The sequence below is a fragment of the Apium graveolens genome, chromosome 8, assembly GCF_009905375.1.
Source record: "Apium graveolens cultivar Ventura chromosome 8, ASM990537v1, whole genome shotgun sequence".
Taxonomy (NCBI): Eukaryota; Viridiplantae; Streptophyta; class Magnoliopsida; order Apiales; family Apiaceae; genus Apium; species Apium graveolens.
In genome coordinates, this window is record NC_133654.1 from 52,303,530 (window position 1) to 52,375,618 (window position 72,089).

The window sequence follows — 72,089 nt, forward strand, 5'->3', positions numbered from 1 at the left end:
GCACGACTGTTGTGGAGGATTCTGCAGGGTGATTATATGGACCTTGGGATGGTGATTTACCAGGGTATCCTGAGATTTTTGCTAGGGAGTACTACGGGTTTTATACCCTATGCGTCCGTGATGACGAAGCTGCGTGTGGCAGTTGGTGTCCATTGGCCAGCACACGAACAGCTCCAGATTCCGAGTGCTCCGATTGACATCACCAAGAGTGGGATGGAGGCAAGCCTGATTTGGACGGACTTAGTTATTATTTTGACCATCTGTCTGGTGGGAGGCCAGCTTCTGGGGCAGCTCAGTCGAGCAAGACTGCTTGGAGATCTCAGTTAGGTGAGAAGGCTGGTCCATCGCAGCAGGAGCATGAGGATGCATAAGAAGATGTTGGAGTTGGTATGAGCACGACGCAATACAGGTGTTTAGCGAGGATGATGGATGTGATGCATGACATCCATAGTCGGTTTGCACGTGATCTCACCCAGGCACTAGGGACTGCATTCAGAGCCACAGGTGTTGACATCCAGTGGCCAGTATTTGGTGAGGACTCCGTGTATCCACTTCCAGACACACCTGAAACTCTACCCGTTGGGGGTGAGGATCCTGATTCTGAGTATGTATGCCTGATTCCTTACTATTACCTTCACTGAGGACAGTGAAAATTTTAAGTTTGGGGGTAGTAGTTGAAGGAATATGTTTTGTGTGAGTAGCATATAGTTTGCATATTCATGATAGTTTAGTGCATATAGTTGCATATTTTACCAAATAGTAGTTTTTATTTATTTATTTTATTTTTGTATTTTTTATGATAGTTTGTTCATATAGTTCATGCATTTGCATAATAACATAATCCCTATTGATGCTAGTGTAGTGATGTTGTATTTAGTGATGTTAAGTCTTGTCGAATTGATTTGCATGCTAGAGACAATTGTATTTCACTAAGTCTTATTGGTTGCTTGAGTGCTAGATCATGATCATGGTTTGTTTGTTTGTCGAGGTTTAATCGCTTGTTTACATTTAGAATTTAGGATATTCTCAATGATAAAATAACATGGATTTTTAAATATTATAGAAATTGGATTTCATTGCTAGTTGTTGTAGCTAGGTGTCAAATGGCTAGTAGCCGGATCATATTTATATGAGTAGTCTAGGCTTGAGCGAGATGGAGCGAAATGCACTCGTTCAGAAATTTGTGGAGAAAAAAAAGAAGAAAAAGAAAGAGAAAAAGAAAAAATAATAAGTGTTATGTATAATTGATCACGAGTGGGCTCTTTAGTATTTGAGTTATTAAGTTCTTAGGAGACTTTGTGCCTAGTGACCTAAGGCTTTTATGGTTTGGGATCCGCTAACCTAACGCTCGCTACATGGGTACTGTTGTATAAGTCTTTTGTGGACCTCACTCATTGCACGGACAAATATGCATACTTGTGTTATTTTGTTGTGAATAAAAGCATGAATATATATAAAACTCCTAATGCTCGCTACATGGGTACTGTTGTATAAGTCTTTTGTGGACCTCACTCATTGCACGGTCAAATATGCATACTTGTGTTATTTTGTTGTGAATAAAAGCATGAATATATATAAAACTCCATTATAAGAATTGAAGTGTTATAAGTTATTTTGAGTCTAGCTTTTATTTTATCTATAACCTTGCGATTTCTTTGATGAGTAGTGAATCATGATTATGGATCTAGTTGCGATAGTATATCTGTAAGCAGTTGCACACACGCACGTCTCTAGTTTGTAGGTTGATTTTTGGGGTTAAATTGATCTTTATGCAAATAACTGCATTTTTAAAGATGTTGCTTGTTGATTGGTTTAGTTATTCTATTGGGGACCGTTGCATTCATGTAGTTGCATTCATGCATTTTTTATTTCTTGTTCTTTGAGTCTGTTTATGCTTGAGGACAAGCATCAATTCAAGTTTTGGGGTATGTTGTGTGGAATTTATGACACTTTATAACGCTCCATTAAGCTTTGAATTGGTGTATTTGTACTCAAGTTGTTGGTGTTTTAATGTCTTTTCTAGTATTTTTGTATTTCAGGCATTAATCCGGGATTCAGGTGAATTAGCATTAATTTGATGCTAATATGGTGTTAGGATGGTGTCCAAGGAATAAAGCTCACGAAGACCAACTCGTTATAGCAATAAAAGAAGGCAAATCCAATTTTTCCAGAAGACCGGCGCGCCGGCGCTGTGCTGGCGCGCGGTCACGCCGGAGGAACAGAATGTCAGCGCGCCCGCGATGGTGAAGCGCGCGGCCGCGCCAGGTCGGGAATTCAGTTTCCTGTTTTAATTAGAAGACTATTTTTTTGGGCTTTTAGATTAATTGGGGAGCTATTTAAAGACAATAAAAAAGACATTATTTATAACGGAGCTTAAGAAGAAGACAACAAGAAGACCTATAGCACAATTCAACGAAGGCGAAGAAGATCTAGTTTATTCTTGTGAATCTTTGTTCTAAGTTGTAATCTTGGATGATCGTTTCTTGTTTGTTGAACCTAATACTCTGGATTACGTACTTTTTTATTATTTGTTATAAAGACTACATTTGTTATACCATGCTTTCATCGGAACCCACAATGATGATGAGTCCAATTATGGGTTAATCGTTATTGTGGGGTTCTAGCGGATTTATTTATGGATTTCTTTAGTTGATTTGTTTTGATGCCTTAGTGTTTGGTGATTGTATGATATCCTAGTATTGGTTGTGCATATTCGTCTTATGAGCATCGCGAACTTATAAGCTGTTAATTCCTAATGAAGCGACAGTGAATTTAAGGGTTTAGAACTTGCCATGCTAGCATAGGTTCATGTGTTATTGTTATACATGATTCGTAGGTAATTTTAACCATCTTACTTGCCCTATATAATCATAATAGATAACTTGTGCATTAAACCGTTATGTTGTCAAATTCTATAGACATATAGGGTCTCAATATAATTGGTGTCTATTCAGCTTCTATCTCTTTTGTGGATGTCTGGTAGTATGTTATTCGCGCAACGAAAGTTGGCGTTTATCAGTTTCGTGTTATCTGATTAGTGTCATCACCATTACATGTTAAGGTTAAGAACGAAAAGGCTATTGAATAAAGTACTTAATGAAGTTAGAATCCCATGTTTATGTTATATATTATTCAATTATCTTTAATCTCTTAGTTAATGTTCTCTAGTATAATTCTCAATAGTTAATCGTAGTATAATCAAAACGCAAATTGTTATTAGTATTAGCATTGAATAATAGCGATATCATTGTTGCATAAGTGCATAAATCACAAAGTTAACCTAAACCGGTCTCTGTGGGAACGAACCTGATTTATATCTTATATTACTTGTGATCGCGTATACTTGCGTGAAATATTAGCGTGTGCTTAGCGACTAACACTAACCAACAACTTGTACATGTAAATTAGCCCTGTTTAGGGCCGATTAGCACCAATTAGAGCCTGTTAGCGGCTTTCACACTATAATTAACCTTGACGAAAGTTAAAGGGTGACAAATGCTCACTTTTTTGTCCCGATTAGGACTGTTTAGTGTCAAACACTATTCAATTAGCTTGTGCAAGTGCCTAAAGTGTGTATACTCACACTAAAAGTATAATTCATTGTAAACGTGTAGGTTACTCCACACTTTACGATAAAATAATGATACCAATGAAGGGGCGACACCTGTGAAGGGCCAATACCTATGAAGGGCCGAAAGTATCCTGAGTCGCGAATAGGCCATTATAACTTCCACGAAAACTCAAGTAGTATTCCCAAAAGTTGGGGGCCAAATGATATGGATAAAAAATGCATTCTAAAGACACATTAAATATCGCATTAATTACGCTTGGAAATCTTGTCAAAAGCCTAACATAAACCAGGTTGATCAAGGCCTGTTTATAAACTAATGACAGCCCAAATCGTCAAGGTCCATGAGCCAAAGTCGACAAGGTCCACGAACACAAGCTGTTCACGAACTAGGCCCAATACGGCTGAAAGAAACTGAGATATGACGTCCAATATGGACACTAAACCCTACAAGGAAGGATCTAGAATTCCTTGCCTTACAGGAGTCCTAATGACCATATAAGTTGGAGATGTATCCACCAAGTCACCCAATACAAGTCTAACCCTAGATTCATCTATATATAAAGGGCTCTATCTCTCAACCTAGAACTACGTTTTGGCTTGATTCTCTACAACACAGAGATATGTAGGCATCTTGCAAGGACAGCTAGTCACCACCGCGAGAACAGCCATTAAAACTCGATGCCTACAAACCCAGGCATTAAATACTAATGAACCCTAGTTTTTATTCCACAACACAAATGTATTTATATTTATAATAATATAATTCATTTACAATAAAATAAATTAATATAATTAATTTATAACATCTTATTTTTTTAAAAAAATTAACATATAAATTATATATCAAAATAATTTTAAATTTATAGAAACTAAATAAAAAATTACTTTAAATAATTTACATATTAATTTATTTATTGGGTTGTAAAATTTAAATTAAAATGAAAATAAAAAGAAAAAGTTGGAAGGAAAAGATGGGGTGGAGAATGGGCATGGAGGGATTTGGGGTGAACCTAAAACTAAAAAGAGAAAGGGAATGACAATTTTTCCTAAACAAATATTAACAAAAAGAATGAGTCTATTTTATTTTCTTTCCCTTAATAATTACCCCTAACCAAATGCCTTCTAATTACTTTGTCAATTTTAAAAAACTTGTCTGGTTATATCGATTAAATTTTGATTAAATTTTAAATTTTTAATAGTTTTATAAAACTAAATAACATATTTTAATAAAGATTCTGCAAATATTCATTGAATTAACTAACACTACTGAAAAACAGGTTGAGACATGGGTTTTTAACTGTTGTTTGAGACCTCTCAATACCATTGAGTAATGAGGCGCCGTCTGATATGCGTATCGGACAACAATACCTATCTATTGTCAGTTTGTATTCAAGACAAGAACAAGGTCGTATAAAGCTGTTGTTTGAAGGTGGGATGAAACAACGGTTTAACTTAACAGACTGTTGCTGGACTTGTAATCATTCAAGTGTTTCTACATAAAAATCTATTGTCTGAATATTTAAAACAGAATGGTTTAGTTTTACAGAACCGTTGGGTATGACATATTGTTATAAGTTTTTCCTGCTATAATAGTATTGTATAAAACATCTTGGTACAACGATCAAATAAATCCCAATCTGTGTATATTATGATTAGACAACGCTTTATTCATTTGTAACATTTGTGGCAATAGCTACATATAACGTTTATTTTATTATTTTATTAAATTTAATTGAAATTAGACAATGGTCTGGTAAGCTAAAAATGTTTTTTCAATTTTTCACACAATAGTTTGACAATTTTTATAAATTTGTCAAGTGCCTCTTAGATAATAATTAATTAAAATTTTGTACATGAAATCTCATGTCAACACAATTACATGTGAGGAGTCTGAGATATAAAATTTAATAATCTAGTTGTGGAAGACAACTGGAACTGGCATAGAAGACTTTCTCACTTAAATATCAAAATTATCAATGAACTTGTGAAGAAAGATCTTATAAGAGGATTTCCCAATGCAGTCTTTACTCCTGATGGCCTATGTGAATCATGCCAGAAAGCCAAGCTAAGGAAATTATTATTCAATAGTAAGACTGAATCCTGAACTCTCGAACCATTTCACTTATTACACATTAATATTTTTGGACCAGTTAATATAATATTAATAGCCAAGAAGAGATATGCACTGGTTATTGTGGATGAGTGCACCAGATACATATGGGTATGTTTTCTGCATACTAAGAAGGAAACTCCATCTATTCTTATTGATCATGTAGGAAAAACTATGATATATATGAATAGTTTTTAAAAACTATGAATCAAATAAGGTTTATTCGATAACCTTATTTTATTAATGAATATTATTTTGAATATTCATTCGAGGGCTTATGACCCCGTTTATTTTATTATTGAATATTATTTTGAATATTCATTCGAGGGCTTATGACCCCATTTATTTTATTATTGAATATTATTTTAAATATTCATTCGAGGACTTATGACTCCGCTTAATTTATTAATGAATATTATTATTTGAATATTCATTCGAGGACTTATGACTCCGATTATTTACTAATTATTATTCTTAATTTTATTAAAGAATAATGTGTCGATAATCAAACTTACTTTTGATTATTCAAATAAAGATAGTACTTTTGTATAAGTATATCTTTGGTTATTTAATATTCATTGCAAGTATAAGTTTTAAAACTTCTACTTCAATTATTGTTATAAAGATTATTCTTTATGAGAATATTATTTAAATAATAATATTCGGATATTTTCTAATAAATTGGGACTGATTTATTTCATTAAATCAGCACTACTCCAAACATTCTTAAAAATGTTTGCGAGCCTTCAAAATGATTTTAAAAGTTAGAGCGGACCCCAAAACTCATTTTTTTATAAATTTAAGATCTTCCTTTCAAAGGGGATTTAAATATTCGCTCAAAACCTGAGGGATTTGGCTCTGTGGTGTGTTTTATATTCGCAACCAGGTTGCTATTTTGATAAAAGAGTTTTGATTACTTACCCAATACTCGGGAAGTAAAATTCTTGGAACAAGTTAATCCATTAACAGGCATCGCCTGGGAAATATCGGTGAGTTTTCCTTTCCAACTAGATACGACTTCTTGGTGGAGCCGTATCAACAAGTTTCTACTTGGGGAAAGTGGGGACGAGCTTTACGTTTCAGAGTCATGGATTTCATCTGAACTAGGAGTGGCGTAAGTGGTCGAGTGGCGCCGGCCCAGCCTTATTATATTGGCCCAAATGGCCTGGAAGTTCCGCAAGCCGGTACATTCCTTAGGAGTCCAGTGTTCGGTTGACAAGTAAATCCGACAGGTTCTCCTCTACATGTAGAAAATGGTGGGGTTACACTACTACGACTGATCATCGTAAGTGGTCTTCCTGGCGCGACAAAACTCCCGTAATGAGTTCATCATCCAGTTGGACAATTCTGCAACACTACCCGTAGCATTTCGATCGAAAGGCTACGAATGGGTGGTTGCCGAAGCATTGACAGGGTCAAACAGTTATAATGGTGTTTCCATTGAATGAAGTATCTCGTAACTTCATTTCCTTTAAAAATAATGGTGTTTCTATTAAATGAAGTATCTCGTAACTTCATTTCCTTTAAAAATATTTCAAAGATTTAATCTATTCAAGCCTTAACTTGTGGTCTCATCTATGGGATGACCTTTTGAAACTTATTATACTTTGAACAGTAGTAGTTCAAGTAGATTTCTAAAAAGGGTATAAGTATAGGTAGTAATTGGTAACTTCATCTTCCTTTAAACTTATATCCAGTAAGTAATTACCTTACACTTGATAAAGGATTCGAGTAAGTTATCCATTTAGATATTTGCATTATTGTTTACACTATATATTATCTTGCGAGCTATAATGCTCACTCTTGCTTCATTTCTTCATCACACAACAACAGTTAGGAAAGATGGCCAGACTCAAGCAGACCCAGCGCAAGTGCGTGGGAAGCGTCCCGCGTCTTCCCGTTGATGTTGTAGCTGTTATAGCTGCAGAGGTAGATCTATTGGTAGATCAGGCATTCTACTTTTGGGAACCAAATATTGTATAATTATAACTTGTTGGAGATAATGGCAATTAACTGTAAATTTATCAAGTAATCATTTTGGGTTGTAATAACTTTTAAATTGTGGATTCAAGGACTTGTACTTATTTCAATTTCATATTTGAGACTATAACGGGTTATGGTGTGTGTTAGTGTGGGGTCACAACATGAGGTTATTTATTATTAATTAAGTGAAGTGATATTGTGGAAAGAAAGACCGTGACGACCCGGATCCCTGACCCCGGATCTGGGGGTGTTACAGAAATGGTATCAGAGCTAAGCGTTATAAACCTCAGAGATGATGCGACGATATAATAATAAACTCACAAAGATAATAAGAACTCTTGCCAAGTTCATGGTCGGACTACTTAAAGTAGCGCTGACAGTTAAAACCCTTACGGGAACCCTTATAAGTATCATGATAGTAACTTAGCTCGTTTAATGTGTAGGCACATGAGATAGAGGACCCTGAGATGTTCGAGCATGAGCATGATGAGGCGCTGCTAGATGTCGAGGATCAGGAGGAGCCTAAGATGGAGGAGGATGAGGAGGACCCCTCAGAGGAGCCAGAGATAGAGGTCATTGCTATTTCAGATGAGGAGGACCCGGATGAGGTCCCAGTAGCTGAGGAGCGTGTCGGAGCTATGCTAGTGTACACTGGTACCCCTTTACCCACACTCCCGGTGGTCAGAGCTCCTACCCCTCCACCACTATCCTGGAGCCCATATGATGATAGCTCAGAGACCCATACTCCCGAGCCTAGGCAGACCGAGGAGGCACCCCCAGCGGCTCCGGATTCACCACCTCTCGACCCTGCCCATAGGCAGTCTTTGTTAGCCCACGGCTATGTTCAGGATGTACTGAGGACCCGAGTGGCTGTTGCTGAGGCCCGGCTGGATGAGGCCAGGAGGGAGTTGGATGCGGAGATGGCGGGTAGGCGTACCCGAGCTTATGAGACTAGGGCTACTATTCCTCGATCCTTGAGGAGGGAGCTGACGGGGATAGAGCTCACATCCCGAGCGAGACTCAGATCGCTCCAGGGGGACAGGCATGGTAGGATCTCCAGGCGGCAGGCCGACTATATCTTCCGTCATGCGATGGAAAGGGTATGGGAGCTGACCCGCTCCGGTGTGTGATTCAGGACTGACGATGGGATAGTCTAGTTATCTAGTTAGTCGAGGCCTTAGTAAGAGCCAATTTTCCGGGATAGTTGACTTGTATATAGCATCCCTTTTTCTGACTAGACAGATAGACTCTTGTGTATCCGTTTTGAGGCAGATGGCTGTAGCACTGTTGTACTTTTGACCAGATCAAACTATGTATTTCTCGCATTATGTATATATTTGTTTCCTTTCAGTTAAGTTCCTTAGTGACGAGATCACTGTTTTTATCATTATTATTACTGCACTTCTTATTAGAACTGTCATAAAATAATAGAATTGCGAGATACATTCTCCCCATTATAGAACTGTGCAAGGCACAATGTTGTGTATGATTGTGACTTAACGTTGAATTTCCCAATAAATTTTTTTATTATCAGTATCATGCCGCCAAGAAAGATTGGAACTAGGGCGAACCCGGGGTCTGAGGACCAGGGAAGCCATAACCAGGACTATAGGAACCAGGAACACAGTGAAGAGGAAGATGAGGAATATGTTGAATAGGATGACTCCCTGTATGAAGAGGAGGAGGAAACATATGATGTTGAGGGATTTAAGACAGAGGCTGAAGAAGGAGAAACTGAGGTTGAACAACTAGTACCAAACCCAAGCATGGATCCCCTGGGCCAGTTCATGCAACTACTAAGGCAGAACTTGGAACGACAACCCAACCCACCCCCTCAAGGAAATAACAATGTTGTGGCAAACTCTTTTAGGGCTTTTAAGTCCCTTAAGCCCACTGAGTTCCACGGATCAGCCGACCCAGTTGACGCAAGGGCATGGTTAAAGGAAATGGAGAAATCCTTTGAGATTCTGAGTATCGATGAGGCACAGAAGACTGTATTTGCTACCTACCTTCTGAAAGGAGAGGCTAACTACTGGTGGGAGGCCAAGAAAAACATGGAGACAGATGCTATTATAACCTAGGAGAGATTCAGTCAGTTGTTTCTGGGAAAATATTTCTCGAGGTTTATGGAAAACCAGATGGAGCTCAAGTTCTTGGAGCTAAAGCAGAATAACTTATCGGTAGCAGAGTACGAAGCGAAATTTACTGAGTTATCAAAGTTTGTGCCGGAGTTTGTGAGCACCGAGGAAAAGAAAGCTAAGAGGTTTCAGTAGGGACTGAAACCGTGGATTCAGAATAGGGTGGCAATCCTTGAGCTTACTGATTATGCCACTCTGGTGCAAAAGGCCACAATTGTAGAAGCCGGAAGTGAACAGATGCAAAAGGAAAGAGAGAAGAAGGGAATAAAGAGGAAAAGTATGAGCATGGGTGGAGGTTCCGCAGGAAGGAGCTTCCCAACTAGATTTAATCGAGGAGCAGTGTCCCTACCGGGAAAGAACACTGGGTTTAAGCGGCCAATGAGTGTGAATGTGAGCCAGAGCGGCCAGAAGTCAAGAATGTCCTATTCCAACCAGTCTCGACCCCCATTGACAACCTGTAACACTCGTGGAAGGATGCATTCTGGGGAATGTAAGGGAAAGCCAGTACCCTGCTTTAAGTGTGGGCAAGTGGGCCACTATTCCCACAAATGCCCTTCGTCAGCCCCTGCCGTCATTCCAACCAACACTTGTTATCAGTGTGGACGCCCGGGTCATTGGAAGAAAGAATGCCCAATGAACAAACCAGCAGCTTCAGGAGCCAGCAGGGCTGCCTCCAATAAGCCACCTACTGCGAGGACTTTCAACATGACACTCCAGGATGCTATGAAAGACTCAGATGTGATCGCAGGTACCCTTTCTCTAAATTCAGTCAGTGCAAACGTTTTATTTGATTCGGGAGTAACTAAATCTTTTATATCAAAGGACCTTGCGCGTAAATTAAGACTTAAGGCTGAACCCTTGATAGAACCCTTACAAGTAGAAATAGCCAATCATGAAATTATTCCTGTTTACCAGATTCACCCCGCCTGTGAGTTAGGCATAGGGGAGCAATCTTTTAGTGTTGATCTGATTCCTTTTAAATTAGGGGAGTTTGATGTAATTTTGGAAATGGACTGGCTATCTAGCAATGATGCTCAGATAGACTGTAAGGGGAAGAAAGTTAAGTTAAATATCCCAGGAAAGAAAGAATTCATATTTAGAGGAAAGAGGCAGACGCAGAAATTTTTGACTATGGCCCAGGCCATAAGGATGCTACGAAAAGGAAATGAGGCTTACCTAGCCTATGTGGTGGACACACAGACGGAGGTGCCCAACTTACAAGATATTCCGGTAGTCAATGAATTTGAAGACGTATTCCCACAAGACCTTCCGGGATTACCACCCGATAGAGTGATTGAATTTGCTATTGAGTTGGCCCCAGGGATGGCGCCAGTTTCAAAAGCACCTTACCGGTTAGACCCATTAGAAATGAAGGAATTAGCTACCCAATTGCAGGAACTTTTGGATAAGGGTATGATAAGACCCAGTGTGTCTCCGTGGGGAGCACCAGTGTTATTTGTTAAGAAGAAGGATGGGAGCATGAGGCTGTGCATCGACTATCGAGAGTTGAACAAGCTAACCATAAAGAACAGGCACCCGTTACCTAGAATAGATGATCTGTTCGACCAGCTAAAGGATGTTGTTTATTTTTCCAAGATTGACCCGAGAACTGGATATCACCAACTAAAGATTAAACCCGAAGATATTCCCAAGACAGCGTTCCGTACCAGGTATGGGCACTATGAGTTCTTGGTAATGTCCTTTGGATTAACCAACGCCCCAGCGGCTTTCATGGATTTAATGAACAGAGTATTTAAGAAGTACTTGGACAAGTGTGTGATAGTTTTTATCGATGATAGTTTAATCTACTCAAGGACTGAGGCAGAACATGCAGAGCATTTGAGGATAGCTCTAGGAATACTCAGAGAGGAACAGTTATATGCCAAATTCTCAAAGTGTGAATTCTGGCGGAATGAAGTACAATTTTTAGGACATGTGATCAATAAAGATGGAGTATTGGTCGACCCCTCCAAGATAGAGGCGGTCTCAAATTGGGAAAGGCCAACAACACCCACAGAGGTAAGGAGTTTCATAGGATTGGCCGGCTACTATCGTAGATTTGTACAGGACTTTGTGAAGATCGCAGCCCCTTTGACACGACTTACTCGTAAGACAGAGAAGTTTGAGTGGACGGAGAAATACGAGAACAGTTTTCAGGAATTAAAGAAAAGGTTGGTAACGGCCCCGGTGTTGGCATTGCCAGACGGAAAAGGAGATTTTGTGATATATAGTGACACGTCGGACAAAGGATTAGGGTGTGTGCTTATGCAGCTACGGTAAAGTGATTGCGTATGCGTCGAGACAACTGAAGGAATACGAGATTAAATATCCTACTCATGACCTTGAGCTCGCGGCAATAGTTTTTGCCCTAAAAATTTGGAGGCACTACTTGTATGGAGAGAAGTGTGAGATTTTCACAGACCATAAGAGCCTCAAGTACATATTTACGCAGAAAGAGCTCAATATGCGCCAGAGGAGATGGTTAGAGCTAATCAAGGACTATGATTATGAGATTCTCTATCATCCGCGGAAAGCCAATGTGGTGGCTGATGCCCTTAGTAGAAAGGAAAGACTCAGAATGATAATGACTTCAGAAGAATTGATAAAGGATTTCGAGAGGATGGAAATAGAAGTAAAGGTAACCGGAACCGGAACTGAAAAGCTGTTTGAGATCTCAATGCAGCCAGAGTTATTGGAAAAGATCAGATTATGCCAAGAGAAAATAATAAATGAAGGCAGAGAGTCAATGACTGGAGAAGAGACCCATACTGAGAAAGATGATAAAGGGATAATGAGGTACTCCTACCGGATTTGGGTTCCGAACGTTCAAGAGCTTAAAGATGAGATTTTGGATGAAAGCCATAGTTCAAGGTATTCCATTCACCCGGGAAGTACCAAGATGTATAGGGATTTGAAGGAATATTACTGGTGGCCCAACATGAAGAGGGACGTAGCAGAATGGGTAAGCAAATGTTTGAATTGCCAAAGAGTAAAGGCAGAGCACCAGAGACCCAGTGGACTTTTACGACCCCTGGAGATTCCCGAATGGAAATGGGAACATATAGCCATGGATTTTGTTGTCGGTTTACCAAGGACGAAAGCCAACCATGATGTCATATGGGTGATTATAGACCGACTGACAAAGTCAGCTCATTTCATTCCTATCAATGAGAGATACACAGTCGATAGACTGGTGGACATTAACCTTAAGGAAATAGTGACGTGACATGGAGTCCCAGCATCCATTGTCTCAGACCGAGACCCCAGGTTCAACTCCAGATTTTGGAGGAGCTTTCAAGAATGTGCGGGGACCAAGTTAAATATGAGTACCGCTTACTATCCCCAGACGGATGGGCAGAGTGAAAGGACCATCCAAACACTAGAGGATATGTTGAGAGTCTGTGCAATAGACTTTAAAGGAAGTTGGGATGATCACTTGCCGTTGATCGAATTTTCTTATACTGTAACAATAGCTTTCATGCTAGCATCGGAATGCCGCCTTATGAGGCCCTGTACGGAAGAAGGTGTCGATCTCCCTTATACTGGGATGAAGTAGGAGAGCGGAAGATGCTCGGACCCGAAGTGGTCCAAAGGACCAAAGACATAGTGGATCTCATCAGAGGACGGCTGGTAGCAGCCCAAGACAGACAGAAGAAATTTGCAGACCTAGCCCGAAAGGACAAGGAGTATGGAGTAGGGGACTTAGTACTACTAAAAGTATCCCCTTGGAAGGGGTTAATGAGATTCGGAAAGAAAGGAAAACTAAGCCCAAGATACATTGGACCTTTTGAGATACTAAGACAGATTGGGAAGTTGGATTACGAGCTAGCCTTACCCCCGAACCTACAACAAGTTCATAATGTGTTCCATGTGTCAATGCTAAGGAAGTATCATCAGGATGCCAGACACATAGTGGAGTACGAGCATGTGGATGTGCAACCAGATCTGACTTACGTGGAGAAACCAGTAAAGATTATGGATAAGAAGGAGCAGGTGCTTCGGAACAAAGTGATCAAGCTAGTCAGAGTGCTATGGCAGAATCATAATGTGGAAGAATCAACTTGGGAACTAGAGAGCACAATGTTAGAAAACTACCCCCATTTGTTTTCTATTTGATTCCGGGACGGAATCCTTTTAAGGAGGGGAGACTATAATAACCCCAAAATTTTGAACTTTTTGTAACCCTTATGAATAGTGTTTTTGCTGATATTGCTAAATAAGAAAACTTTTCATGCCACACTATGTAGGGGTTCTTTTATTGTTATTCTGAGATCTTATTAGCACTCTATATGATATATAAGTGTATGTAAAGATCGTCAGAATCCAAATTCGAACACTTTGATTTTTCCCGAAAATCCACCAGATATCGAAAGAATTGAGTATAAGGTAACAGGATAAAAAGGATTTAAATTCAAGGATTTTAAGAGAGGATCATAAAAGGAATATAATGTATTGAGAAAGGTTAAGGGAACCCAAGTAATAAGATCCCGGGTATGATCCCTCAAACGATAAACGAAAATGAAAGTTAAGCGAACCGTATAACAGATCAGCGGTCATTAGCCAAGTAATTAGAAGCTAATCAAAGAGATTAGTGGGGATGATGTCATCAAACCAATAAGAAGAGCACAAAGGTGGGAGGGTGACATCACATGGTGACATAAGCATGACCAAGCAAAGTGTGTTGTTGGTTGAATTAGAACCACACAAAAGTTACCATGGTAAAAGGTAATAAAACAAAACAAAACAAATCCAAAACAACCAACCAAGCCAAAACATTTCATTTTCACTAAAAACAAAAAGCTATCACACCATTCTTCATCAAAGCTCTCGGCTTTTTCTTCTTCTTCAAAGCAAGAAATTCAAAATCTTAGTTCCAAGCTTTGTTAATTAGCAAGGTAATTATCTAAGACTCCTTATGCATAGATATAGCTATCCTATAAGTTTGAGCTCCTAAATCATTCACAATCTCTTCCTAAAAATCATGGAAGAAGATGGTGAATAGTGTTTTTCAAGAACTAAAATTCTTGTTCTTAAGTTTTTGTTTAGATTAAGCTTGGATAAGGACTTTTAAGGGTGACTCCAAGCTAATTACTTGATTCTCCACTCTCCAAGGAAGGTATAACCCCTCCAAACCCTAACTTTATTTGAGTATTAGGTTTAGTTTTATTGTTATAGTTCATGAGAGGCTTGTTTGTTGTGAATGTAGAGGATAGTTGGTGTTGTAATGTTTTGGAGTTATAATTCTTGGAGTATTGATTAATGAACTTAAGTATAGTTAAATTCATGTTTGAGAATAGTATAAATTGTTAATGTTGAGTTGTTGGGGCTTTTATGGTGAACTATGGATGGAGTTTTTATTGGGTTGTGATTGTGGGTTGATTGTGGGTTGATTTGGAGTGGTATAAATTTGGGTAATCGCGTAAACATAGCCGTCGTAATGTCCGATTTACTTTAGACTGTTTTTGTTCTTAACATTAGGACCCGTGAACTCACTGCTAGGTTTTGACCATTTCCATGATTAGATAGTTCTTGTTACGAGCTTCGTTTTGATATGTAGTTCGTTTGATTCCGATGTACGGTTTAGGAGAAACGACCGTTTTAAGTAACGGCGTTTCGAGAACGAACCATTACCCCTCGCCTTACTTTGAAACATAGGTTAAAGACCAAAAATGACTAATTGGAGTATAAAAAATTTATGTAAAGTGTATTAGGCAGTTGGTAAGACACTCGCGAAAGAATCGCCTTAAAACTCTTAATGGTTAATTTATTAAAAATGGTGGAGCCAAGGGTACTCGAGCGACTTAGGAGAATCAGTAAGCGCAAAGCGAGCGTTAGAGTCTAAATTGGTTAAAGTATAGATTTTTAAGTGACTTTAGTTTAATTCCAACTTATATGTTGTTTATAGGTTACCAGACTCGTCCCAAGCCATTTGTAACCCCCAGTCGCTTAGGCAAGTTTTCTATCCGTTATACTGTTGTTGTGATGTATACATTTGTACATGCATTATCTTGTGATAGATGCATAATGGTTATTTAGCAAATTCTTGCGATATAATGTAGCATGTGATATGGTATATATGCATGCCTGTTTCGTAATCTTGATACATATATCTGTTGATTCAGTTGACAATACCTATGCTAGAGATAAGCGGTAATTTGCATATACCCTTAGTATAGAGAACCCAAAGGTGAACATTTTTCTAAAACCGGGAGTCGATGCTTCCGAGTATAATATTTATATATTTATATATATATGAATAGTTTTTAAAAACTATGAATCAAATAAGGTTTATTCGATAACCTTATTTTATTAATGAATATTATTTTGAATATTCATTCGAGGGCTTATGACCCCGTTTATTTTATTATTGAATATTATTTTGAATATTCATTCGAGGGCTTATGACCCCGTTTATTTTATTATTGAATATTTTAAATATTCATTCGAGGACTTATGACTCCACTTAATTTATTAATGAATATTATTATTTGAATATTCATTCGAGGACTTATGACTCCGATTATTTACTAATTATTATTCTTAATTTTATTAAAGAATAATGTGTCGATAATCAAACTTACTTTTGATTATTCAAATAAAGATAGTACTTTTGTATAAGTATATCTTTGGTTATTTAATATTCATTGCAAGTATAAGTTTTAAAACTTCTACTTCAATTATTGTTATAAAGATTATTCTTTATGAGAATATTATTTAAATAATAATATTCGGATATTTTCTAATAAATTGGGACTGATTTATTTCATTAAATCAGCACTACTCCAAACATTCTTAAAAATGTTTGCGAGCCTTCAAAATGATTTTAAAAGTTAGAGCGGACCCCAAAACTCATTTTTTTATATATTTAAGATCTTTCTTTCAAAGGGGATTTAAATATTCGCTCAAAACCTGAGGGATCCGGCTCTGTGGTGTGTTTTATATTCGCAACCAGGTTGCTATTTTGATAAAAGAGTTTTGATTACTTACCCAGTACTCGGGAAGTAAAATTCTTGGAACAAGTTAATCCATTAACAGGCATCGCCTGGGAAATATCGGTGAGTTTTCCTTTCAAAATAGATACGACTTCTTGGTGGAGCCGTATGAACAAGTTTCTACTTGGGGAAAGTGGGGACGAGCTTTACGTTTCAGAGTCATGGATTTCATCTGAACTAGGAGTGGCGTAAGTGGTCGAGTGGCGCCGGCCCAGCCTTATTATATTGGCCCAAATGGCCTGGAAGTTCCGCAAGCCGGTACATTCCTTAGGAGTCCAGTGTTCGGTTGACAAGTAAATCCGACAGGTTCTCCTCTACATGTAGAAAATGGTGGGGTTGCACTACTACGACTGATCATCGTAAGTGGTCTTCCTGGCGCGACAAAACTCCCGTAATAAGTTCATCATCCAGTTGGACAATTCTGCAACACTACCCGTAGCATTTCGATCGAAAGGCTACGAATGGGTGGTTGCTGAAGCATTGACAGGGTCAAGTAGTTATAATGGTGTTTCCATTGAATGAAGTATCTCGTAACTTCATTTCCTTGAAAAATAATGGTGTTTCCATTGAATGAAGTATCTCGTAACTTCATTTCCTTTAAAAATATTTCAAAGATTGAATCTATTCAAGTCTTAACTTGTGGTCTCATCTATGGGATGACCTTTTGAAACTTATTATACTTTGAACAGTAGTAGTTCAAGTAGATTTCTAAAAAGGGTATAAGTATAGTGAAGTAATTGGTAACTTCATCTTCCTTTAAACTTATATCCAGTAAGTAATTACCTTACACTTGATAAAGGATTCTAGTAAGTTATCCATTTAGATATTTGCATTATTGTTTACACTATATATTATCTTGTGAGCTGTAATGCTCACTCTTGCTTCATTTCTTCATCACACAACAACAGTTAGGAAAGATGGCCAGACTCAAGCAGACCCAGCGCAAGCGCGTGGGAAGCGTCCCGCGTCTTCCCGTTGATGTTGTAGCTGCTATAGCTGCAGAGGTAGATCTATTGGTAGATCAGGCATTCTACTTTTGGGAACCAAATATTGTATAATTATAACTTGTGGCAGATAATGGCAATTAACTGTAAATTTATCAAGTAATCATTTTGGGTTGTAATAACTTTTAAATTGTGGATTCATGGACTTGTACTTATTTCAATTTCATCTCTGAGACTATAACGGGTTGTGGTGTGTGCTAGTGTTGGGTCACAGCATGAGGTTATTTATTATTAATTAAGTGAAGTGATATTGTGGAAAGAAAGACCGTGATGACCCGGATCCCTGACCCCGGATCTGGGGGTGTTACATTGATTATGTAGTTGTACAGTATATAAGCACAGATTAGGTTAACACTATATGTGTCGATTATTATTCTATCATTATGTGTAACCTAAAAGCTCTCAAGAATATTTGTTCATTCTTTGAGAGAATATTGTAATAAGTTTTAATTCATCAATACAAAAACTATTACCGCATCTTGAGTTTTAATTTGAATTGATTGTTAATAGTGTATTCACCCTCTCAACAGTATACTTAAAGGCCTAACACAACCTTCCACTTCCCTTAGGGCTGTGAATTATGCCTCCTAAGTGGCTGTGTTATCAATACATCAATCTTGTATGCTTCGATAATAACATCATTGAGGTCATTATGATGGTTAGAGCAAAATTTCAGTTGTGGAGTAGTTTAGCTCAGCTTCAAGCAACACCTTGCTCACATAGTAATTTGACTTTTAAATTTTAGCTTCTTCCATCACCAAAATAGCCTTTTAGGCCGTCTCTGAGACCATCAAATACAGGTAAAGTACCACGGGACTGGCTTGACCAATAATGGTATTTTATTAATGCCTCTTGGATCTCACAATCCATGTAAGATCTTTCACCTTCTTGCGTGTCTTGAAGAAAGGGAAACATATTTACCCCACTTGGAGATGAACCTTCCAAGGGAAATAACCATCATTCTTAACTTTTATATGTCCTTTATGGAACATGGAAATTCCGTATTGTAGATTGCTTTGATTTTTCGGGGTTGGCTTTAATACCTCACTTTGATATCATTAGACCAAAAAATATCCCAGATGCAACTCTGAAAGCATAATTTACTGGATTTATATTATAGTGAATTAACCTTTCAAATACCTCTAGGAGGTGTTCACGTGATCCGCCTTTTCGAAGCAGTTGACTAGCATATTATCAACATATACTTTCATAGCCATCCTATTAAGATGTTAAAATATTTATTCATTAGGCTTTGGTATATATTACATGCATTCTCAAGACCAAAATCCAACAAGTTAACAGAATACTCTGAATTCGCTGATGAATGACATCTTAGAGATGTCGTCACTAACTTCTTAATATGGTTATAACTCTTGAATCCATCTATAAAGTTCATTTCATGACCAACCATTATTTTTATCAAAGTGTCAAATCCAAGTGAATGGAGACAATTTTTGTTACATGCATCATTCAAATTCATGATATTAATCCAGATCTTCCATTTTTCATCATCCTTCTTCACCATTATGAAGTTGATTAACCATAATGGAACCTGAATATCATCGATGAACCCGGCTTCCAATAGCTTATCAACCTCATATTTCATGGCCTCTTGTCTCTCAAGGGCGAAGTTTTTACTATTATGTTTCTCCGATTTCCTATTGGGATCAAAATTAAATTTATGGGTAATCAATTGAAGGTCAATCTTAGGCATATCTTTCGTTGTACAGGAAAATACATATTTGTTCTATTATATGAAAGCAACTAATTTGCCCTTCAAGGGTACTGGTAGTGACGTTCTAGTGTAAGTTACTTTATCTAGGTCTCCAAAATTTAAAGGGATGAGAGCTAAATCTTATGTTGGCTTCCCGTGTTGCTCATTATTTTCTAGAAAGTATATGTTGATAATTGATAAGTGGCATTTTATACCACTTAGAACGTCTTAAAATGGCTTAAATTGGTGTCTTGAAATCAAGTATTTTGTGTATTTGATGCGTTTTTCTAGTGTTTATGCATTTCAGGGTATTAGTTGCATTTCGGGGGAGGAATCATCAAGAATAAGCCTTGGCATGTGTTCACCATTGCGAGAGGAAAGGAATGGGCAGATTACGGCGAAGAAACGGAGCAAACCTGGATTTTTTCCAGTAGAGGCCTGCGCGCCCGCGCAGCAATGCTGAGCGGCCGCGCAGCAACCTGCGCGCCCGCGCAGCTATGCTGAGCGGCCGCGCAGGGTCGGGGAAAAAGATAAATTATTTTAGACTTCTACTTCTGTTTGGCTTCCAACTTCTATGTAATCTGAGTTTTACGGGACTATTATATAGGTAGATTTGAGACATTTTCACAGAGAGTATTAAGGAGATTATGTTTTAGATTGTGTTTTACGCAAGAAGCGAAGGAGATAAGGAAGAAGACCGATTTAGCACACCGTAACGAAGAGGAAGCATATATTCTTGTGATTCTTGTTTCGTTGTAATGTTGGATGCTAGTTTTCTTGCTTTGACTTATTTACTCTTGTGACGTACTTTGTTTTAATATAATTAGTTAGTTATTATTTTCTTGTGTTTGTTTGTCATGATTTCATATGAACCCATGATGGCGATAAGTTCTATTATGGGCTAATCGTGATCATGGGGTTGCAACGGATTTATTATGGAATTCTTTAGTTAATTGTTTAATACTTTAGTGTGTGATGATTGCATGATATCTAGTATTGGTTGTACGTATTCGTCTTATGTGCGTCGCGAACATATAAGATAGGGTGTTAATCTCTTGTGAAGCGACGGTGGATCTTGAGATTTAGAACTTGCCATGCTAGCATAGGTTCATGTACGTTGAGCATGATTAGTGGGTAACTCTAACAGTTTTATTTTCCCTATGTAATCAAAAGGGAATAACTTGAGCTTAAATCGTTGTGTTGTCAATTTCTGTAGACATATAGGAACTCAACATAATTGATGACTATTCAACTTCTATCTTAATTGTGGATGCTTGGTAGAATGGTATTAGTACAATGAAAGTTGGCTTTTATCAGTTTCGTGTTATTCGATTAATATCATCACTGTCACATGCTAAAGGTAATAACAATGGCTATAGAAGGAAGTAATAATGAAGTTGTGATCTCATGAGTGTTTTATTATTGATAAATTGAAGTGTTAGTTAAGTGGTTAATTAAGTAGTTAATTATAGTTAATATTTAATCAACAATTTTAAGTGTTATTATCTTAACATTGAGAAGTAATCATACATTGGTGAGTGAGTTTAATTAGACAATAATTTAGTCTGAGTCTCTGAGGGAACGAACTAGAAAGTATTCTATATTACTTGCGAACGCGTATACTTGCGTGAATATTAGTGCATGTTTTCGCCCTAACAAGTTTTTGACGCCGCTGCCGGGGACTCGGCGTATTTGTTTAGTTTATGTACTTACCATCATTGGTCATTAGGACTCAGTGATTAGGACGTAGTAGTTACTTACTCTTTTCGGTTGTGTTTCAGGTACTTTAGCAAGCGTTTATGCAAACTCGTTCTCGTGCTCGCAAGAGGACTTTAGATACAGCTGAGGAGACAGACGAAGTTCTTGATATTCCGGAGAAGTTAGATTTTGAGGATTCGGATTCAGGAACTGAGCAGAAAGAACCAGTAAACATGGGAGATCGTATTGTTCAAGCTGATCCAGCTCTTATGGATTTTTCTCGGCCTAAAATTGATGACATTCAGTCAAGCATCCTTCATCCGGCTATTCAAGCTAACACCTTTGAAATCAAGCCGGGCACTATTCAGATGGTGCAGAATTCTGTTTCTTTTGGAGGAGCGGCAACTGAAGACCCCAACATGCACATAAGGAATTTTGTCGAGATCTGCAACACTTTTAAGTATAATGGCGTGACTAATGAGGCTATCAAGTTGAGGCTTTTCCCATTTTCACTGAGGGATAAGGCTAAAGACTGGTTACATTCTGAACCAGCTGGGTCCATCACTACATGGCAAGATCTTGCGCAAAAGTTTCTGGTGAAGTTTTATCCAATGGCAAAGACTGCTGCTATGAGGAGTGCTCTTACTCAGTTTGCGCAGCAACCTACAGAATCTATGTGCGAGGCTTGGGAACGCTACAAGGAAATGTTGAGAAAATGTCCACATCATGGAATGCCGGATTGGATGGTGATCACTGGTTTCTATAATGGTTTGGGGGCCCAATCTCGGCCCATGCTCGATGCAGCAGCTGGAGGAGCCTTATGGGCTAAAAGCTATACTGAGGCGTATAATCTTATAGAGACGATGGCTGCAAATGAGCATCAAAACCCAACTCAGAGGATGACGTCAGGCAAGGTAGTAGGTATTCTGGAAGTTGATGTAGCCACCGCTATTGCAGCCCAGCTCCAAGCGCTATCAATGAAGGTTGATTCTTTGGCTACGTATGGAGTTAATCAAATAGCTATGGTTTGTGAGCTTTGTGCAGGTTCTCATGCTACGGATCAGTGTTCTCTTGTCAGCGAATCTGTTCAGTATGTGAATAATTATCAGCGACAACAGCAGCCTGTGCCAGCGACCTATCATCCTAATAACAGAAATCATCCAAATTTCAGCTGGGGGAATAATCAGAATGCTATTCAGCCACCATATCAGCAAGGAGTGAGTAAACAGTTTAACCCACCTGGATTCCAGCAACCACAGCAGTATGCTACAAGGCAATCATATCCTCAACAGGGAAGTACAGCTGCACCCACTAGTGCTGATTTTGAGGAACTTAAGCTGTTGTGCAAGAGTCAGGCGGTTTCTATCAAGACCTTGGAAAATCAAATCGGTCAATTAGCCAATGCAGTGCTCAATCGTCAACCTGGCACTTTTCCCAGTGACACGGAAGTACCAGGCAGGAAGGAAGCTAAAGAGCAAGTCAAGGCTATTACCTTAAGGTCTGGAAAAGTGGCTGATGCTGAAAAGGCAAAGGAAGTCGAAGCTGAAGTTAGAGATGAAGAATCTAAGCAAAAGGAGAAAGAGGCGGAACCAAGGAAGACTACTGTTGAACACACTCTGCCTGAGGCTAATACAGGGGAGAAACAGCTCTATCCTCCACCACCTTTTCCTAAGAGATTGCAGCAACAAAAGCTGGATAGACAGTTCGGGAAGTTTCTGGAGGTGTTTAAGAAACTTCACATCAATATACCTTTCGCTGAGGCTCTGGAACAAATGCCTAGTTATGCGAAGTTTATGAAGACTATTCTTGCAAGGAAGGTGAAACTGGATGACCTTGAAACCGTTGCTCTCACGGAAGAATGCAGCGCTGTTCTGCAGCAAAAGTTACCACCAAAACTGAAAGATCCAGGAAGCTTCACCATTCCTTGCACCATTGGCAATCTAACTTTTGACAAGTGCCTTTGTGATTTAGGAGCAAGCATTAATCTGATGCCGTTGTCGATCTTTAAAAAGCTGGATCTGCCTGATCCAAAACCCACATACATGTCGCTACAATTGGCTGACCGTTCCATTACTTACCCAAGGGGCATAGTTGAGGATGTGCTCGTCAAGGTGGATAAGCTCTTCTTTCCAGCAGATTTTGTTATTCTGGATTTTGAGGAAGATAAGAAGATTCCCATAATCTTGGGAAGGCCTTTCTTGGCTACTGGCCGTACCTTGATAGATGTGCAAAAAGGTGAACTTACTATGCGGGTCCAAGATCAGGATGTGACCTTCAATGTGTTCAAGACAATGAAATTCCCTACAGAAGATGAGGAGTGCTTAAAAGTGGATGTGATTGATACTGCGGTTACTTCGGAACTCGATCACATGCTAATGTCTGATGCATTGGAAAAGGCCTTAGTGGGGGATTTTGACAGCGATGATGAAGATAGCAACGAGCAATTACAATATCTGAACACTTCTCCATGGAAGCGAAAGCTGGACATACCATTTGAATCTCTTGGTACTTCTGACCTTAAGAATGCTGAAGGGAAGCTCAAACCATCAATAGAGGAAGCACCTACCTTGGAGCTCAAACCATTACCTGAACACTTGAGGTATGCTTTTTTAGGTAATTCATCTACGTTACCTGTTATTATTTCATCTGACCTTTCAGGTAGTGAGGAAGACAAGCTCTTAAGGATTTTGAGAGAATTCAAATCAACTATTGGATAGACCATAGCAGACATCAAGGGGATAAGTCCTTCATATTGTATGCATAAAATTCTGCTAGAGGAAGGTAGTAAGCCAACTGTGGAACAGCAGCGAAGACTGAATCCCATCATGAAGGAGGTGGTGAAGAAAGAAATTTTGAAATGGCTAGATGCAGGCATCATTTATCCTATTTCTGACAGCTCGTGGGTGAGCCCCGTACAATGTGTACCTAAGAAGGGAGGTATCACTGTGGTCGCAAATGAAAAGAATGAGCTCATCCCTACCCGAACAGTTACAGGATGGAGAGTATGCATGGATTATAGAAAATTGAACAAAGCCACAAGGAAGGATCATTTCCCCCTTCCATTTATTGATCAAATGCTTGACAGATTGGCGGGTCATGAGTATTTTTGTCTTCTGGATGGTTATTCCGGGTATAATCAGATTTGTATTGCACCAGAGGATCAGGAAAAGACTACCTTCACTTGTCCATTTGGCACATTTGCTTTTCGCAGAGTTTCGTTTGGGTTCTGTGGCGCCCCGGCCACTTTTTAGAGATGTATGATGGCTATATTCTCTGACATGATTGGAAATAACGTCGAAGTGTTCATGGATGACTTCTCCGTCTTTGGACATTCATATGATGAATGTTTGAATAATCTGTGCGCCGTACTCAAAAGATGCGTGGAAACTAATTTGGTGCTTAATTGGGAGAAATGTCATTTTATGGTGCGTGAAGGCATTATTCTTGGGCATAAGGTCTCTAGCAAGGGTCTGGAGGTGGACAAGGCCAAGGTGGAAGTCATTGAAAATCTTCCCCCACCTAATTCTGTGAAAGGAATCCGTAGTTTTCTTGGTCATGCGGGTTTTTATCGGCGATTCATCAAGGACTTTTCAAAGATATCTAAGCCGTTGTGCAATTTGCTTGAGAAAGATGTGCCGTTCAAATTTGATGATGAATGTTTGGCAGCATTCGAGACTCTCAAGAAGAGTTTGATCACTGCACCAGTCATTACAGCACCAGATTGGACAGAACCGTTTGAGATGATGTGTGATGCGAGTGATTATGCGGTAGGTGCAGTTCTGGGACAACGCAAGAAAAAGCTCTTCCATGTGGTCTACTATGCGAGTAAGACTTTAAATGGTGCCCAATTGAACTACACCACTACTGAGAAGGAGCTTTTGGCTATAGTCTTTGGTTTTAAGAAATTTCGATCGTATCTACTTGGTACGAAAGTAACAGTATTCACTGATCATGCAGCTATTCACTATCTGGTTTCTAAGAAGGATTCGAAGCCGAGACTCATTCGTTGGGTGCTTTTACTTCAGGAATTTGAGTTAGAGATCAAAGATAGAAAAGGTACTGAGAATCAAGTAGCTGACCATCTCTCTAGGTTGGAGAATCCCGATTCTACTTCACAAGATAGGACGTTAATCAATGAATCTTTTCCAGATGAGCAGTTGTTTGCAATTCAGGAGGAAGAACCATGGTTTGCAGATATTGTAAACTATCTCGTCAGCAACATAATGCCTCCTAATTTGACATCCGCTCAAAAGAAGAAGTTTCTGCATGAGGTGAAGTGGTATATGTGGGATGAACCATATTTGTTTAGACAGGGAGCTGACCAGATCATCAGGAGATGTATCCCGTTCTGTGAGACGGAGGGGATATTACGAGACTGCCATTCCACGGTTTATGGTGGACACTATGGAGGTGAGAAGACGGCAGCTCGTATTCTGCAAGCAGGTTTTTTCTGGCCTACTTTGTTCAAGGATGCTCATCAGTTTGTTTTAAGGTGTGATCGTTGCCAAAGAGTGGGAAATTTGTCAAGGAAGGATGAGATGCCATTAAATGTGATGCTTGAAGTCGAGGTCTTTGATGTGTGGGGAATCGATTTCATGGGGCCTTTTATCGCGTCTTGCAATAATCAGTACATCTTGCTGGCAGTCGATTATGTCTCAAAATGGGTCGAAGTTAAAGGTTTACCGACAAATGATGCAAAGGCAGTGCTAAATTTTCTTCATAAGCAAATTTTCACAAGGTTTGGAACACCTCGGGTAATCATAAGTGATGAAGGATCGCATTTTTGCAACCGTAAGTTCACTTCTATGATACAGCGTTATAATGTGAATCATCGAGTAGCTACTGCCTATCATCCGCAAACAAATGGTCAAGCGGAAGTGTCTAACAGAGAGATAAAGCGTATTCTAGAGAAGGTTGTTTGTCCGTCAAGGAAGGATTGGTCTTTAAAGCTCGATGAAGCTGTTTGGGCTTACAGAACAGCATACAAAACTCCACTTGGGATGTCACCGTTTCAGTTGGTGTACGGTAAGGGATGTCATCTACCTGCGGAGCTTGAGCATAAGGCCTACTGGGCATTGAAGAAATTGAACCTGGATTTAGATACAGCTGATAAGAAAAGAATGCTTCAGCTTAATGAACTTGATGAATTTCGACTTCAAGCGTATGAGAATAACAAAATGTATAAGGAAAAGGTGAAGAGGTGGCACGATAGGAAGCTACATCCTAAGTTATTTGTGCCAGGGCAACAAGTTCTTTTATTCAACTCTCGGCTCCGACTTTTTCCTGGGAAGTTGAAATCAAGGTGGTCTGGACCTTTTATTGTCAAAACTGTGTTTCCACATGGAGCAGTGGAAATTTTTGAGAATGATTCGGACCAAGCATTCAAGGTTAACGGTCAGCGGTTGAAGCACTACTATGGGGACATGGCAAACCGAGAAGTGGTTAGTGCCATTTTGTTGACTACTTGAGAAAGGTACAGAACGTCAAGCTAATGACGAAAAAGAAGCGCTGCGTGGGAGGCAACCCATGAATTGTCGTTACAGGAACCCTTAGAAGTTAATAACCTATCCAAAAACACAAAAAAATCAGAAAACGAGGGCTGAAAATTTTTTTTTCCAGAGACCTTCTGCGCGCCCGCGCAGCTATGCTGAGCGGCCGCGCAGCTTGCTGCGCGCCCGTGCAGATATGCTGAGCGGCCGCGCAGGGGTCGAGTTCCAGAAAATTTTTTACAGTTCAGAAAAAAAAAAAAAACAAAAACAAAAACACAAAAACAGTTTTAGCCCATAAACCCACGAATTGTTCCCACTACCCCATCATTTTATCCCTTAATTCCCAAACCCTAATCTAATCCACACCCTATATATACATACACCTATCCTACATATCTCCCACAAAACTTTCTACACTTAAACCCTCTCACAAACATCAAAAATCAGTTCTTACACACTTTTATTCACGAATCAATGGCACCCAAGAGAGCACGCACTATTGACAGCAGCAGCACAGTTCCTACTGCTGATTCATCGAGGGGTACTGCTGCAAGGCCTCGGTTAACTGACAGAGCTGCGGAGGAGTACACTAGGCTGTTGAGGAAGCCGATTCTGAACGAGAGGGGGTTTTTACCATCAGGGAGGGATGGTGAGTTGTTGCCCATGATTGCAGAGAAGGGGTGGATAGCTTTTTGTGAGTCACCCGAAGCAGTACCGATGAGCGTTGTTCACGAGTTCTACGCGAACGCGAAGGCTGAAAAGAATGGGTTTTCTGTAGTCCGTGGGCTGACGGTTGATTATCATCCTGCGGCGATTCACCGTGTGATTGGACAGCGAGAGAGGAAGCCCGAGGAGGAGAACTGGAATGAAAAGACTGCTGAGGATTTTGACTTGGATTTGATTTGTGCGACTCTCTGTCGACCGGGCACAGTTTGGAACCGCAGTCCAGCCAATAATGAGTATCGTCACTTTCCGGCGATCGCCATGAACAGGTATGCCCGTGCATGGAATGCATTTATATGTGCTAATATTTTGCCTTCTTCACATGCACATGAGGTCACAGTTGAGAGAGCACAGTTGTTGTGGGGAATTCTGCATGATGAGTACTATGTGGACCTTGGTGAGTTTATCTACCAAGGAATTCTGAAGTTTTTGAGGGGAGCAAAGCATATGAACATCCCTTATGCATCCACGGTTACGAAGCTATATCGAGCAGTGGGAGTGAACTGGCCGGCTCATGAGTAGTTGCAGTTGCCAGCAGCTCCGATAGATTTTGGCACTCTGAATGGGATGCAGGAGTGGACCGGTGGTGAGCCTGAGGAGCATGGGCTGGGTTATCGTCTTCCAGGTGGGCGTCCAGCATGAGGTGCTACTATGGCTAGGCCAGGGCGTGGTGAGGCTGGTTCTTCGAGAGCTCAGGAGGGTGCTGGGATGGGTGATGCCCAGTATAGGAGGCTTTCACGGCGGATGGATGCCATGTATGAGACGCAGAGCAGGTTTGCTCAGGAGCTCACCCTTGCGTTAGGGACTGCTTTTCGAGGCCTTGGAGCTGATATCCAGTGGCCAGTTTTTGGTGAGGACTCTGCATACCCACCGCCTGATACTCCACCCACTGAGGGTGATGATGATGATGACTCCGAGTAGGTATACCCTGTGTTCCTTTCTACTACTTTCACTGAGGACAGTGAAGATTTTTAGTTTGGGGGTGGTAGTTAAGGAATATTATGTGTGTGTCATTTAGTTGCATATTCATGATAGTTCAGTTCATATAGTTGCATAATTTATGCCATTTAGTTTTTTTTTATGAATGTCATGTAGCTCATGCATTTACCATGATCCCTTTTGCAATAAGTTATCGACTGAATTGTGATATTGATGCGAGTGTAGTGATAGCATTAAAGTGATATTAAGTTGTGTAGGTTGATATGCATGCTAGAAACAATTGTAAGTCCACTAAGTCTTAAAGAATGCGTAAGGGCTAGATTGTTGTTATGATTTGGTTGTTTTCAAGGTCAATCTACTTATTATGCTTAGAATTCGATTATAAGTTCTTAGTGATAAAGACATGAAAAAAGAAAAAAATTTGGAGAAAAAAATATGGAAGTTGTTGCTAGTTGTGGCTAGGCGTCAAATGGCTAGTAACCGGCTCGCATATGTTATGAGTAGTCTAGGGTTGAGCAAGATGGAGCGAAACGCACTTGCTCAGAAGTTACTAAAAAAAAAATTTGCATAATTGATCAAGAGTGGGCTCTTTGGTATTCGAGTTATTAAGTTCTTAGGGGACTTTGTGCCTAGTGACCTAAGGCTTTTAGAGTCTGGGATCCGCTAACCTAACGCTCGTTACATGGATACCATTGTATAAGTCTTTTGTGGACCTCACTCATTGCACGGTCAAATAAGCATTTGAGTTGTAAATAAAAAGCACGATTCCGTAGTAAGCTCCAGAGTTCTTGTAGTGTTGTATATCACTTTGTGCCTAGAATTTATATTCTTTGTATAATCGTAGGATTGCCTTGAGGATAGTCTAGTCATAGTAATTGGTCTAGTTCCGAAGCATATCTGTTAAGCATTTGCACACACCACGTTTCTGGCTGTATGTCCGTTTGCATGAGTTTATTGATCTTTAGTTGTCTAACTGCATTCGTTGAGATGTGACAATTTGGTTGGTTAATTGTAGTAAGGGGGATCGTTGCATTTTCATATAGATTGCATTCATGCATATTTTTATTTGTTTTTGAGTCTGTGACGCTTGAGGACAAGCATCGATTTAAGTTTCGGGGTGTGATAAGTGGCATTTTATACCACTTAGAACGTCTTAAAATGGCTTAAATTGGTGTCTTGAAATCAAGTATTTTGTGTATTTGATGCGTTTTTCTAGTGTTTATGCATTTCAGGGTATTAGTTGCATTTCGGGGGAGGAATCATCAAGAATAAGCCTTGGCATGTGTTCACCATTGCGAGAGGAAAGGAATGGGCAGATTACGGCGAAGAAACGGAGCAAACCTGGATTTTTTCCAGTAGAGGCCTGCGCGCCCGCGCAGCAATGCTGAGCGGCCGCGCAGCAACCTGCGCGCCCGCGCAGCTATGCTGAGCGGCCGCGCAGGGTCGGGGAAAAAGATAAATTATTTTAGACTTCTACTTCTGTTTGGCTTCCAACTTCTATGTAATCTGAGTTTTATGGGACTATTATATAGGTAGATTTGAGACGTTTTCACAGAGAGTATTAAGGAGATTATGTTTTAGATTGTGTTTTACGCAAGAAGCGAAGGAGATAAGGAAGAAGACCGATTTAGCACACCGCAATGAAGAGGAAGCATATATTCTTGTGATTCTTGTTTCGTTGTAACATTGGATGCTAGTTTTCTTGCTTTGACTTATTTACTCTTGTGATGTACTCTGTTTTAATATAATTAGTTAGTTATTATTTTCTTGTGTTTGTTTGTCATGATTTCATATGAACCCATGATGGCGATAAGTTCTATTATGGGCTAATCGTGATCATGGGGTTGCAACGGATTTATTATGGAATTCTTTAGTTAATTGTTTAATACTTTAGTGTGTGATGATTGCATGATATCTAGTATTGGTTGTGCGTATTCGTCTTATGTGCGTCGTGAACATATAAGATATGGTGTTAATCTCTTGTGAAGCGAAGGTGGATCTTGAGATTTAGAACTTGCCATGCTAGCATAGGTTCATGTACGTTGAGCATGATTAGTGGGTAACTCTAACAGTTTTATTTGCCCTATGTAATCAAAAGGGAATAACTTGAGCTTAAATTGTTGTGTTGTCAATTTCTGTAGACATATAGGAACTTAACATAATTGATGACTATTCAACTTCTATCTTAATTGTGGATGCTTGGTAGAATGGTATTAGTACAATGAAAGTTGGCTTTTATCAGTTTCGTGTTATTCGATTAATATCATCACTGTCACATGCTAAAGGTAATAACAATGGCTATAGAAGGAAGTAATAATGAAGTTGTGATCTCATGAGTGTTTTATTATTGATAAATTGAAGTGTTAGTTAAGTGGTTAATTAAGTAGTTAATTATAGTTAATATTTAATCAACAATTTTAAGTGTTATTATCTTAACATTGAGAAGTAATCATACATTGGTGAGTGAGTTTAATTAGACAATAATTTAGTCTGAGTCTCTGAGGGAACGAACTAGAAAGTATTCTATATTACTTGCGAACGCGTATACTTGCGTGAATATTAGTGCATGTTTTCGCCCTAACAAGTTTTTGGCGCCGCATTCATATACCACTCATGCATATTTTTATTTGTTTTTGAGTCTGTGACGCTTGAGGACAAGCATCGATTTAAGTTTGGGGGTGTGATAAGTGGCATTTTATACCACTTAGAACGTCTTAAAATGGCTTAAATTGGTGTCTTGAAATCAAGTATTTTGTGTATTTGATGCGTTTTTCTAGTGTTTATGCATTTCAGGGTATTAGTTGCATTTCGGGGGAGGAATCATCAAGAATAAGCCTTGGCATGTGTTCACCATTGCGAGAGGAAAGGAATGGGCAGATTACGGCGAAGAAACGGAGCAAACCTGGATTTTTTCCAGTAGAGGCCTGCGCGCCCGCGCAGCAATGCTGAGCGGCCGCGCAGCAACCTGCGCGCCCGCGCAGCTATGCTGAGCGGCAGCGTAGGGTCGGGGAAAAAGATAAATTATTTTAGACTTCTACTTCTGTTTGGCTTCCAACTTCTATGTAATCTGAGTTTTATGGGACTATTATATAGGTAGATTTGAGACGTTTTCACAGAGAGTATTAAGGAGATTATGTTTTAGATTGTGTTTTACGCAAGAAGCGAAGGAGATAAGGAAGAAGACCGATTTAGCACACCGCAACGAAGAGGAAGCATATATTCTTTTGATTCTTGTTTCGTTGTAACGTTGGATGCTAGTTTTCTTGCTTTGACTTATTTACTCTTGTGACGTACTCTGTTTTAATATAATTAGTTAGTTATTATTTTCTTGTGTTTGTTTGTCATGATTTCATATGAACCCATGATGGCGATAAGTTCTATTATGGGCTAATCGTGATTATGGGGTTGCAACGGATTTATTATGGAATTCTTTAGTTAATTGTTTAATACTTTAGTATGTGATGATTGCATGATATCTAGTATTGGTTATGCATATTCGTCTTATGTGCGTCGCGAACATATAAGATAGGGTGTTAATCTCTTGTGAAGCGACGGTGGATCTTGAGATTTAGAACTTGCCATGCTAGCATAGGTTCATGTACGTTGAGCATGATTAGTGGGTAACTCTAACAGTTTTATTTGCCCTATGTAATCAAAAGGGAATAACTTGAGCTTAAATCGTTGTGTTGTCAATTTCTGTAGACATATAGGAACTCAACATAATTGATGACTATTCAACTTCTATCTTAATTGTGGATGCTTGGTAGAATGGTATTAGTACAATGAAAGTTGGCTTTTATCAGTTTCGTGTTATTCGATTAATATCATCACTGTCACATGCTAAAGGTAATAACAATGGCTATAGAAGGAAGTAATAATGAAGTTGTGATCTCATGAGTGTTTTATTATTGATAAATTGAAGTGTTAGTTAAGTGGTTAATTAAGTAGTTAATTATAGTTAATATTTAATCAACAATTTTAAGTGTTATTATCTTAACATTGAGAAGTAATCATACATTGGTGAGTGAGTTTAATTAGACAATAATTTAGTCTGAGTCTTTGAGGGAACGAACTAGAAAGTATTCTATATTACTTGCGAACGCGTATACTTTCGTGAATATTAGTGCATATTTTCGCCCTAACAATAATATGCTAGTCAACTGCTTCGAAAATGAGGATCACGTGAAAAGGCGGACCTGATGTCTTCGCAACTGATGTTAAATGTATTTTCTCATAGACATTGGTTAAAAACTGATGTCTATGTAATATTACACATCGTTTCTGGAAAATTAACCGATGTCTATGTAATATTACACATCATTTCTGGAAAATTTCTGATGTCTAATTCATATTGATGTTATATAATTGTGTAATGTCAAGTTCAGAAATGTAATATTAGGACGATTAGGCCCATTTAAAACTATAATACAAAAGCAATATTTATAAAATAACATCGATTACAAATAAAAAACCGATGTCTATAACCTATTAGACATCGGTTGTATTTAAAGAACCGATGTTAATTTGAACAATAGATATCGATTGTTTTCTAAATAACCGATGTCAATTTGAACAATACACATCGATTGTTTTTTAAATAACCGATGTTAATATGATAAATAGACATCAGGTGTTTATTTTTGAATTGATGTTATTGCCTTGTTTATATGTGCTAATATCCCTTTATTAACATCAAATATTAGACAATGTATTAACCACAATATTGAAAAAACTTAATTCTCAAAACTCAACCAATATATATATATAATTACTCAATTGAATTCAAGATCAACAAATTCTCAATATGTACAACTAATATCAAATATCTTTATCATTCTAAACAATTACAACTAATGTGTAAAATCAACCATATTTCTATTTCTAGTACTCAAGTCATCCCTTTTCATGCGGGCTCCAATTCTCTTTACCATGCTTCCAATCAATAAAAAGAAATTTGTCTCGCCTAAAACTTTTCCAATCCTTTAAAAGATATCTGATGCATAAACTGAAACAGTGATGAGGGAATCAATTAGTATGTATCAATTAATAAGGTAGGTGACACTAAACAAATGGAGGACATGTGCTCACCCTTGAGAGCACTTGAACAATGAGAGCTAGTATGCATATAAAAACAACTCAATGTTAAAACAGAAGCAGTACTATAAAAGCCTTCCATCAAAAGAATATCAACCAAGCATAATTTTTACCTGGTTATATACCACAGATAGTCACTAGCATCCCTAGTACCATTAATTTGCTCCAATAGACCAGAAGTAGTAAATGCAGAGCTATCTTCCATAGAAGATATATCCTCATTATAGGTCTCCCATGAGTTAATATCAATGTTGCTCGGCAAAATTTCCATTTTTGATGTCTGAACTCCCTATAACAGAGGCAAAATTTATATTATCAATCTTAGGACACTAAAACTCTGAAGATATGGTGATTTCCTAATTTTTTTATGACATCTGTTAATCCTTTATCTCACTGACATTATACTAGTGTGCTTATCAGGCTTCTACAATTAGACAGGCTGCAAACAAAACTAAATAAGAGACATTATCTTTACATACTTTACAGTATTGAAGACTACATTGTGGTAGTCGGGAAGAATACTGATTGACCAAGGTGGCAGATTATAGTGTTTATCGTTGAACAATACTCTTGCAGCAGATTTTGAATCATAATTTGAGAGAAAAGTTGCACAATCTCTACCTTTTGCAGAATATATATGAGCCTGGAATATGACAAATAATCAATACACTACAAACTAATGAATTTTGCGTTTGCGATGTGCAGAGCATTAAAAGATGGTAGCAAAACCTCTTGCTGGCTTCCTAAAGAAGTAACAATGGGGTCTGCAGCAATCAAAGCTTTTTCACACTGCTTAATAGCCAGGTGAAGCTCCTTCATATGACCATATTTCGGTTGCCTGATCAGACCTGTAAGATTACAATATAAAGCATTTATTTTTTTGCAGCACGGACTTTAAGTGATCCACCATTTGTTTTTGATATATAAATCCAAATGATAGTGACTTTTTGCTTAATTTATCAAATTAATTAACAAATTTGATAGAAAAAGAAACATAAAGATTTGCAATCACTGTATTCATCAAGTAGAGCATCATAGTCGTAGCTTGTAGTCATAAATGGACCTCTTGCGGTGCGTCCAAAATTGGTACCACCATGATACTGTTTGGATGTTGAAATATAAAGTTAGGCATTGCGAAAGAAGAGTTGAACTGATATATTTCATAAATCTTTGCAAGAGCAGAATCAATTACCATATAGTAATTAACAAATGACCCTCCCTTTTGAATAAATCGGGTGACTGCAAATTCCAAATCCTGAACTGGTCTCTTATATATTGGGCCTCCAAAATCGGCGAACCTTTTAGTTTACATAGCAAAAAGGGATTAAGTGACTTCTAAATATAGTTTCTAACTTCCAGAAGAGGAGATAATTATGATTACACATACCATCCACTCCACCCTTCTGTCCAAATTGTGGGTTTGTAGGGTCTATTTGTGGAGAAGTCATCATATTAGAATCCATTACATGTATTAATCTGCACCAGTTGCATAAATTAGTTACCAGTGATTTTCAAATAAAAAGGTGAAGAATTAGCTATTTAACTTTAGTATAAAGTATTAATAAATTTTAATAAGAGTGGTAACAATAGGTGAAATCACGAAAGAGGTTATTATGAGAGAGTCAAATTAATAACCGAGGGCATTCAACTGAAAAGACGAAAATAGTGTAGTAGTAATGCAGCGTGCTAGCAGTACTTACCACTGGATCTGGTGCATTGTCCTCCTTGCACATAACCCAGGGGACTCCTATATCCATCCCCACAGCCAGATTTGCAGCCCAAGTCATGTAGTCATATCCAGCGAAACCAAGGATTTTACTTTGTGGCCCATACTCATTCTCATCATGTATTTGTATATATACATATTCTAGTAAGTAACATTGACTATTAAGAAACATTGCAATTGGAAGATTTTATGATTAACTTTTATTAGTGAGTTAATGCACACGCCATCCTTTTGAAGTTGTAAGCTCAAATTGAAATGATGTTGTGCATATAGCAAAACTAAGGTCAATAACTGGCTTTAAACTCAAACTTGGGAGAGAATAATGGGGCCTCCTTGAGACTCATACATTTTTTCACTCTTCATCAAATTGACATTTTTCTCTGTAAAACCTTTCATAGCCATCTGCAACACCGCCATTTCATTAAATTAACAAGTTAATTACTTAAGTCGATAACACCGAGAAATATGCAAAAATGGAAGTAATTCAAATCCAAAATTATAACCTTAAATGGCTCATTGTCTGTTCTGAAGCTAATGCCTGGAACATACTTCAGCCAAACAGGAAACCCTCTGAACAAATTTATAAAAAAACACACATCCCATTAAAACAACAACATATTTTAATTCTCACCGACACATGCATCAGAATAAACAAAATAAGATCTAAAACAACTATATACAATACCCAAAATTCCATTTGGCACAGACATAAGGCTCGACTCGAAGATTCGCATAAAGCCCTGCTTTCTGCACTGTCTTTAGAAACCTAACTAGATCATATCACCCCTCAAAATTGTACTGAAATTAAATAGAAACGTATTATAGATCTTAAAGTAAAAAATGGAAACAATGTAAAAGAACCAATTACTAGAAATAGAGATAAAAGTAAAGTACATTGCCAGGAGAAGGCTCATGAACATTCCAAAACACATATGTCTCAATAACATCAATGCCTCCACCTTTAGTTAAAAAGGATGAAAAAAGAAAATACCTTCGGGGAGCCAACCGTAACCGACTCTCAAAAGTGTAAGCATAGAAGTCATCAAAGCAGAAGCAGTGGTCATGTGATAGGGTTGCATCGAACTCATTTCAACCGTACAACTACAAAACACACACAAATATCATCACTGTGTGTAAATAATAAACGTAATAGCATAATATAAAAGGCAAGAGTGTGTGTACTAATTAGTACCTGAATAAACGAGTGGAGAGAGATGGCTTTATGGTGGGAATACGAAAGAGAGACGGATAAATTAAACCTAATTAAACAAACAAACCTAATTGAAGAAACAAACCTATTCAGAAATTAGGATTTCTCGTAGATGGGATTTGATTAATTTAAGGTGTTCTTCAATTTGGGGTTTAATTGAGACCCTATTTACTTGCAATCAACTGATATATTGTGTGTGTGTGTGTGAGAGAGAGAAAGATGGAAGAGAGAGAGAGAGGGGGGAGAGAAGCAGAGAGATGGAAGAGAGAGAAAGAACCAGAGAGAACAGAGAGAGCTCAGAGAGAGAGTAGAGAGAGTGAGAGTGAGAGAGAGAGACAAGAAAAAGAATTAGGGGAAAACAGGTTTTTTTTGGTTAGGGGGGGGAATATTTGGGGAATAATGGGGGGAAAGTTTCCGCGTGTTTTTTTTAAATTTTTTTAAGTTAACCATCGACAACGGTTGTAAAATACAACCGATGTCTATGAAATAAAGACATCGGTTATATAGAAAACCGATGTCTAACTAACATTTCTCATTTTTGAAAAATAACTATAGACAACGGTTATTTTCAAGTATTTCTACATAAAAATCTATTGTCTGAATATTTGAAACAGAATGGTTTAGTTTTACAGAACCGTTGGGGATGACATATTGTTATAAGTTTTTCCTGCTATAATAGTATTGTATGAAACATCTTGTTACAACGATCAAGTAAACCTCAATTTATGTATATTATGATTAGACAACGCTTTATTCATTTGTAATATTTGTGGGAATAGCTACATAGAACGTTTTTTTTATTATTTTATTACATTTAATTGATATTATACAATGGTCTGGTAAGCTAAAAATGTTTTTTCAATTTTTCACACAATAGTTTGATAATTTTTATAAATTTGTCAAGTGCCTCTTAGATAATAATTAACTAAAAATTTTGTACATGAAATCTCATGTCAACACAATTACATGTGAGTAGTCTGAGATACAAAATTTTAATAATCTAGTTGTGGAAGACAACTGGAACTGGCATAGAAGACTTTCTCACTTAAATATCAAAATTATCAATGAACTTGTGAAGAAAGATCTTGTAAGAGGATTTCCCAATGTAGTCTTTACTCCTGATGGCCTATGTTAATCATGCCAGAAAGCCAAACTTAGGAAATTATCATTCAAGAGTAAGACTGAATCCTTAATTCTCGAACCATTTCACTTATTACACATTAATATTTTTGGACCAGTTAATATAATATTAATAGCCAAGAAGAGATATGCATTGGTTATTACGAAGAAGGAAACTCCATCTATTCTTATTGATCATGTAAGACGACTGGAAAAAGGATCAACACACAAAATGAAGATTATCAGAAGTGACAATGAAACTGAATTTAAGAGCAGTACTATGGAAGAATTATGTAAATATAAGGGGATCAAACATGAATTTTTAACTCCTGGAACTCCACAACAAAATGGAGTTGTTGAAAAAAAGAACATAAATTTTATAGAAGCTGCAAGGACCATGCTTGAGTAAGCAAAATTGCCAACCTATTTCTGGGATGAGGCTGTGCAAACTGCATATTTTACACAAAATGCAACTCTGATAAATAAGCATGGAAAGACTAAAGATAAAGTGTGAAGACACTAATTGTAAGACTTAAAATATGTAAACACTTCTGCATTTAGATAGTTTTAACATCATCACATAGAAACTTGTACATATTTCCATAATGCACAAGTTGAAGAAGATTTTTAGATATAATTTAATGATATCAGAGTTTACTATCAGAGTTTGCCATCACAGTTTACTACTGAAAGATATCAGAGTTTATCAAGCTTATCAGTATTTGACAAATCGGAGTTTATTATCAGTATATTTCTATCAGCATCTGTCAAAGAGGGATTCCGGAAAGAGATCGATTCTATCTAGAAAACTTAATTTACAGAAGATATGTTGATGTAGGACTTTGCTTAATTATAGAAATCAATAGTTGGATATGTATTAGAATTCCTTATTCATGTATATCATGTCAACTAGATTGATTATGTAACTGTAAAGTATTTAAGCACATAATAGGTTAACACTATATGTGTCGATTATAATTCTATCATTCTGTGTAACCTAGCAGCTCTCAAGAATATTTGTTCATTCTTTGAGAGAATATTGTAATAAGTTTTTATTCATCAATACAAAAACTATTACTGCATCTTGAGTTTTAATTTGAATTGATTGTTAAAATTGTATTCACCCCCTCAACAGTACACTTAAAGGCCTAACACAACCTTCCACTTCCCTTAGGGCTGTGAATTATGCCCCCTAAGTGGCTGTGTTATCAATACATCAATCTTGTGTGCTTCGATAATAACATCATTGAGGTCATTATGAAGGTTAGAGAAAAATTTCAGTTGTGGAGTAGTTTAGCTCAGCTTCAAGCAACACCTTGCTCACATAGTAATTTGACTTTTAAATTTTAGCTTCTTCCATCACCAAAATAGCCTTTTAGGCCCTATCTGAGACCATCAAATACAGGTAAACTACCTCGGGACTGGCTTGACCAATAATGGTGTTTTCTTAATGCCTCTTGGATCTCACAATCCATATAAGATCTTTCACCTTCTTGCGTGTCTTGAAGAAAGGGAAACATATTTACCCCACTTGGAGATGAACCTTCCAAGGGAAATAACCATCATTGTTAACTTTTATATGTCCTTTATGGAACATGGAAATTCCGTGTTGTAGATTGCTTTGATTTTTCGGGGTTGGCTTTAATACCATGCTTTGATATCATTAGACCAAAATATATCCCAGATGCAACTCTGAAGGCATAATTTACTGGATTTATATTATAATGAATTAACCTTTCAAATACCTCTAGGAGGTGTTCACGTGATCACCCTTTTCGAAGCAGTTGACTAGCATATTATCAACATATACTTTCATAGCCATCCTATTAAGATGTTTAAAGATTTATTCATTAGGCTTTGGTATATATTACATGCATTCTAAAGACCAAAATCTAACAAGATAACAGAATACTCTGAATTCGCTGATGAATGACATCTTAGGGATGTCGTCACTAACTTCTTAATCTGGTTATAGCTGTTGAATCCATCTATAAAGTTCATTTCATGACCAACCATTATTTTTATCAAAGTGTCAAATCCAGGTGAATGGAGACAATTTTTGTTACATGCATCATTCAAATTCATGAAATTAACCCAGATCTTCCACTTTTCATTATCCTTCTTCACCATTATGAAGTTGATTAACCATAATGAAACCTGAATATCATCGATGAACCCGGCTTCCAATAGCTTATCAACCTCATGTTTCATGGCCTCTTGTCTCTCTAGGGCGAAGTTTTTACTATTATGTTTCTCCGATTTCCTATTGGGATCAAAATTAAATTTATGGGTAATTAATTGAGGGTCAATCTTAGGCATATCTGCCGTTGTACAAGCAAATACATATATGTTCTATTATATGAAAGCAACTAATTTGCCCTTCAAGGGTTCTGGTAGTGACGTTCTAGTATAAGTTACTTTATCTAGGTCTCCAAAATTTAAAGGGATGAGAGCTAAATCTTATGTTGGCTTCCCGTGTTGCTCATTAGTTTCTCGAATATTCATATATTTTAAGGAGGGACCTGTCCCCTTATTCCATGAGGAATCTTAGTGGGACTGCGTAACAACTCCTAGTCATTATTTTATTCCCTCTCTGTTCTTCAACTTCATTCCTTATAGGAAATTTATTCTTGAGATAATAAATTGATGCAATCGCTTTAAAGGTGTATTATCCTGTCTGTACAAAGATAATATTATAGGCAGAGGGGCGTTGATCACCAAAAATAATTCGAACGTATGAGTGGCCTTGCCACTCGGAATTTCAAAAGCGTATATTCATCGGTGTAGGAAATTCATCATTGTAGTAGATTCAACTCCATTAATTTTAAAAACTATCACATGTCAACTTTTCAATAAAAAACTTTTCAACTCTCTAACATCTTTATTGTTTTTACTTTTTCGTTAATTATATTTATTATTCTTAATCAAACAAATTGTTTCGAAAAATTTATTTATATATACATATTTATATATTGTATTCATTATGTTAATATATACATATTTATATATTATATGGAAAAAATACTTTTTTTTATTATTTTGAAAAGATTCCAAAATGGGCTCATAAAGTAAGATTATAAATTGTCATGGTTAAGCAACAAAAATCATCTTTTAATGCATTATAATGTATGTGTAAAAGTAAGTAAACTTATTTATATAGATTATTATGATTCTTATAATCTTTCAACCTAGTCATCTAAAATTAAACTATTACAAATATTGAATAAAATCATAAAGTTTAATTTATATCATATGATAATCTCAGTGAATAAAATTTGCTTTGGGTTATTTGGATTATTGATGAAAATAAAATGGATGGTATGACAATAACTATGGGCAGTTTTTGGATTTCTTAAAAAATATAATTTATGACTTAAATTTGAAAAGTACTATATAAATGATATTAACATCGTAACTTATAAGTTATTTAAGCGTTTGGATAATTTCACGTATAGGTTACTTATAAGTTTTTTAAGTGTTTGGTAAATCATCACTTATAATTTATAATTATTTAAAAAAACAATATTTTAATATAATAATTGAATACATGAATAAAAAATTTAGAAAGATAAAAATAAAAAATAAATTTTGAAATACAAATTAATAAAAATAAAGAGTTAAAAAATACAACATTTAAGTAAAAACTAAAAAATAGTAGTAGTTTTGAAGCTGCTAGAGTTCGTAGTAAAGAACGAGACAGGAGATATTAGAAGATTATGGATTTGGATCATTGAGAAACGGGCTTGAAACGAAAATGTACCATTCCACCCACTTTCTATTTTTATCATTTAAGTGAAGAAATGACCATCAACTTAATATTGCCAAACGGTCGGCATGAGTTGAAACTGGGCTTTGGGCCCATTTAAGGTAAATGGGCAGTTGTCAAAAATGCACTATCAATAATAATGAGAATGATATGATACTTGGATAACTAAAATTTTGTTATGCATACTTGGATATATACGAAGCCGCATGATATTTTTTTAAGTTAGATTTTATTAAATTGTTGTCGTATAATATTTTCACACTCCCCCACAAACCGTCTATACACTGATAATAATGTCCAACACTAAAACAAGCGTATATTTTTTTTTACTTTTAATTTACGTATATGTCTAATATATGAGATCCGGTGAGTTATAAATAACTGATAAAGTTAATTATACTCACGTGAGCATTTTTTTTCATTCTCTTGATTATTTTCTAATCACATTCCTTTGTATCTTCATCTTAATAAAAAGTCTGTGTGCCCAAAGAGAGGTGATTTGGATTTGAGAATACATGGTTGCGAGAAAATGGGTGTGTCAATATTGTGGAAAGGTGTTGGAAATTTACAGAAGGGAGAGATATAATTGACAAATTGAGCTATTGTGGATATGAATGAGGTGAGGGTGTTCATAAGGAGTTCAAAACAAGATTCAGAGGTGTAGAACTAGTCTAAAGAAATTACGAAGTTGACGAGACTTATCAGGGATTGAGCTATATAACAATGTCCAATGGGGCTACTTAAATCTTTTAGAGAAGCAAGAAATTTACTGTAAGCAACGTTAAAAACAGTTTTGGCTGCAGATGGGAGACTAGAACACACGATTTTTCTACACTTATGCCACATCGGGAGGAAACATAACAAATTATAGTGTATAAGAAAGAGTGATGGTCAGTGGCATGCTATTAAGGAAGGGATTCAAGGGGTTGGGGTTGGGGTTGTAGTGGACTGTTTTCATAGTTATTTCAGTCTGCAGCAACGTGAGGAAAATTATCTAGTAGCGAAAATGTTGCATAATTATCAAATCAGGAAAACATGAAGTTGGTGTCGGATATTAATGAAGAGGAGGTTAAATCAGTCGTCTTCTCTATGCAGCCACACAAATATTTGGGCCCGGACGCGTTAAATCCTGCTTTTTATCAATCATTCCGCCATATTGTGAAGGTGGATGTGGTGGATTTTTGTAAACGGTTCATGATTATGGAGGAGTTACCAAGCTTGGAAAATCGAACCCTAATTTGTTTAATACCTAAAGTGAAGGAGCCTCAAATAAAGGCAAAATTCCGCTTAATCTTGCTATGTAATATATTAGTACGTATTTTATCTAAGACGCTGTCTAATACACCGAAGAGTTATATCAGTTTCATTGTATTAGACATGTAAAGTGTTTTTATCAAAGACCGTATGCTAACTGATAATGCACTTCTTACTTTTGAGATGAATCATTTTATGAAATGACGTACACAAGGTAAGATCGGGCTAGCTGGCTTAAAAATTGATATCTCGAAGGCATATGACAGATTATAATAAGATTTTTTGTGAAATATGATGGAGAGGTTTAGATTTCATATTGGGTGGATTGAAAGAACTGTGAATCTTGTACGTTCAGTAACATATACTTTTATGCATGATGGTGAACAGTTTGGAGCTATAATGCCTCGACGTGGATTACGCCAAAGTGATCCAATCTCACCATATATTTACATTCGCTGTGCTGAGGGGCTTAGTTCGATCATTAAAAGAAATGAGGATGCTGGGATATTACGTGATTGTAAATTGGGTAAAGATGCACCTATAATTTCATATCTTTTATTCCCTGATGATTGTTACTTCTATTTCAAGATTGTGAAATCTGAGGCTAATGTAATGAAGAAAATTTTAAACCGGTCAGGTCAGGTTGTCAATTACAATTAATCCATAGATTAATTTTTCTCCAAAAATGTCAACACAAAACAGGGAAGAAATATGAAATTAGCTGGGTGTATTGGAACACGAGAGCCCAGGAAAATATTTGGGGCTTCCTATGCATATTGGTCGAGAGAAAGTAAGTGTATTTAATTTACTCACCGAGAAAGTGGAACAAAAATTGTAGGGGTGGGGAATAAAAAACATCTTGAAGGGAGGGGAGATTTTTTTGTAAAAAACTATAGCACAATGCATTTCAAATTTTTGTATGAACTTGATGCTCATCCCAACTGAAGTTTGTGAAAGTATAGAGCAAAAAATAAATACCTCCCCGTGGGGCAATAATGACAAGAATAAGGGAATTTAATGTATGGCTTGAGATATAACGAGGTAAAAGAGGCTGGTGGTTTGGGCTTTAATATATTGAAAGAATTGAATAAAGCCAAGCTCGGGAAACAAGCTTGGAGAATCATGAACAATTGCAATCCGTTAGCCACACAGCTAATGAAATCAAGGTACTTTCGAAGCACATATTTTCTGAACGCAAATTTAGGTTGTAATTATACCTATATCAGGAGGATCATTCTTAAATCTAAGGATGTTATTCAGAAAGGCTTTAGGCAGATAATTGGCATGAAAATTTGGGAGGTGCCGTGGTTGCCTGTCACGAGAAGGAATATTTAACTACTGAGATGCCTGGAGAGTTAAAACATGCTATTGTATGTTCCCTTTTTGAAACAAATCAGAGAAGATGGGACATGGAGATATTGCAAGAGTTGTGCAATGATAGAGATCGTAATCTCATATTAAAGGTATGTATACGGAAACAATTATGGACATTTTCAAGCGAATATTTAATACTGGGACTACTGAACAATGTGTTTTGACATGCCTGATTTGCTGGGGATATGATGTTATCGAAATACTGGATATGAGAGAAACTTAATATGGCTATTTTTTGTGTGAAGTTGATGGCCTTAAACTTGCTCAACGAGTGGAACCGAATGTTAAGAGATAAAAAGATTGAGCACAAAATACACTCTACGGGAACTAGGAAGACCCTTGGAAGGATGGATAAAGATTAATACTGATGCAGCTTGCAAGAATGGTGGAGAACACATTGGTATTGGGCGTATTGTGACAGATGATTGGGGATGTTTTGTTCGATCTCGTAGCAGTGCATTGCATTTGATATTCCAACCGAGAGTGGTAGAAGCTATATGTTTCAATGAGTCTTTGTCTTGGAATAAATAGTGAACGAATTTAAAGGGCATATATGAGACAGTTTCTAAAGTTTTGGTGGATTTCATTTATTTTCATTTATTTTAGACGTCATAAATCTTTCTTTGACAATGATTGTATTCAGAAGTTTAAACACTTTGAGCAAATGTTATTAGTTGTATTCGTGTCATAAATATTTTAGCCTATTAGTTAGCACATCTTGCGTATTCTATTCCAAGTCTGATCTTCATGAGTGGTATATAAGCGCTCTTTAATATATTACTTATAATTTTAATTTGAATTAAAATTAATGTATACAAGTAATTTAAAAAAAATTCATATATCGTTGAAGGATAAATTTTTCTAAATTAAATCGAGGATGATTTTAACATCTGATCTTGAAAATAAAGTTAATGATGAAACCATATATTTAGAATTTCATAATATGACAAAGACATATTTACAAATTCATCCCAGCATTAATATTTTGTTTCGAAATATCTAGGAAAATTAAATATCGAAATCAACCAAAAATATAGTAGTGTTTAGACCTTCTCGTCGTTGATGTTCACTAGAACATGAAATCAAGCGACATACAGTGGCGGATATATAGCAAACCATGGTGTGTCGCACAATATTATATTGATAAACAAGTTTTTTTAATCCTATGCCTATGTTAATGTTTTATTTGTTCTCAGCTTCTTCATCTCCCAACTGCCCACAAGTCTTTCTACGAAGAGCAATTCTCAAAAGTTAGATTATATTCCTATTTAGTTATTCTTGATAATTAAAAATAATAAAAGTTTTAATATTTTTTACAGAATGGTAGATTTTTGAATAAATAATAAGTTCAAATGTGTTTTCGATAAATTTATAAAAAATAGTTTTTTTAATACTTTGATTGTATCAACTTTATCAATAATACATATACTTGCTCCAACTATTTTAAACTTCATTTTATGAAAATAAGAGTGAAAATAAGTGTGAAAATAGGAGAAATGTTTATTTTATTTAAAGTTAGAATTATGCACAAAAATAAAAAATGTGATGAAGCTAAATTTTGATATATACCTAATAAGTATTTTAATTTTAATAAAATATAAATCACACAAATATTTGACATCTGAATAGGGACATCTGAATAGGGCTATCAAACGGATAATTCAGATACGGATATCCAATATCCGTATCCGGATCCGAATCCAAAAATTCGTATTTGTATCCGAATTCGGTAATATTCAAAGAATAATATCCAAATCCGGATCCGACGGATACTATTTGGATATGGATAATATCCGAATCCGAATTCAATTTTCAATCAGATTTTTATTTTAATATTAAAAATTGAAAAAATTGGAAATTTTTAATAAAAAATAAAACTTCATTAAAAAAAATTAAATTAAGAGTTAAAGCGATTTAATCATATTTTTTCAAAAAATTAATTTTATTTATCTTTTCAATATAATTGTTATATTTAAATTATTGAACTAAAGTGATTTTTTATATATGTCTATAAAATTTTTATGAATATAATATTTAATATATATATATATGTATATATACACATACACGCACTATAAATTTAATATAATAAATTTTAAATTATATATATATATATATATTTGGATTCGTATTTTATCGAATACGAATATTTCTATATCTGTATTCGTATCCATATCCGTAATTGCCGAAGTCGAATACAGATAATATCCGTTTTATTTCGGATACAAATAATATCCGCTTTATTTCGGATATCAATACAAATTTTTCGGATGAATATTAAATTTTTCGAATTTTTTTAACAATCCTAAAAAAAAATTAAGTGGTAAAACCTTATGTCAAAATATGTTCCAAACTATTGGAATCAGCGCGTTGTCGAAGAGCTAATTCTTGCAAAGAAATAGTGGATGACACACCATCCCGATTTTTGGATCAGACTACATACATGAAGATGAAGACTTATATGATGTACTCATGCATCATTATTCAATAAGTGTATGATTCCCCGAGTGCCCTTTGTTAATAAGTTGTTTACCTGTAAAAAAAAGAGTTTTTGTTGTGTGTGTTCATGGCACGCTAGCTAATATTAATCTTATACATTTTTTATTAGTTACTTTTATTAATAATATTTTTTTGTGAATACTGGATGTGAGCTCTGTTCATTATTATAAATGAGATAAAGACTATTTCAAAAATGATATACCTAGAAGCTTATTTTAATCTCACCAAAGAAAAAAAAAACTATGGAATGTACATGAAGAATAAAAGATAAGAAAGTGTAGCTTGATAAATTAAGCAATATCAACAAAAAATACAGCTAATGTATCGTAACAATTGCACAATAATATTAAAATCCAGTTAAGTTCCGTATAGAATTAGGTAAAGTCGGATTTAAAATTGATATGTTCAACTCTCCTGTGTTAACAATTTATTTTGAGTACTCTCGTGGGTTAACATGATATATTCACCTTTTCTCTTTCTTTAAAATTGGATCTACATACGGAAATAATTATTAATTATGAAGCAAAGTAGATACTTCTTCAAACAATTTTATGGAGAACAAAATGATATATTGTGCATGTGGGATCCCAATCCTGTCTCCCTGTACTTAAATACAACGTTTATGTATGATGAATAATTAGACCTACTTGTATTATTAATATATATATATTAAAGTATACGTGAATGAATAAAGAATACATGCGCATACATGTACGATCTCTATGGGATATATATTTCAGGTTATACGAGGAAGAGCACAGCGGGGTACCTAAGAACCATGCATGTTCTCAAGTACATTATACATCTAACGTCCCGCTTGATTTAGTTTAAAGTTACTACAAGAAAAAAGGTTAAAAGCCACCGGTCCAAAATCGGTTGCTTTTAGCTATAAATGACCGAAATCGGTGGATTTTACTTTAGTAAAATCCACCATCCCCTGTCGGTAGCTTTTAACCTGGTTGAAATTATTTTCAGCGATGGAATTTATATAAAAGCGACCGCTTTTTTGGTTGCTTTTATTTCAGGTCAACTTTTCAGCTTTCCCTTCAATATTTTGATAAAAATTTGAACCTCCCGCTCTTGATTTTCGTTAAAATTTAAACTTCCCGCTTCTAGATTAAAGACACCAAAGTCGGTGGCTTTTATATGGTCAAATATTGCAACCAAAATGACCAGGAGCCTGCCATTTATTCTCAATTTTCTGGTCTCAATTTCCTAGAATTCTTACGAACAAAATCAGATTTAATAATAAAGGCTAAACACAAGAAATGAGAAACAAGCTTAAATGAAAACAAGATAATAGTGCATCAAATCTTAATTACATTCATTCCCCCAAATCTGTTAAAAACTATCACATAAATACCAAAATATTACATCAACGTTAAGATAAATATTCCATAGTTTACTTAAAAGCACCAAGTACCAAAAGTGCACCAAGTACCAAGAGTAAGTGACTGGATGTTTAAGCTCATAAGTTTAAACTTATCATCAAATCTGCTAATAGGCAATATCACGTCAAATATTGTAAATTTGAATATCGCAACACAGATAGACTTATCAAGGAATCAGTTATCATGTGATATTCCATCAACCATTGGAAATGCTCAGGTGCCAAACTTTATATCCTTGGCAGATAACAACTTGCAGGGACCAATTCCAAATTCATTCAGCAATCTAAAAGACCTAGAATTCTTGGATCTTTCCACAAACAACTTGTCTGGAGAGATACCATAATCCTTGGCCACAATCAGGTATTTAGAATATCTGAATGTATCTTTCAATATGCTGCAAGGAGAAATTCCTACCACCGGATCTTTTGCAAACTTTCTAGCTGATTCTTTTGCACATAACATGGACCTTTGTGGTGCTCCTTGGCTTAATGTTCCACGCTGCAAATCTCAGAGGGTACCAAAGTCAAAGTCAAAATTCGTGCATTTGCTAAAGTACATACTACCACCTACATTATTAGTAATACTCACTAGTTGTGTGGTCTATATCTGGGTGAGCAAATACAAAAGAAATCGAAGTATATCAAGTGGAACAGAGTCATCACTTGTTTCATGGAGAAGGTTTTCGCACTATGATCTTCAATGAGCAACATAATCGTTTAGTGAAAGAAATTTACTTGGGGACAGGTGGCTCTGCATCTGTCTTCAAAGGAACACTTTCTGATGGGACAATTGCTGCTGTAAAAGTTTTTGACATGCAGTTTAAAAAATCAATGAAGAGTTTTGACTGTGAAAGTGAAGTATTTGTGAATATTCAACATAGAATTCTGTTAAAGATTATCAGCAGCTACATTAATTTTGAATTTCGATCCCTGGTCTTAGAGTACATGCCTAACGGCAGCCTAGACAAATGATATAGTGTATACATTAGGTATGTTTATTATAGGTATTCGATAGGTTATATATCTAATAGTATGCCTGGAGTAATAAATATATTAATAGTATTATTACTATAATAATATTTATCAATAATAATGTGTGATATACTTAATATTATAATATTGTCCATAATACAGTAATAGATATTTCAAGGCTGACTTATATTACTATTTATCAATTAATATACATAATCAAGTATGATTATAATATGATACCAATATCATTAATAATAAGATATATTATCCTAACACTAGAATACTTATATTAATAGTACTATTACTATAATATTATTTATCAATAATAATGTGTGATATACTTAATATTATAATATTGTCCATAATACAGTAATCGATATTTCAAGGCTGACTTATATTACTATTTATCAATTAATATACATAATCAAGTATGATTATAATATGATACCAATATCATTAATAATAAGATATATTATCCTAACACTAGAATACAAAGTATTCTAGTGTTATTAATAAATAACACTGAATGCTATATTTCAATAATAATTATATAATGAAGTAAATTAGTAGGCATTTTAGTTTCAAGGAGCAGGAGATTAAGTTATTACTACTGTTAACGATGTTAAGCAGCCATTTCAAAAAAGTCAAATGAAAATCCAATCTTAGTTAAAAACATATCAGCTGCCATTCATACCTGTCTGAGCAGAGAATTGCGCGTAAAGTATCACACAATGCATCTGTCACACTGACTTTCTGCTTGCTCGCCAATTAGTAGCTTCACCAACATACATTATTGTATTCTATGCTTAGGCTTTTGGCAGCCCGGGTTTTACTAACTCTGGTCCGCTATGCTCAATGATATCATGCCAGCGGCTTATATACTACCCGCTTTCTAAATCACCACTACTCTGTAATATGCAGAAACAAGGGATGAAAGAAGATGCAGACCTACCTCACTTAGTTTAAGGGTTGATCACGATATAACAAATTAACGATATTATACAATAATCAATCATTATCGTTTTTGATTGTAATGGTATAACCGGATATCTTCTCTACTTCAATAGAATCAAAGTTAGAACTTTCAGAATTAAGCTTTGCATTTGACATAACATACTGAATAAAGTATAAACGTAGTGTAAAAACCAGAGTAATATGTTCAAGTATATACATGAATTTTGATGATCATAATTACAAACTGATATACGGATAACTCAATTATATCTAAAACTTAAATCCACAACTTTTTAAACTTATTCTGGACTATATGCCTGTAGTCTGGACTAGTTTGCAAAACATATAAACAAAAATCTTATTAACACTAACACACTTTTCACTTATATTAAGCCATATAATCAGACAAAAACACTTAAATAAATTATTTAACAAAGTTAAAAATCTAGAAATCACAAAAACAAAAAATATTTTTGTGTGTGTAGAATACCATTGTCATGGATCTCAAAATCTTGAGATCTCAAGTCAAAACTAGAATCCATTTCATCATCTTCTTGAGGCCTTTCTTGTTTTCTCAACTTTTCAACTCCCATTAACATACTCCTCAACTTCCCAGGAGAAAACCCCCCTCCTCCACTTCCCTGAAAATCAACTGAAGAGAACCTGAAACGAAAGAGAGAGAACATAATAAGTCGAGTTTAAGTAGAGAAACTTCGATTTGAACCCTAATTGAAATATAAAACCCCAATTTGAAGAAACCTTAATTAAAACTTTCAAATTTGACACACAACCGTGTCCAGAGAAGCTGAAATCAATTAATTTGAAGACTCCATAACTAGATCTATACTTAAACTAACGAGAGGGAGAAAAGAAAAGTTAGGAGAGAGAGGAAGAGAGAGAGGTGGTTGGAAGAGCGAGAGAGACAAAGAAGGGTTAATAAAAACAGGGTTAAGTGAAAAAATGAATAGGCGGCTCGTGAAAAATGAAATAATCAGCGCGATTTAAATTTACCTGTATTTTAAAAATATTTTAAAAATTTTATATATATATATATTAAACAAAATATCTTAAATAATATTTAAATAGCTAACTCATTTATTAATAAGATTTTATTTATTTAAAAATGTATTTATCACTTGTATATTATTTATTTATTTAGGACTCAAAGTAATACTTAATTTTTTCTTTTACATTAAAAATTTAACATATTATTAATTTAGTAAAATAAAATATTACTTAAAAAATAAAATATTGACATCTATATGATTAGATCCTAAAAAACAAAAGATATATATATAAATATATATTAGTGATTCAACTAAAACTACTTACTAGTGTCAAGTTCTCTATCAATATTTTGTTTTTTTTTTAAATATTTATAAATGATGCAACCGTACGGATGTCAAGAACTGTATATATTGGAGATATGACAAAATTTTCAGAAAAAAATTAATTTATTTGATTTGCTATTTTAACAGTCAACCAATGATTTAACTAGTACTACTTACCCGTGTTTAGTCTCATGTTGATGTTTCAATTTTTTTAAAAATATTTCATTTCAAAATAACTTTATTTGATTTGACATTTTAACAGTCAAGCATCAGTTTGACTAGTACAGCTAACTTGTGTTGAATCTTGAATTAGTGTTTCGATTATTTTAAAAATATTTTTCAACGATCCATACGTATGGATTTCAATAGATATATATATTAGTGATATAACCAAAATTTCATATCAAAATAAATTTATTTGATTTGACATTTTAACAGTCAAGCATCAGTTAGACTAGTACAACTAACTAGTGTTGAATCTTGAAATAGTGTTTCGATTATTTTAAAAATACTTTTCAACGATCTAACCGTATGAATTTCAATAGATATATATTAGTGATATAACCAAAATTTCATATCAAAATAAATTTATTTGGTTTGACATTTTAACAGTCAAGCAACAGTTTGACTAGTACAGCTAACTAGTGTTAAATCTTGAATTAGTGTTTCGATTATTTTAAAAATATTTTTCAACAATCCAACCGTATGGATGTAAATAGATATATATATTAGTTATTTAACCAAAATTTTATATCAAAAATTTTTTATTTGGTTTGACATTTTAGCAGTCAAGCATCAGTTTGACCAGTACAGCTAACTAGTGTTGAATATTGAATTAGTGTTTCGATCATTTTAAAAATATTTTTCAACGATCCCACCGTATGGATGTAAATAGATATATATATATATATATATATTAGTTATATTACCAAAATTTCATATCAAAATAATTTTATTTGGTTTGACATTTTAACAGTCAAGAATTAGTTTGACTAGTAAAGCTAACTGGTGTTGAATCTTAAATTAGTGTTTTGATTATTTTAAAAATATTTTTCAATGATCCAACCATATGGATTTCAATAGATATATATTAGTAATATAACCAAAATTTCATATCAAAATAAATTTATTTGGTTTGACATTTTAACAGTCAAGCATCAATTTGACCAGTACAGCTAACTAGTGTTGAATCTTGAATTAATGTTTCGATTATTTTAAAAATATTTTTCAATGATCCAACCGTATGAATGTCAATAGATATATATATTAGTGATATAACCAAAATTTCATATCAAAATAAATTTATTTGGTTTGACCTTTTAACAGTCAAGAATCAGTTTGACTAGTACAGTTAACTAGCTTTGAATCTTGAATTAGTATTTCGATTATCTTAAAAATATTTTTCAACGATCCTACCATATGGATGTAAATAGATATATATATATATATATATATATATATATATATATTAGTTATTTAACCAAAATTTCATATCAAAATAATTTTATTTGGTTTGACATTTTAACAGTCAAGCATCAGTTTGACTAGTACATCTAACTAGTGTTGAATCTTGAATTAGTGTTTCGATTATTTTAAAAATATTTTTCAACGATCTCACCATATGGATGTAAATTGACATATATATATATATATTAGTGATATAACCAAAATTTCATATCAAAATAAATTTATTTGGTTTGACAATTTTAACAGTCAAGCATCAGTTTGACTAGTAAAGCTAACTAGTGTTGAATCTTGAATTAGTGTTTCGATTATTTTAAAAATATTTTTCAATGATCCAACCGTATGGATGTCAATAGATATATATATATTAGTAATAGAACCAAAATTTCTTATCAAAATAATTTTATTTGATTTGATATTTTAACAGTCAAGTATCAGTTTGACTAGATAAAAACCTTAGTTTTATACAACAGAGATTCAAACGATCGAACAAAAAATGAAGAAAACAAAATAAATACATCATCGGGATTTTTTATATAAAAATTTCCACATTCATTACATGGACATCTTATTCTCCCCTTTGAATCATCTGTATTTGCAACGACAAACTTAATGAAACCATCAACACCAATTTTGTACTTTTCCGTTATATTTTTCCTTGCATCAAATCGACGATTCATCTGTTAGGTCCCAATATGTTTGTAGAAGGGGGGTTGAATACAAACTATACCGTTTAATCGAATATAATGCGGAATGAAATAAGTGAAACAAAATTCAATTTAAATAAAACTATTATTAAACTTGAAAGGTGTTACAACAACGGCATCATTTACAAGGGATTAATCTCAAATAAATTATTCCAAATCTAGAATAAATTCGACATGAACTTTTTCTATTTTTAAAATAAAATGATCAAATGCTAAAGGTAATTTGAGATTAAGTTCTAGGGATTTTGATCCGCTAGATAGTTACACAAGAACAAGAGAAGGATTTCTAGTGGTTTAGATTTAACAATAAATACTAGAAATTAATGTCCTGTAATATTGCAGTTAAAGATAATATGTTCTCTGCTTCTTTTTGTTTCTTTGTTCTTGAGTTGTTGAATATTCAATGTTGTCGTCTTGAATGATCTGCTGTTGATTTCTTTAGTAATCAATCAATAGAATTGAATTGTACTGGCAAGACAATCCGTTCATCTAGCAAGACAATCGGTGAGACTATTGAATGAACTGGCAAGCCTATCGGCAAGACAATCCTTTGAGCTGGAAAGACTTTCGGCAAGACAATCTAAAAGAACTGGAAAGACTTTCGGTATGACAATTGAACTGTCATACCAGTTCAAATGTTTGTCTTGCTGAATTAATATTGAATATTAATTCAAAATCACTTCTGAAAATATATAATTTTAATTCAGAATTAATTAACCAATACATGAAAGTATTTGATAGAGGGTTTATGTTCATTCATAATCTCATAAGGAGTCTTCATGAGGTCCTTGTTGATTAGAGTTCGATTGTGAGTATAACATGCAGTATTGACATCTTCAGCCCAAAAGTATATTGGAAGACCTGATTCACTTAACATAGTTCTTGCAACTTCAATCAATGTACGGTTTTTCCTTTCTACCACTCCATTTTGCTGAGGGGTTCTAGGAGCTGAAAATTGTCTGGTAATCCCTTTGTCTGTACAGAATCCATTGAGAAGTGAATTCTTGAATTCTGTTCCATTATCTGACCTTATTGCTCTAACAGGGACATTATAATCTAACTTGATCAACTTGATATGATCAATCACAACTTGTGGTGTTTTATCCTTAGAGTGAAGGAATAAAACCCACGTATACTTGGAATAGTCATCAACTATCACAAGACAGTAACACTTCTTAGACATCGAAAGAACATTAACTGGTCCAAACAAATCCATGTATAATAATTGAAGAATACCAGTTATGGAGGATGTGTCAGTGCCTTTGTGACTTGCTTTCTTTGACTTTCCTTTCTGGCATGCCTCACACAGTCCTTCTGGGGAGAACTCCAGTTGAGGCAGACCTCTGACTAATTCTCTCTTAATAAGAGAATTCATTGCTTTGAAATTGAGATGGGAAAGTCTTTTGTGCCATAGCCAACTCTCATTTGACGATGCCTTTGCATAGAAATAATTGACTTCAGGACTACTTCCAGAGTTCATGTCAGCTACGAACAGATTTCCTTTCCGGATTCCCATCAAGGAGGGTTTTTCACTTTTCTTGTGCAGGATCTGACACTTCAGCTTGTCGAATAAAACATAGTATCCCTCGTCACCGAACTGACTGATACTAAGCAGATTGTGTTCAAGTCCTTGCAGTATATACACATTTTCAATGATAACATTTCCAGCTTGCAAACAGCCATATCCCTCAGTTAAACCTTTGTTGTTATCTCCAAAGGTAACCACTGGGCCAGCTTTCTCAACCACATTTGATAGCAGGGCTCTATCTCCAGTCATATGTCTTGAGGATCCGCTGTCAAGAATCCACACTACCGGTTCCACCTGTTTAATGCCCTGCAATACAAATGGATTAGACCTTCTTCGGAACCCAAACTTGGTTGGGTCCGGTATACTTGTAGAATTGGCCTTTATCAGGAAAAACAACATTCTTAAATTTTATGTTCTCAACTTTCTCAACGACTGGACATTTGACCTTGTAAACAGCCTTGACAAATTTCTGTTTAGGCTTAGGCACAAATGTCTCCTTTCTAGCTTTAGGAGGACTAGCAGTCTTAGACCTATTATGCTTCCTATTATTCACATGCTGACGAGGAGTAGTCTTATCACTAGAAATGTGCTTACCATTAAAATAAGCAAACATCAAATTAAAAGCACAAGACATGCAATTAGGAACACCACATACTTTATGAGAGGAATTAGCAACAGGCAAATTATGCATGGTAGGCATGGCATTTTTGTTATCCAACTCAGGTGTGTCTGAGTTAGTCTTAGTTGCTTTCACAACTTTGACTGGAACTTTCGACACACTTGACTTGGAAACAACCTTCTCATTAGCAAGATCTTCAGCACATATTTCTTCTTGAATAATAAAGGAGGTCTCATCAAATGTGTAATAACCCCAAAATTTTTCAACTTTTTGTAACCCTTGTGAATAGTGTTTTAGCTGAATGAGAAAACTTTTCACGCCACACTAGGTAGGGGTTCTGTTATGGATATTCTGGGATTTTATTAGTACTCTATGAAGTATATAAGTGTATGTAAATATCGTCAGAACCCAATTCCGAACACTTTGGTTTTTCCCGGAAATCCACAAGATACGGAGAGAATTGAGTATAAGGTAACAGGATAAAAAGGATTTAAATTAAAGGATTATAATAGAGGATCATAAAAAGGAATATAACGTATTGAGAAAGGTTAAGGGAACCTAAGTAATAAGATCCCGGGTATGATCCTTCAAACGATAAACGAGAACGAAAGTTAAGCGAACCGTACAACAGATCAGCGGTCATTAGGCAAACGATTAGGAAGCTAATCAAAGGGTTTAATGGGAGTGATGTCATCCAACCAATAGAAAGGAGACAAGGAAGGGAGGATGACATCATAAGGGTGACATAAGCATGACATGGAAGAAGGGAGGTGTGGTTGATTAAGGACCACACAAATTCAAGGGCAAGGTGGTAATTTGCTAAATCAAAAACAAAACCAAGCCAACCAACTAGCAAATCATTTCATCAAAAATCAAAAAAATCAGCCAAGGCATTGTTCTTCATATTAGCTCTCGGCTTTTTGCCTTTTTCAAAGAAAAAATTTCCAAAATCAAGATCCAAGCATCCTTAATTGGTAAGAAAATTCCCTAACCATCTTTATGCTTAGTTATGGCTATATCATGAGTTTAAGCCATTAATTATTTCTCTAGCTTCTCCATTTAATCAATGAAGAAGACAATGAATAGTGTTTTCAAGTTTTTAACTTGAACTTTTTCTTGTTTTTCTTGAAGATCCAAGCTTTCCTAAGGCTTCTCCAAGCTTCTTAAGGCTTCCTAGCTCAACCCACCACTTCAAGGAAGGTATACCATTTTCAAACCCTAGGTTCATATATATTATAAGGTGATTTTGATGAGTAGGATGTTATTGTAGTTGTTGTTATGATTAGAGTTTGAGATTTGGAATGGTAGTGAAATGAAATGGTAATTTTGTGGTTTTGATTTAAAGAAACTTAAGAATGATTAAAGTAAAGTTTAAGCATAAGTATGAATGGTTAAATTGAATTGGTTGGGGTTGTTATGATGTGATAAGGATGGGTGTTTGTTGTGTGTTGGATTTGAGGATGGTTTGTGTTGATTGTGGGTAGTTTAAAAAATGGGAAATCGCGTAAACATAGCCGTCGTAACGTCCGATTTTCTTTGGACTGTTTTTGTGCATAGCATTAGGACCCGAGAACCCCCTGCTAAATTGTGACCACTGCCATGTTTAGATAGCTCATGTTACGAGCTTCGTTTTGATATGTAGTTCGTCCGATTCCGATTTACGGTTTAGGAGAAACGACCGTTTCAAGTAACGGCGTTTCACGAACGAAACTTTTTCCCTCGCCTTACTTTGAAACATAGGTTAAAGACCAAAAAGGGTTAATTAATGTGTGAAACATTTATGGTAAGTGTGTTAGGCAGTTGGTAAGTCATTCGCGAAGGAATCGCTTTAAAACTCGTAAAGATTAAATTATTAAAAATGATGGAGCCGAGGGTACCCGAGTGACTTAAGCGAATCGGTGAGCGTAAAACTAGCATTAGAGTCTAAGTTAGTTAAAGCATAGATTTACAAGTGATTTTGGTTTAATTCCAACTTACTTGTTGTTTATAGGTTATCAGACTCGTCCCGAGCCTTTCTCACCCCCAAGTCGCTCAGGCAAGTATTCTATCCGATACACTGTTGTTGTGATGTAAATGTATGTATATGCATTATCTTGTGATATTGCATGATTGTTATTTAGCAAATGTTGCGATATATTGTAGCATGTGATATGGTATATATGCATGCCTGTTTTATATTCTTGAGATATATATCTGTCGGTTTATTTGATAATACCTATGCTAGAGGATAGTTGTATCTTGCATATACCCTTAGTATAGGGACTCAAAGGTGAAAATATTTTCTAAAACCGGGAGTCGAGGATCCCGAGTAGATTTTGTATATATATGGATATGGATATATATATATTTATATATATATATGGTCATAGTTTTCAAAACTATAAATCGAATAAGGTTTATTCGATAACTTTAAACTTCATTTTATTATTGAATATTATTTCGAATATTATTCGAGGACTTATGACTCCTTTTACTTTATTAATGAGTATTATTTTGAATATTCATTCGAAGGCTTATGACTCTTTTATATTATTTATGAATATTATTTGAATATTCATTTGAGGATCTATGACTCCGATTATGTGCTGTAATATATTCTTTATTTTATTAAAGAATAAGATGTCAATAATCAAACTTATTTTTGATTATTCAAATAAAGATAATACTTTCATATAAGTATATCTTTGGTTATTTAATACTCGTTTCAAGTATAAGTTTTAATACTTCTACTTCAATTATTTTTATAAAGACTATTCTTTATGGGAATATTATTTAATTAATAATATTCAGATATTTTCTAATATTCTGGGGACTGATTTACTTCATTAAATCAGCCTTACTCCAAACACTCTTTAAAGTGTTTTCGAGTCTTCAAAATGATTTTTAAAAGTCAGAGCGGATCCCAAAACTCATTTTTATATTTAAGATCTTCCTTTTTAAAGGGGATTTAAATACTCGCTCAAAACCTGGGGAATCCGGCTCTGTGGTGTATTTTATATTCGCAACAAGGTTGCAGATTTGGTAAATGAATTGATTACTTGCCCAACGTTCGGGAAGTAAGCCCCTCTCATTGAGTCGGCATAAGCGACAGGCCGGGGTACGGTCTATTATTGTGTAAGTGGCTCAGTGGGAGTCCATCAAATGCATAAGTGGCTGAGTGGCAGTCCAGCATAGGTCTTAATTATGACCAGGGTGATGACCAGTGGGGAATTCGTCCATCTACTAGTAGAAAAGGTTACTTATTGGTATCTTTGCCTGATCAGCGAGATATCGGATTTATGCCAAAATTCTTTTCCTTTCCAAAAATTCATTGGATGTTTCGAACTCTGTTCATACTTCACATAACAGAGGTTCCAGGAAATGTTTTCGGGATATATATGTATGTGGATATATATATATATCGGGACTAAATAAAGTATCTCATAACTTTTTCATTCAATAATATTTCAAAGATTGAATCTATTCAAGTCTTAACTTGTGGTCTCATCTATGGGATGTTTTTCTTAAAACTTATAATACTTTGAACGGTGGCAGTTCAAGTAACTTTATATGATATAAGTGTGGTGAAGTATTGGTAACTTCATTCCTTGTTTTTACTTATATCTAGCAAGTAATTATCTTGCATATGATAGAGATGCTATTAAGTATCCATTTAGATACTTATATTATTGTTATCACTATATATATTATCTTGCGAGCTGTAAGGCTCACTCTTGCTTTATTTCTTCATCACACAACAACAGTTAGGAGAGATGGCCAGACTCCAGCAGACCCAGCGCAAGCGCGTGGGAAGCGTCCCGCGTCTTCCCGCTGATATTGTAGCTGCTATAGCTGCAGAGGTAGATCCATTGTAGTTTAGACCATCTACTTTTGAGAATCAAATTATGTATAATTATAACTTGTGGCAGATAATGGCAATTAACTGTAAATTATCAAGTAATCATTTTGGGTTGTAATAATTTTAAATTGTGGATTCAAAGACTTGTACTTATTTCAATTTCATCTCTGAGACTATAACGGGTTATGGTGTGTGTTAGTGTGGGGTCACAGTATGAGGTTATTTATTATTAATTAAGTGAAGTGATATTGTGGAAAGAAAGACCGTGACAACCCGGATCCCCGACCCCGGATCTGGGGGTGTTACAAAATGGTTCAGCAATTGATTCTTTATAGAGGGGTTTATCAACACCCTTAAGCACATGTGGTACTTCCCTACCTTTAGCACAAACATGAGGAGGGGAGTTTATGCCTAATTCTCCAATAGGAACATTGTAATCATAACCTACTCCAGATGTTTGATTAATAGCTTGCTTATTGTAGAACTCTTTAGCCGTAGAGCAAGAATTAAAGTAAGCTTTAACCTTAGTCTCAAGATCGGTGATCTTGTCTTTGAGAATAGTTTCGAGTTGTCTATAACAGTCAACTCTATTCTCTAGAAAAGATACTTGTTCTTTTAATTTGTCTTGATTAATGTGCACAAGTCTTAATTCATTGACCTCTTTCTCAAGGTCTTTGATTTGTTGAGTTAACATTTCATTATCAAGACGAGCACAATCTAAGGAGCCTCCTAGATGATAAACTAATTCAGCATCAGTAAATTTTACCTCTTTTCTTGGCGATGAAGTGTTTCCATCAATAGCCATAAGAGCAAGATTCCCAACTTATTTATCTTCACTGTCAGTATCATCCCAACTCCTTCCCTTTGCCAGGTAAGCCCTTTCAGATTTACTCTTCTGATTAGAATCATAAGAGTTCTTCCTTACTTGCTTTGGCTTCCTGCATTCTGTGGAAAAGTGTCCCAACTCATTGCAGTTAAAGCATCGAATAGTGCTCCGATCAACCATCCCTATTTTGTATCCACCACTGCTGGTGTTAGAGGATGAAGATCCACCATTCTGGAATCTGTTGTAGTTGGACTTGTACTTGAACTTGGGATTCCTCTTAAATCTGACATTGGAGAATCTCTTGACAATCATTGCCATTGACTCATCTTCCAATTGCTCCAGTTCTTCCAAGGAGTAAAACTCATCTCCTGATTGATTTATAGTAGGAGGATCAAATTTTGCTACTATCACATTTTCCTCAGCCTTGGAAGACTGTACCATTCTCTCTGACTGTTGAGATTGTTGTTATTGTTGTGGTTGTTATTGTTGTTCTTCAGCTACTAGAGCAGTAGACGTGCTGACCACTCTACCTTTCCCGTAGACTTTCTTCTGCTGCATTTGCTCCAACTCATAGGTTTTTAGCACACCATAGAGCCTTTCCAAAAAAATCTCATTCAGATCTCTCGCTTCTCTTATGGCAGTGATTCTATGTTCAAGATGAGTTGGCAGTGTTAAAAGGAACTTTTTGTTGACCTCCCTGATTGAATAATATATTCCATTTATGTTCAGGTTGTTGATCAATGCATTGTACCTCTCAAACAATTCAGTAATTCCTTCTCCTGGATTGGATTTAAAATGTTCATACTCAGAGGTTAGGATCTCTAACTTGTTCTCCCGAACTTCCTCTGTGCCTTCATTAATCACCTCAATAGTTTCCCAGATGTGTTTGGAATTTTTACAGTTCATCACATGTCTGTTCATCAAGGGATCAAGGGAATCAACTAAAATTAATTGAAGGCTGGTATCCAAGGAGGCCTCTTCTTTTTCAGCAGGAGAAAAATCCTCAGGATCTTTTACATAGGTTCGAGCTTTGGTAATTACAACATTATCTTCTATAACCTCTGGTTCAATAACCATCGGAATTTTTGGACCCTTCTTTAACACGTCCAGATATTTGGGATTTTCAACTTGTAAAAACAAGAGCATCTTCTTCTTCCACATAATATAATTTTCTTAATCGAATAGTGGAATTTTAACGGTTCCAACTTTTTGTGTAGTCATTATGAACTTTTGAGTAAATAAAAATTCAAGGAGTGGAAGAATCACAAAAGTCTAGGATCTTGATTTGTTCGTTAATCAGAAGGCTCTAATACCAATTGTTAGGTCGCAATATATTTGTAGAAGGGGGGTTGAATACAAACTATACCGTTTAATTGAATATAATGCGGAATAAAATAAGTGAAACAAAATTCAAGTTAAATAAAACTATTATTAAACTTGAAAGGTGTTACAGCAACGGTATCGTTTACAAGGGATTAATCTCAAATAAATTATTCCAAATCTAGAATAAATTCGACATGAACTTTTTCTATTTTTTGAAATAAAAAGATCAAATGCTAAAGGAAATTTAAGATTAAGTTTTAGGGATTTTGATCCACTAGATAGTTACACAAGAACAAGAGAAGGATTTCTAGTGGTTTAGATTTAACAATAAATACCAGAAATTAATGTCCTGTAATATTGCAGTTGAAGATAATAAGTTCTCTGCTTCTTTTTGTTTCTGTGTTCTTGAGTTGTTGAATATTCAATGTTGTCGTCTTAAATGATCTGCTTTTGTTTTTTTTAGTAATCAATCAATAAAATTGAATTTTACTGGTAAGACAATCCATTGATCTAGCAAGACAATCGGTGAGACTATTGAATGAACTGGCAAGACTATCGGAAAGACAATCCTTTGAGCTGGAAAGACTTTCGGAAAGACAATCTAAAAGAACTGGAAAGACTTTCGGTATGACAATTGAATTGTCATACTAATTCAAATGTCTGTCTTGCTGAATTAATATTGAATATTAATTCAAAATCACTTCTGAAAATACATAATATTAATTCAGAATTAATTAACCAATTAATTCAATTAATCAATAAATTAATCTTTGCAGATATAATTTATTTTCTTAATTAAATTATATGACTTAATTAATTAATAGAGAATTAATACTATTCTTGAACAACAACCACTCTTCTGACAATCTTCTGAAAATCACTAAAAAATATGAATCAATTCCACCACTACAATGTTGACACTCGATGTACTGTCTGGTTCATGAATGACTAACTTCTGTGACGTTTCTTCATATCTTGACTTTAATAACTTGATTTTCTTCAGATTAAATCCCTGTAATTAATTGATACTCTGACAAGATCTCTGTCACTTGATTAAATCCACAATCTTGATTTATATCACTGAGGCTTGATCAATTTCTTGAGCTTCTTCCAGTGAATTAATTCCTCAAGTCTGTAGATAGACAATGTTCCTTAATCCTTTGACATATGTTACTTTGAGAGATCTCTTTGAAGATAGAACCACTATTTACTTGTTACATTCTTATTTGAGTTGAGTTAAATCCTCGAATAAACAAATAGGCTATGACATATGCCTTTCATCATCCAACTACGATCCGATGTCATCTACAAGATGTATAGATACTATAACTAATAATCTATTACTAATTAACAAAACATACCTAAATAAATTCATTATGTGTACAAGATATTTAGTGAAAACAAATGAACAATAATTATTTCATTTTTTTAAATTATTTCAATGATTTAATTCAAATTATCTTGTATCAAGCAGATAAAATTAACAAATATATTAAACTCTTTTAGTTTTCGAAGACTACATTTAAATTATTAACAATTAAATTTTAAAATTTCATTTCAATTATATCAATTAATATTACATTTATGTGAGAAATAAATAAACAAAAATCATGATAAACAAAGTATAAGTAGTTCAAAAATTGTACTTACTTGACTTGAAAGTAGTAGATATTTGAGCTTGAAATGGAAGGAAAATGGTAGAAATTTTGAAGGAAAGGAAGTGGAGATGGCGAAATGGAAAGTATGGACAAAATCCACCGCATTCGGCGGATTTTATAAAAGCGACCACTAGTGGTTGTTTTTATTAAAATGACCGTTGTATTTTTTTTAATGTTTTTTGGTAATTAATTTAAAAGCGACCGGGCGATCGCTTTTGTTTTCTAATTTCAGGCTTCATTTTGGCGGCAATTTTCCCACCTAATCTTGAAACCTTAAAATCGACCGCTGATAAATAGGCGGTTGCTTAATAAAAACCACCGACTAAAAGCCACCGGCCTTAAATTCCACCGAATAAAAGCGACCGCTTACAAAAACCACCGATATCGGTCGCTTTTATGCGCGGTTTTTGGTCAAGTGAGATTGATCTTAAAAGCCACTGTTTTTGGTGGAATTTATAGTTGGTCGCTTTTGTTTGGTCATTTTTACTCTTTTTTCTTGTAGTTAGTCATGGGACACGCTCGTAAAAATATCTTAGAAAGATAGAATGTAAAATCTGTAAATTTTATTTTTAATTTATTTATTAGATATTAGATATTAATTTGTTTAGATAAATATTTTAAATTAAAATATTCCAAAAACTTTTTTTTCAAGTTATTTGAATTTGGAAAAGATTTGTTATAAGTGAAAAGAAGTGTGAGAATATTTTCGAAAATCGAAATCTTTTTAAATTAGATATTTGTGTGTATTGAATATATAATTATATATTTAATTTTAGGAATTTACTTAGAATGATTGGAAGTTCTGTAATAATCTTAATTATCGATTTAGGATTTCGTGTGCCTATATAATTAAGGTCGTACATAATTCATCTAAAGAGGTACCATACAACTTCCGATTTTTATTTATCATATAAATGTTCTGCTTGCTTTCGATGCCCGCTGAGTAATATGATGGATATAATATTTGTTTATGCTTGAGATTTGCTTGCATGCGTAGGTTTTGCAATAATATAAATTGATTTTGTACAGTGATACCGTATAGTTGATGTTTTGTATATCTTTCTTATTAATATATTGTATGAATAAATTATTTGTTTCTCGTAAATAATCCACACTTTTAGCAGTTTTGTGTTGAATCAAATTCTATCAAGCCTGCGAATTCCTATTGTTGGAAATACTTGGGTTCAACTTCTGGACTCGTGTTTGGCAGTGGAGCACAAGGGGCTTAAAGTTGTGGCCCTCTTGAGCCTTCGAATCTACTGCTACCACATATGAAGAGAAAGGAATGCCCGAAGGCACAACAAAAGGTTGCTTTGGTCCCACAAGTTACTTCAAGGGATTATAGTGGATGTCAATGCCCGCGTTTCATCATCTAAGTGGTTTCAGGAATTAGATTGTATAGGGGTTATTGCAGATTGGCATATCTAGTCTAGGGTTTGTCTTAGAGCTTTTTGACTTTCTATTTTCAATCTATGTTTTCTTAGATTGATCATAGACTGTAGTCTCTAGGGATTTGTCCTGGAGCAAGGGTTAATCCCTTTTCTTCTTGTTTATATATACACAGTTTAGCAAAAAAACCATGCTGGTTGTGCACATATTTATTTATACCATGATCTTTGATTTATATAAATAATTGTTTGTTAAATTTGGGCAGGTCTTTTAATTGTACTAGAAGTTAAGGCACATTAATCTAATTATAATGTGCATGTCAGCGATTTAAGGCCGGCTTATTTTGTTTAATATGCATGCCTTGAATTACTTCTATCTAAATGTAGTATTTGATTTGATTAATTGTTCACTAAATGTGCGAAATGATATTTTGACATGTTTCTTAATTTCTAATTAATTGTTAATAATCATATAATTTTAGGATTTGTTCGTGTTTTGATATTCTATTTTCAGTCGCTTTCGAGGTAAGTGACTTATCATTACTCACTTAAATTATTAAATCTGTTCCTGTTTTTGAAATATTTTGATCATCTGATTTTCGAAAAATTATGATATCAAAAATAGAATTTTAGAAAAGATTATTTTATAGAATTTCCCTCGATTTTAGATTATACATTGAATCATAGAACCCGATCACTGGTTATTGTGATACATAGAACATAGAACTAGTTTTATGCACGTTCCGGAACACATCTTAACGAGGGCGTAAACTATCCCATCGAATCATCGAATTATAGAGCCGTGTCACAGGCATAATGTGACCGTAATTTAGAACTGTGCGAATAAAATATTTTTGGGCTGTTAAAGATTGTTTAATTGATTTAGAAATTCAGAATTTTTGAACTTATTGAAAAATAATATTTTGAAGCCGTCATACAATGGTTAGTTGATGGGCTTTGCAGCTCAATGTTTTAATATATTTCAGGTTTGGGCTTTTGGAAGCTAAGGATGTGAATTGTGTGGATTTTCGTGATATCTGTTTTTGAATAAAGATTATCGTTGTTATAGAATAAATTTGATTATCTGTTAGACATTTATTTATCCGATTTGTGGAGTTGCGTCTCCAATTTTATGATTTTTAGATTTAATAAGTTTGACTGTTGTTTTGACCCTTTATGGTATTTTGAATTATTGAAATAAGAATCTATTTCATATTAATTTTAATTTAGAATTAATAGTCTGGAAATACGGGTTTTCACACAGAGATATTCTTAACTTTTGTGAGATAATATGCACAAAGTCTCTACTGTATATAAAAAACCGTATTGCATATGTAATATGTTCAGGTAGCTCCTCAAAATATTTGAAATTGTTGATACTGGATATGTCAACACCACTGAGAAGCGTTCTCTAATTATATTTAATTATACTTAACATAACTTCAAGCACAGGAAAACGGCTTCAAAAATTAAATGTTAAAAATTTGTTATTGAAGGAAATATAATAGAGGCATGAGGCAAAGACGCTACAAGTACAATACACGAGATGATGGTATGTATAACACTAAAAATACGTAACAAGGAAGTAATTAAATTATTATTAATACAAATATTTGATGAGTATGAGATGAGTCACAACACTAAATTTTTATAAAGAGGTTAGATTCTGGGGGAACATTACAAAGACTCACTTGCTGCCTAAATTGCATTATGTATCTTCTTTTATGGCAAGGTGGGGGAGGTTATTTTTTGATTAATTTTGTGATAAAGTAAAAAAATAGAAGGAGATAATAAATGCTCTGGTGAACAGGTGCGATGAGGAAGGAATTCAAAATTATTTTGAGGAGAAAAAGAAGCTTGAAGAAATTTTGGTTCATGAAGAATTGTATTGGAAGCAAAGAGCTAAAGTCTTTTGGCTCACTGAGGAAGATACTATTTCTAAATTTATTCATGCCACCGCTTCGAAAAGAAAGAAAGCTAATCACATTTCGCATCTCTTGCCATCTGAGGATGAGGTGGTTGATAAACACGAGGAAATATGTAAGACGACAGTGGATTATTTCAAAAAAATATTTAGAGAGAGCGATCATAATATGAATGTGCAAGTGGAAGATGTAGGTTTGAGAGTAGTCACCGATGCTCAGAATGATAAACTCACAGCTGAGGTTACTTTTGTATAATTATCTGTAGCGGTGAAGCAAATGCACCCAGATAAATCGGCAAGGCCTGATGGTTTAAGCCCTGCTTTCTTTCAGGATTTATGGCAGCTTCTCGAAGAAGAAATTTATAATTGTTATCGTGGTTGGTTGGCATAAATCTCTTTCCCAGCTGATCTAAATGACACGACCCTGGTCTTGATCCCCATGAAAGTTAACCTTGAGAGAATGACAGAGCTTCGTCCCATTGCTTTTTGTAACATCTTGTACCTGATCTTAGCGAAGGTGCTCGCTAATAGACTGAAGGGTATTCTTTCAGACATTATATAAGAGAATCAAGCGGCATTTATCCTTGGAAGAAATAGCTCGGACAATCTTTTGGTGGCTTTTCAGACTCTACACTAGATGAAAAAGAAGAACGGAGGTCAAGTGGGAGAGGTGGCGCTCAAATTAGACATTTTCAAGGCCTACAATCGTGTTAGCTGGTCCTATCTAAAGTGCATAATGAAACCATGGGTTTTTATGATAAATGGACGAAATGGGTTATGCTCTGTGTAACGATGGTGTGAAATATTAATGGGAGTACTGTTGGGCCTATTAATCGGAGGCGTGGTTTGACGCGAAGAGACCCACTGTCTCTTTACCTTTTTCTTTTCTGCTTATAAGGTCTTTCTTATATTCTTAATAATGCAGCACTCGAGGGGAGTATATCAGGGTGCAAAATTAGTTCGAATGCTCCTCAGTTCACTCACTTACTATTGGTGAGACTGCGTAGCTGTATGAACAGTTACGTGATAACTCAACATGATAACAACACTAGAACATGACAGGTTAATAATACTACGTCTACACAAGAAATCAGGAAGAATGAAGACAAGGCAAATACGAAGAATCAGAAGATTAGAAGAAAGCCTGAAGTCTGTCTATAGGTCACTGAAAGAAGTTCATTAATATGATCATGCCTCAGTGAAGAACAAAGGTTAAAGACTTTCAGGATTTCAGAAATGTTGAAGATTCAGTATACAAGTGCTACCGGAAGATTTCAGTGTATTGGCATTGATTGAAGATAGACAGTGTTTGAAGCATAGGAATCTGAAGAATTGAAGACATGGTATAGACAGAAGTTAATGAAGACGTTGTCTAGAGTACCAGAAAGGATTCCAGTGAAAGTACAATTGTTTATTGACAGTCAATGTGTGAAGCAATAAAGTTGAGGCAAGCTTAACAATGTAATCAAGGCTATAATACGAAGACCTGAATCGGGGTTAGTCGTCTGTGAATCAGACCAGTTGCACCAGACGTCAACAGCTCATGAAAGGAATCTGGGTATTATTTATAGAAGAATTGTTAAGTTGAGGAACGTACTTGGATTGAACGTTTATCTGTTAAAGTACGAGAAGAGATGCGCGGGGTATGCAGCTCAACAACTCAGGGGACTGGCGAAGCTTAAAGTTTAATTGGTAAATTAAATAAATTTATTTAAAGGACTTTAATATAATTTATTTAATAAACTTAAATTGATTTATCTTATAAACTTTAAATAAGTTTATTTTATAAATCTTAATTAGTTTATTAATATAAGTTATATTTAAGTTTATTTTATAAATTAATTTAATTATAATTTAAACTTAAAAAGAAAAGAGAAAAAGAAAAAGAAAACAAAAACAAAAACAAAAACAAAAAGAAAAAGGAAACAAAAAAAAGGAAAAAGAAAATAAGAAAATCAAACAAAGGGTAAAGGACCTGGGTGACTTTTGGTCGCCACAGGTGTACTTGGTTTTAAGTACATAAACAGGTTTTTGGATATAACCTGTTGCCACAGGGAACCCCCCTCCCCCTGGTCGCCACACAAATCTAACAGCTTCCTTTTGCACTCCATGTCGCCATAGAAAAAGCTGTCGCCACATAGTACTCAATTTTCAACCACACATTATTGATAAAGTCTACACTTTGCAGCAGAAGAGATTCAACCATTCATTTCTGAATTATTTACTGTTCATCATCTCTGTCAAAAGAGAAGTGAAAATGGCAGCGGAGATTTACAGAGGCCATAGAAAAAGCTGTCGCCACAAATTACTCAATTCTCAACCACACATTATTGATAAAGTCTACACTTTGCAGCAGAAGAGATTCAACCATTCATTTCTGAATTATTTACTATTCATCATCTATCTCAAAAGAGAAGTGAAAATGGCAGCGAAGATTTACAGCGGAGATTTACAGAGGATTTCAAGCTACTTGAATATCCGGTTAACTTCTCACCGGAGTAACGTTATAATGCCCGATTTAATTCTTGTATATTCTTATGGGCATTATAATCGTTACCCGGTAATTAAATCCTAGTACAAACAAAAGTTAGATTATTGTAAAGGATTTGATTTGTAAATCTTTGTAGTAGTTAGGAACTTTATTATTCTTAGATTGTAGCCGGTTAATTTATTTACCAGAGTGTAGCAACACCCTCAAGGATTTATATACGAATATATATTTCCCCGAATATCTTGTGTTCCTTGTTTTTATCGTTCCAAACACTATTTCTCTCAAGAACACGAAACCACTAACCGAGCACTAAATAGTTTATCCGCTAAAGATTCGAAAGAATTTTTAATTTAGTGATTATCGTATTCAACCCCCCCTTCTACGATAATTCGGGACCTAACAATTGGTATCAGAGCCGACTGATTGACACACGAATCAGGATCCGGAAAATAACTTATTTTATTAATTTTTCATTTACATAAATTTTTTTTGGTAATTTGATTTAGAAAATTTAATTTAAATAAATTTATATGAACTTAATTTAAATAAATTTATTTTATAAATTTGATTAAATTAATTTACTATTTAAATTTTAGTAAATAAAATTTTTAATTTAAATTATTTTTCTTTCGAGTACATTTTCTAGGCTGCCAATGTTTGATTCACTTTAGTTTACACAACTGCCACTTCTTGTTTCTTTAGTTTGGCAATTCAATTTATTTGATTGCAAGAATAAGAATTGGCAGCTTCACAAAACAAGGTTGCCTGCGTCCATTTGTTGATCACGCGCCTCACGCCTGGACTGGTTGGTCAGTGACTTCCACGTGCGGGAAAAAGAATATCAGCAGCTTCCTGTTACTCCTCATCTGTTGTCGCCATAGGAGAGTGTCGCCACACACGCTTGCATGAGGAATTCAACGTCTTCTCTACTGCGACGTCTCAATTAGTTTCGCCTCAGCCGAAGCTGTTAAGTCCTATTGTCGCAATACAGGAGAGCAGCCGCACTTAACAATTTTGTTACCTCTAATTTTTATTTATGATTTATTTATTTTTCTGTAAAATTTAAATTTCATAAATTTAAATTTTTCTTAAATAATAATTTAAATTTTATTTAATTTTTAAAAAAATTCGAAATTCTTGAAAATTAGATTTTATGTTAATTTATTTTCTAAGAAAATTAAATATATTGGAAATTTAAATTTCTCTTAAATATTAAATTAGGGGTACTCATGTATTGGTAGACTTAGGATTCCTCCGGGCTTTTAAAGTGGATTTTAATCTTTCGAAGAAAACGAAGACTATGTGTTATTCAGACGGAAAATTCCCGATAATGGTTTTCTTAACCCAACAAAATTGATTTCAAGACCTACAGATGAAAATTGTGGATCTTCCTCAAAGGCTTACTCCATAGGATACCACTGGATTTTCAGATGCAGGGAATGAATGAAATTTTTACGGGTACAGTTTTTCTCAGAGATTTTAAGACAACTCTATGATTCCAGATTATACAGTCACACAGTGGTTTGTACCAATGCTATATTTATCCGGGAATCAATGAGATCAAACAGGCAGGAATTGTGGAGGTCAGAAGGAACATGAATTGTGGAGGTCAGAGAGAACAGTGGGGACAAACAAACATCTCAGTTACTTGCATTAAGGTTGGAACCTCGGGACAAAATGTAAGAGTTACTGATAGCGGAATCAGAAGAAGCTCAGGTAGAAGTACTTGAGGGAATGGACATCAGGGCAGTGTTTCACTTGTCAGGGAAGTTTAGTCATATCAAATTCACAAGGAGTACATAAGCTACATCCGAGGATCAAGCCTATCTATTCAGAAGCAGAGATTCTTACAGATTCAGTTCAAGAGGTGATTACAAGACTGAGAATGGGACATAAACAAGATTTGATAGCTATAAGTTTGACAAGTAATATGTATCAAGTAACTATCAGGGGTTTTGCTACAACAGAACAAGAAGCTTTACAAACAAGGATGAGAAGGGATTCAGTTGAAGAGCTGAGACAAAGGTGGAATGTTTTCTTAGGGAAGCAGCCAGTCAAAACTTATAGTGCACGGGAAAGTGTTGGAATGGATCAGATGACTAGAATCATGAATATCTTGCTTTCATAGCAATCTCTGAAGATGGTCCAACTCACATATCTCAGGTTTCAATTTCTTGAACCACTGCAATATTTTGTTCTCAATATTCAATACTGTTAGGAATATGTGTATTAGTTTGATGATAAGTTAAGCAAAACACTTAAGTAGAAATCTAGTGTTTGTAGCCTCAACGGATAAGACCATCTTGGCTATCCGTTGAAGGAGTAGCTTTACTTAGCAATAAGTTTAGTATTGTAGTACATTTCACTCTCTGGTTTCAAGCTGTAATTCTTAGATGTTGTTAGGAAATAATCAGTCATGTTGACTACTAATGGATGTACAAATAGGAGGGCTAATTGTAAATATTTCATGCCTTGTAATTTTGTATAAGTGAAGAAGTGTCAACGGATATTGAAGACCTTCAACGGATAAGAAACAAAGCTTCAACGGATGTCTTTAATGCTTCAACGGATAATATCCATCAACGGATAAGTGCTTCAACGGATAAAGACTTCAACTGATAATGCATCAACGGATAAAGCTTCAACGGATAAAGCCTCAACGGATAAGGCATCAACGGATGAAAGCTTCAACGGATGCTTAGTTCATTAGCAGTTGATAGTGACAATTCACAAGCTGACAGAGGCACATGGGTTGACAGAGACATACTGGAATGTGGAAGCCTCTAGGAGGAATCAAGAAAATGCAGCATTTCCATTCTGATGCAAACAAGGAAGTATTCAAAGATTTACAGATTATCCTAGATTGCATTGGATAGAGAAATGAAGAAGAAACATGTGAAGAATCTTTTCAATTGTATTTTTACAGTTTGTCTTCACTTGTAAACTTGGTGATATATAAACCAAGTAGCAGCTAGTAATTAGATATGAATTTTCCTGAGCTGTTTAGAAATATCAAAAGAGAAAATCATCTAGTTTGTACTAGGAAGTAGCTGTGATTTAATTCTTTGAATCACAGATTTTCTGAAATAACATATCTCTGGTGGAACAACAAATCCACCAGAAAAGTTTTTAAGGTCTGTTGTGTTCTTTACATTAGTGTTTGAATATATATCTGTCTGTATTAGCTTAAAGCAATTCATACACTTGTTTATCTTAAACACATAGCCTTTGAAACTGCTCAAAACTTGAAAAAGTTTTGAGATTTACATTCAA

At 35.3% G+C, this 72,089-nt stretch overlaps 1 long non-coding RNA gene, 1 other non-coding gene and 1 pseudogene across 3 annotated transcripts; all 3 read right to left on the reverse strand.

Moving 5' to 3' along the window:
• Positions 1–18,539: 18,539 nt before the first annotated feature.
• LOC141679578 (beta-galactosidase 3-like) lies at positions 18,540–39,829 on the reverse strand (annotated as a pseudogene).
• LOC141681494 (small nucleolar RNA R71) lies at positions 21,837–21,943 on the reverse strand. The gene has a single exon (XR_012558924.1). It is a non-coding gene; the product is annotated as a small nucleolar RNA R71 (small nucleolar RNA).
• A 7,843-nt stretch (positions 39,830–47,672) lies between the features above and the next one.
• Positions 47,673–50,670, reverse strand: LOC141677809 (uncharacterized). Of its 2 annotated transcripts, XR_012557537.1 has the most exons (5): positions 50,479–50,670; positions 50,210–50,382; positions 49,460–49,673; positions 48,383–48,589; positions 47,673–48,292 (listed from the first exon to the last, which is right to left on the reverse strand). It is a non-coding gene; the product is annotated as an uncharacterized LOC141677809 (long non-coding RNA). The 2 variants fall into 2 exon arrangements; XR_012557536.1 differs by having other exon boundaries at positions 47,673–48,589; positions 50,479–50,669.
• Positions 50,671–72,089: the final 21,419 nt, after the last annotated feature.